Raw genomic sequence first — 72,089 nt, 5'->3', positions numbered from 1 at the left:
AAAAGTAACATCAAACAAAATACTGCTTTTCTTAGCATTCTTCCTTGCCAAAGATTTCTTTGACTAAGTCTCACATCTATTCCACACCCGACATAACTCAAAGTGTCAGTCACGTCTCAACTGTAAAGGGTCAGAAATTGTTCATGACACAATAAATATTGATTGGTTGAAACCTTATATTGATAAAAAATGCAATACTAAGCATTGTATTATTAAACAGGCAATTGCAACTGGATCAAATGCTATTTGCATTTGCTTAACATAAAATTGCCCAAAAATCAAAACCCAGCAAAAAAACAACCATGGACCTGGGATTTCCTGACGGTCTCTCATTCCAAAACTGCAACTACATTTAGAGTACAACAGAATCATTGTTTAAATGCAGGAATGTGACTGCCTCTACATCGATGACACATTTCTGGCAGTGGAGTGGGAGTAACTTGGATAAGTTCCAAGTACACTATTAATAATTGTGCAGAACCTAAAACAAATTGGGGATGATTTTTAGCAGTATTTTAACTGTAGTGGAAGATCAATAGAACTCATGGATAAACAACGTTAGAATGGGATGATCAAAAACACCACTGAAACTCTGATAGTATAGTAATGGAATCTTTACTGACTTTGTGTGGTCTGTCACATGATCACTGATCATAATGAAACCTAATGGGTCAGCCTGATTTTCATGTTGGTGATGTGCTCCTCATGATATTACTGCAATCACTGAGAAGAGAAAAAACATAAAGGATCATTGATGGTACCACATCTAGAATACAATTTATGATATTGCTTTAGCCAACAAAGAACAAGTTGGTAGTACTGAGATCATTAAACAGAAATCAAACCAAGACCTGATATGTGATTCTTTACTGACACATTGTTTTCAAAAGTAATCTTGATGTGTTGAAATATTACTGAAAAATTCTGGATGTAAGTTTGCTCGCTGAGCTGGAAGGTTTGTTTTCAGACATTTCATCATCATACTAGGTAACCTCATCAGTGAGTCTCTGGTGAAGCACTGGTGGTATGGTCCACTATTTAGTTATGTGTTTAGGTTTCCTTGGGTTGGTAATGTCATTTCCTGTGGTGATGTCATTTCCTGTGGCAATGTCATTTCCTGTTCTTTTTCTCAGGAAGTGGTAAATGGGATCCAAGTCAATTGTTTGTTGATAGAGTTCGGATTGGAATGTCATGCTTCCAGGAATTCTCGTGCACGTCTTTAATTGGCTTGTCCTAGGATAGATGTGTTGTCCCAGTCAAAATGGTGTCCTTCCTCATCCGTATGTAAAGATATAAGTGAGAGTGGATCATGTCTTTTGTGTCTAGTTGATGTTCATGTATCCTGGTGGCCAGTTTTCTGCCTTTTGTCCAATGTAGTGTTTTTTACAGTTCTTGTAAGAGTATTTTGTAAATGACATTAGTTTTATTTGTTGTATAAACCAGCTCATGAACTTGAAAAACCTTATACAGACAACAAGCAAAACTAATGTCATTTACAAAATACATTGCAAGAACTGCAATAAACACGACATTGGACAAACAGGCAGAAAACTAGCCACCAGGATACATTGACATCAACTAGCCACAAAAAGACATGATCTATTTTCACTCGTATCTTTACATACAAATGAGGAAAGACACCACTTCGACTGGGACAACACATCCAATCTGGGAGAAGCCAAACAGACACTCACACGAGAATTTCTAGAAGCATGGCATTCCAACTGGAACTATATCAACAAACATATTGGCTTTGATCCTATTTTCCACCCCTGAGAAAAAGAACAGGAAATGACATCACCACAGGAGTTGAATTCATCACAGAAAATGATATCACCAACCCAAGGAAAATCTAAAATCTTTCCTGAAATCTAGATTGATAGAAAATTCAACAGTAAGCCTGCTCCATTGTATTATACCTCAGATGCTTCACAGCCGGGCAACACAAACTCATTAACTAATCTACACTTTTTTTCCTATGGCTGGCCAGTATTTATTGCCTGACCCCAATAGCCCTTGAGAAGGTTGTGGTGAGCTGTCTTCTTGAACTGCTGCAGTCCACCTGTTCAGAAGGCCTTTCGGGAGGGAATTCCAGGATTTTGACCCAGTGACAGTGAATGAAGTGCAACATGTTTCCAAGTTGAGATGGTGAGTGGCTTGGAAGGAGGTGATGGTGCTCCCATGTGTCTACTGCACTTTTCTTTCTAGATGGAAGTGGTCGTGGGTTTAGAAGGTGCTGTCTAAGCATCTTAAGTGAATTTCTGCAGTGCATCTTGTAGATAGTACACACTGCTGTTACTGAGCTTTGGTGGTGGAGGAAGTCTATTATGGATGTGGTGCCAATCATGTGGGTTGCTTTGCTCTTGATGTTGCCAAGCTTCTCAAGTGTTGTTGGAACTACACCCATTTAGGCAAATGGGGATTATTCCATCATACTCTTGACTTATGATTTGTAGATGGTGGATAGGCTTTATGGAGTCAGGAAGTGAGTTACTTGCAGCAGTATTCCTAGCCTTTGACCTGCTCTGTAGTCACTATGTTTATGCAATGAGTCCAGATGATTTTCGGGTCAATAGTGAACCCGACTAACACTATTGAATTTTAAGGAGCAATGGTTGGGTATGTGCAAGTACCACTGCCCACAAATTCCCTTCCAAATTACTTACAATCTTGATTTGGAAATATATCACTATTCCTCCAATGTCTCTGGGACAAAAGTTAGCATTTTATCCCGAATGGCATTGTGAATCTACTTAAAGTACATGGACTAAAGTGGTTCAAGAAAGCAGCTCACCACCTTCTTAGGGTTAACTAGAATGAACAACAATTGGTCAGGCAATGACTCCTATGTCCTATGAATGAATTTTGTTTCAAAATAGAAATCTTTCTGTTTCTAAACTTTGTTTGATGCACATCATTATACAAAATGATACGAGCAAACAATTTTAAACATTAACTATATTTGTAATTTCAGTCATCATAGCTTTCACTACACAAGTAAGATACCTTGATTTTTTCTGACATTACTTGACACATATTTTCTTTGTTGATGATTGTCATTAGCCTAAATATAAGAGTTGTTAGGACTAACTTTTTATTAAATACCAAAAAAGGCAAACTGCCTCATTTGTTTGTCATGTATTTTTGTTGGATTAGAATTTGAAGCTATAATAACGGTGAAATGTCGGTGTCCAACATCGTCACTGTGTAAGCTGCCAGCTTGTGTACAGCTATCTGTGGAAATCCAGAAGTTAGTGAGACAGTGTTCCTCCACAATTTCTGTTCTTGAAATCTCCACAGATGCAAACAGTCTAGAACTGTTAATTTGACAGCAATTTCAAACTTAAATTGCTATATTCTTGCTATAAAATAATGAAGTGAATATTTATTGAGTGAGGTGTAACTGAGTTTTTAATAGTGCCGTAAGTCAGAACTGAAATCTCATAGAGCCCTGAATGACATGGGCTATGGTGAAAAGTCTGAGAGAATCATATGAGAACCTGAGTGAGACCTATCTCAATATCAGAATCAGCAAGAATAAAGTTCCTACAGAGTATACAACCTCACCTTTGGCCATATTGTACTGCATCTGGGCAAGTGGTAGAAGTGTCAATGGGGGAGAATTTTATGATAATGAACATGAAGTAAAATTTCAAGTAGTCATGGAAAAGGGCAAAACTGCTTTGGAAATAAAGGTTCTGAATTTGAAGCAGGATGACTTCAACTTGATAAGACAAGGCTTAGCTAAGGTGGACTGAGAGCAGCTGCTTATCAGAAAATCTGTATCAGATCAAAGGGAGTCTTTCAAAAAAGAATTAATGAGCCAACATGTTCTGTAAAGGGACAAATAAGTCTAGAGAAGCCTGAATGTTGAGGGTTGTAAAAGATTGGACAAGGAAAGAAAGAGAAACTAATGATAGATACAGAAAGTTTGGAACCCCAGAAGCTGAGAGGCATATAGAAAGGGCAAGGAGTTTGTTAAAAAAGAAATTGCAAAAGCGAAGAAAGAGTGTGAAACACATTGCTGGGGAAAGCAAAGTGAAATCCAAAGGAATTTTATAAGTACATTAGCAACAAGATGATAACCAGGAAAAGAGTGGAGCCCATTAGGGGCTAAAGTGTCAAGCTGTGTGTGGAGCTGGAAGACGTAGGTGAGGTTTTAAATGAATACTTTGATGAAGGTATAGAAATCTAGGAAAAGGTCTGTGATATTTTGAACAAATGACATTAGAGAGGATGTATTAGCTGTTTAAGCAGGCTTAAAATTAGATAAATCTCCAGGTCCAGCTGAAGTGAATCTCAGATGCTGTGGGAGGCAAAGGATTAGATTGCAGGCATCTTGTCAGGGATGCTTAAATCACCTTTGACCACATCGGAGGTGCCAGAGTACTAAATGACTACTAATGTGCTACCATTATTCAAGAAGAATGATGAAGATAAACTAAGAAACTATAGACCAATGAGTATGACATTAATGGCAGAGAAATTTTGTCTGACAGTCTGATTAAGATTCTGAGGAGGTCACTCCAGTGGATATAGTTTAGGTAGACATCACAAGGGTTTTTGACAAAGTGCAGCATGGTAGACTGATCAAGAAGGTAAAGACCAATGGGATCCATTGCAAATTGGTAAATTCGATCCAAAATTAGCTTATTGGCAGGAAGCAGAGGGTGACGGCAAAAGGGTATTTTTGTGACTGGAGACCTGTGTGCAGTGGTGTGGCACAGGGCCCAGTGCTTGTTACTTTGCTACATGTAGTTTACATGAATGATGCAAATACAAATGAAGGTTTGATCAGAATGTTTGCATGAGACAGATTAATGCTGTGATAAATAGTCAGGAGGAAGGCCTGAGGCTATACAAAAATACAAATAGGATGGTCAGGTGGATGAACCACAGTCCACACTGACATCCAGCCTCCAGTCCACACTGACACCCAACCTCCCATCCACACTGACACCCACCCTCCAGTCCACTCTGACTCACAAATTCCAGTCCACACTGACACCCAGCTTCCAGTTCACATGGACACCCACCCTCCCGCCCACACCAACACCCACCCTCCAGTTCACGCTGACACCTGACCTCCAGTCCATACTGACACCCAACCTCCCGTCCACACTAACACCCACCCTCCCGCCCACACCAACACCCACCCTCCAGTTCACGCTGACACCTGACCTCCAGTCCATACTGACACCCAACCTCCCGTCCACACTAACACCCACCCTCTAGTCCACACTGACACACAACCTCCTATCCACACGGACACCCACCCTCCAGTCCACACTGGCACTCACCCTCCAGTTCACACTGACAACAATCCTCCAGTCCACACTGACATCAATCCTCCAGTCCACACTGACACCCATCCTCCAGTCCACTAAGACACACCCCCTCCAGTCCACACTGACACCCATCCTTCAGTCCACACTGACACCTAGCATCCAATCCACACCCAGTCTCCAGTCCACACTGACACCCAGCCTCCAGTCCACACTGACACCCAGCGTCCAGTCCACACTGACACCCACCCTCCAGTCCACACTGCACCCAGCCTCCAGTCCACACTGACACCCAACCACCAGTCCACATGGACACGTAGCCTCCAGTCCACACTGACACCCAACCTCCAGTCCACACCAACACACAGCCTCCAGTCCACACTGACACCCACCCTCCAGTCTACGCCGGTACCCAGTCTCCAGTTCACACTGACACCAGGCCTCCAGTCCACACTGACACCGAGACTCCAGTCCACACCAGCACCCAGCCTCCAGTCCACACTGACAGAGAGCTTCAAGCCCACACTGACACCCAGCCTCTGGTCCACAGTGACACCCAGCCTCCAGTCCACACTGACACCCAGCCTCCAGTCCACACTGACACCCAGCCACCAGTCCATACTGACATCCAGCCTCTCGTCCACACTGACATTGAGCCTCCAGTCCACACTGACACCCAGCCTCCAGTCCACACTGACACCCAGCCTCCAGTCCATACTGATACCCACCCTCCAGTCGACACTGACACACAACCTCCCGTCCACATTAACACCCACCCTCTAGTCCACACTGACACCCACCCTTCAGTCCACACTGACACCTAGCATCCAATCCACACTCAGCCTCCAATTGAGACCAACACCCAGCCTCCACTCCACACTGACACCCAACCTCCAGCCCACAATGACAACCAACCTCCAGTCCACACCATCACCCAATCTCCAGTCCACACCAACACACAGCCTCCAGTCCACACCAACAACCAGCCACCAGTTCACACTGAAGGCCAGCCTCCTGCCCACACTGACACCAAGCCTCCAGTCCACACTGACACCCAGCCTCCAGTCCACACTGACACCCAGCATCCAGTCCACACTGACACCCACCCTCCAGTCCACACCAGCACCCAGCATCCAGTCCACATGGACGCCCAGCCTCCAGTCCACACTGACACCCAACCTCCAGTCCACACCAACACACAGCCTCCAGTCCACATTGACACCAAGCCTCCAGTCCACACTGACACCCACCCTCCAGTCTACGCCGGCACCCAGTCTCCAGTTCACACTGACACACATCCTCCGGTTCACACCAACACTGAGTCTTCAGTCCACACTGACACCAGGCCTCCAGTCCACACTGACACTCAACTTCCAGTCCACACCAACACACAGCCTCCAGTTCACACTGACACCAGGCCTCCAGTCCACACTGACACTCAACTTCCAGTCCACACCAACACACAGCCTCCAGTTCACACTGACACCAGGCCTCCAGTCCACACTGACACCCAGCCTCCAGTCCACACCAGCAACCAGCCTCCAGTCCACACTGACAGAGAGCTTCGAGCCCACACTGACACCCAGCCTCTGGTCCACACTGACACCTAGCTTCCAGTCCACAGTGACACCCAGCCTCAAGTCCACACTGACACCCACCCTCCAGTTCACACTGACACCCAGCCACCAGTCCATACTGACGTCCACTCTCTCGTCCACACTGACATTGAGCCTCCAGTCCACACTGACACCTACCCTCCAGTACACACTGACAACCAATCTCCAGTCCACATTGACACCCAACCTCCATGCCACACCAGCACCCAGCCTCCAGTCCACATCTACAACCAGCCACCAGTCCACACTGACACCCAGCGTCCAGTCCACACTGACACCCAGCGTCCAGTCCAAACTGACACTCAGCCTTCAGTCCACACTGACACCCACCCTCCAGTGCACACTGGCACTCAGTCTCCAGTTCACACTGACACCCAGCCTCCAGTCCACATTGAGACCCACACTCCAGTTCACAATGTACCCAACCTCCAGTCCACACCACACCCAGCTCCTGTCCACACCTACAACCGGCCACCAGTCCACACTGAAACCCAGCGTCCAGTCCACACTGACACCCAATCTCCAGTCCATATTGACACCCATCCTCCTGTCCACACTGACACCCAGCCTCCAGTCCACACTGGCACCCAACACCCAGTCCACACCAGCACCCAGCCTCCAGTCCACACTGACACACAGCCTCCAGTCCACAATGACACCCAAACCCCCCAGACCACACTGACACCCAATCTCCAGTCCACACTGACACCCAGCCTCCAGTCCATACTGACACCCAACCTTCAGTCCCCACTGAAACGCAGCTCCAGTGCACAATGACACCCAGCCTCCAAACCACACAGTCACCCTCCCTTCAGTCCACACTGACACCCAGTTTCCAGTCCACACTGACACCAATCCTCCAGTCCACACCGCACCCAGCCTCCAGTCCACACTGACACCCAGCCTTCAGTCCATACCGCACCCACCCTCCAGTTCACACTGACACCCAGCCTCCAGTCCACATGACACCCACCCTCCAGTCCACACTGACATCCAGCCTCCAGTTCACACTGACACCCAGACTCCAGTTCACACTGACACCCAGCCTCCAGTCCACAATGACACCCAACATCCAGTCCACATCAGCACCCAGCCTCCAGTCCACACCACACCCAGCCTCCATTCCACACTGATACCCAGCCTCCAGTCCACACCACACCCAAACTCCAGTTCACACTGTACCCAGCCTTCAGTCCACACTGACACCCAGCCAACAGTCCACGCTGACATCCACCCTCCAGTCCACACTGCACCCAGCCTCCAGTCCACACTGACACCCAGCCTCCAGTCCACACTGACACCCAGTCTCCACTCCACACCGAACCCTGCCACTAGTCCACATCAGCACCCAGCCTCCAGTCCACACCACACCCAGCCTCCATTCCACACTGACACCCAGCCTCCAGTCCACAATGACACCCACCCTCCAATCCACATCAGCACCCAACCTCCAGTTCACACTGACACCTAGCCTCCATTCCACACTGTACCCAGCCTCCAGTCCACACCAAACCTTGACTCCAGACTGTGATGGGCTTCCTGTCAAGGCTGGGAGACCCTCTAAATCAATTAAGGCTAGAATCACAAGCTGAGACTATGCCAGGCCAAAAGAACACCGTGCTGGGCTGCAGAGACCCCACCATGCCAGACCAAGAAGCCACCATGCCAAGCTGAGAGACTGTCATGGTGAACTGAGAGACTGTCACGTCAGGCTGAGACACTTTCATACTGAGCTGAGAGATTGCCACCCTGGATCTGGACTGTTTCCATCGTCCAAGTCCACGCTGAGGCCGGGAATTCAGGACATTGAGAAGAAGAAAAACAAACATGACAGAATGGAAAATCAAGAAAACAAACAGAGGGAGTAGATGATCTCCAGATAAGAATCCTACTTCACCACCATAAAGTTTCCTAATTGGACCAGATTAACAGCCCCAATCAAGGAGCCCTAGCTGTCAGATAAAAAGATGAGTGTCAGAGATTCTGGCATTCTGAGAACTGCCTTGGAAGAGGCAGTACTAGGGTCAAGTACTGTGTATCTGTAAATAAAGGGTGATTTGGTGACTGGATACCGGCCTCTTTGGAGTTATTTCAGTGAAGAACATTTGAAAACATGTCAGAGACCCAATGCATGTTGATGACAGCCAACTCTACCTCATCTCTTCTGACCCCTCCACTGTATCTAATTTCTCATGTTGCTTGTCCATCATTCAATACGAGATGAGCAGAAATTTTTATCTCACTAACCATTCAGAAAACCAAAACCATCATCTTTAGCTGCCACTAAATAATTCTGTTAATACAAAACCTGTTGTGGCTGCTCGATGTCTCTTAGAGCTAATGCACGTCTGAAGATAAAGGAGTAATATAGGAAACAGAGCAAGCAATTAACACATAGCAAACCCAGGAAAACAACAACATGGTCATGATGATAATCTGTTTTGGTGATGTTGTTTGAAGGAAAACTATTGGTCAGGCCACTGAGGATAACACAGTTCTGGTTGCCCAGTTTTGGGAAGAATATTGCTAAACTGGAGAGTTCAGAAATGATTTACCAGGATGATGCCAGAAATGGAGGGTTTGAGTTATAAAAATAGGCTGGAAAATCTGGGACAATTTTCACTCATGTGGAGGAGGTTGAGAGGTGAGCATATAGAGGTTTATAAAATCATGACTGGTGTAGATAAGGTGAATGACAAGGATCTTTTTCTCAACGGAGGGGAAGTTCAAAACAATGGGGTTTATTTTTAAGATTAGAAGAGAAAGATTTAAAAAGGACATTTGAGGCAAGTTTCTACACCGAGAGTGGCTAGTGTGTGGAATGAGCTGCTAGAGCAAATGGTAGATGCAGGTACAATTAAAATGTTGAAAAGACATTTGGAAAAGTTCATGAATTGGAAAGCTTTGGAGGGATCAGGGCCCAGAACAGGCAGGTGGGACTAGTTTAGTTTGGTAACATCATTGGCGTGGACTGAAGGGTCTGTTTCCATGCTGTATGACTCTATTACTTTAACACATCTATGAAGAGCAATGGAAATTCTGGATAACTAATGTTTACATTAATTCTTAAATGTGAACTGGAGAATATTCCCGACATTCATTTTCCCAATTCTTTGGAAATGTTTCATGTAAGTACTTTGAAAGAAAGACAAAATAAATAATAATAAAAAAAAACAAGTGTGTGTTGCGATTATCAAATGTGGAGCTCCTAAATGCCAGTATGACCCTAAGCCAAGACGTTTGAAGTAGTTGTTTGCAGCTTGAGCAGACTTTATGAGCTGGTGGTTGAACCACAGATATTGTAACATGTAAGGGAGGGGGAGAGTCACTTGGATATTCCATACCTAAGGTTGGTCACTTTTTTAGAATAGAGTTTTCTGATTAGTTCATGGTCAGGGAAAGGTGTGTATGACTGTGAATGAAACAGAATAGGAGATCCAGAGAGCAGGTGTACAGGAGTCTTGGTCATTGTAATCATCCTACAGTTTTAAGTTTCTATCAGCTTATTTGGATGAGAGTCAGATTCGCATGGTGACTGGTCTTTTATACCTCGATTAGATCTCCTCTCATTCTTCTCAACTCTAAAAAGTATTGGCATAAACTGCCCAATGTTTCTTCATAAGAGAAACATCTAACCTCTGCAATTAATCTAATTAATCTCCTCTGAATTACCTCAAACACTTCCCTATTTTTATACTCTAGTCCTTTAACAATAAATGTCTAAATTCCATTTGCCTTTTTTAATAGACCTAGTAGGTCTTGTGCTTTTTTGATGTAATCTGATTTATTTAGGATGACAGTCATTCTGCCTTTATCTGCTGGTAGTATGATTATGTTCTTATCGTTTCTTAGTACTTTCAGTGCTTCCCTCTCCTTGGTGTTGAGGTTATGTGTTTGTCTTTTTCTTATCATTATAGGTACGACCGTTTGTCTCACTGTTTGTTGTGTCTCTTCAGTCAGTCCATTGTTCCTGAGTGTGCATTCTAGTGCTGCTAGGAAGTCTGCTGTCTTGGCGTCCCTGTGGTTGTAGTTGAGTCCCTTGGTCAGTATAGTTCTTTCCGTGTCTGTGAGCTGTCTGTGGGAGAGGTTTTTAACCCAGGTGTGTGTTGTAGTGTCCTCTTTTTTGTGTGTTAGTTTGGCCAGTTTTTCTTTTAGTGCCTTTTTTTTGCGATGTGTTGTCCTGTTCTGTCCTATAGTGACAGCCTGTTCTATGGTCCGGGTCCATTCATGATTAGCGGTCTTTGAAATTAACGACTTTTGGCGCGCAATTTCTTGTTTGTATTTGTGCAGTCGGTTGCGATCAGATTACATCAAAAAAGCACAAGACCTACTAACAGACACTAACACCAACCAAATGAAGGATTCCGACCCCACACCACAACTCACCAATAGAATAAATAACACACTAAGGAATCTACAAAAAAACGGACAGATAACCAAAGCGGACCTACGAAGAATGAAACCGGAAAGCAACAACACCCCCAGATTCTATGGACTACCCAAAGTACACAAACCAGACATCCCACTCAGACCCATAGTATCACTACCAGGGACACCAGCATACAAACTGGCCAAAGAACTACAACAGAAACTGAAACACCTGGTCAGCGGATCCAAACAATCCATACAATCAACACAGGAATTCTTGGACGCCATCAAGAATACACACATAGACAAAGAAGAAACCATGATCTCATTCGACGTGACAGCACTGTTCACTTCGATCGACAAAACCCTAGCCAGAGAAACAATAGCCAACCTACTGGACGTACAGAACAGAAAACAGGAGGTGGAACCTATCAACAAAGACGGCATACTTAAACTACTAGACTTGTGCCTCACTACACACTTTACATTCAACAATCAGATATACGAACAAATCAACGGAACACCCATGGGATCACCAATCTCGGGACTCATAGCAGAGGCAGTTATGCAAAGGTTAGAACAAACAGCCCTACCACAAATTCAACCCAAACTCTGGGTCAGATATGTCGATGACACGTTTGTAATCATCAAAAACACGGAAATAGAAAAAACACACCGGATCATCAACGCCACACTCACAGGAATCCGATTCACGAGAGAAGTAGAAAAGGATAGCCAACTTCCATTCCTAGACGTGATAGTACAGAGAACACCGAACGGAGAATTCACCACAAGGGTACACAGGAAAACAACACACACAGACCAAGTCCTAAACTATGCAAGTAACCACCCCAACACACACAAACGAAGCTGCATCAGGACACTATTCAAAAGAGCTACAACACACTGCAGTACACCAGAACTGCGAAAAGAGGAAGAGGAACACCTATACAAGGTATTCGCCAAAAACGGATACCCGCGCAACTTTATCAACAGATGCCTAAGAGATAGACCACGGAACGAGGACATGCCACAACCAAAAGGATTAGCCACACTACCATACATCAGGAGCGTTTCAGAACTGACAGCCAGACTACTGCGACCCTTAGGACTCATAACGGCACACAAACCAACAGCCACGCTCAGACAACAACTTACTAGAACAAAGGAGCCAATACCCAACATGAGCAAAACTAATGTAGTTTATAAAATACCATGCAAGGACTGCACAAAACACTATATAGGACAAACAGGAAGACAGCTAACAATCCGCATACATGAACACCAACTAGCCACGAAACGACACGACCAGCTATCCCTAGTAGCCACACACTCAGACAACAAGCAACATGAATTCGACTGGGAAAACACTACTATCATAGGGCAAGCCAGACAGAGAACAGCCAGGAAATTCCTAGAGGCATGGCATTCATCCACAAACTCCATCAACAAACACATCAACCTGGACCCAATATACCAACCACTACAGCGGACAACTGAAACTGACACCCGGAAGCGGCAAGGACAGACCACTATAAATACCGGAAGAAACATCAAAGAAGCGCTTCGCAGGAGGCTCCACAGCACTGATGATGTCTCCTAGCCAGGGGATGAAACGTTTGCAACTAAAACTTCCAGCTCGGCGAACAGAACCACTACAATTCAAATTCACCCCATAGACTTATATGTGTCGTGTGAAGCGCTGCTTTGTGTGTACGTGCGTATGTGTGTGTGAGAGAGAGAGAGACAGAGAGTGTCGGTATGTCTGTGTGTGTGTCTGTGTGTGTGTGTGTGTGTGGGAGACAGTGTCAGTTGAAGAGTGTGGTGCTGGAAAAGCACAGCTGTGGTCAGACAGCATCCAGGAGCATAAGCCCTTCATCAGGAACGAGGGTTGTGGCCCAAGAGGGCTGAAAGATAAATAGAAGGGGGTGAGGCTGGGGGGAAGGTAGCTGGGAATGCAATAGGTAGATTAAGGTAAAGATGAAGACAAATCCTCCCAATTCCTCCAAACCAAAGGGGTAGCCATGGGCAACCACATGAGCTCCAACAATGCCTGCCTCTATGTTTGATACGAGGAACACTCCATCTTCCGCAGCTACATCAACACCATTTTCCCACCTTTTCCTCTGCTACATTGATGACTATATCATAGCCACCCCGTGCTCCCACGAGGAAGTTGAACAGTTCATCAACTTCACAAACAACTTCCTGACCTCAAGTTCACCTGGACCATCTCTGACATGTCCATCCCTTCCTGGACCTCTCCATCTCCAATTCTGGCAACCGACTCAACACAGACATCTACTTTAAACCCACCGACTCCCACAGCCACCTGGACTACACCTCCTCCCACCTACCTCCTGTAAAAACGCTATCCCTTACACCCAATTCATCCGCTCCACCACATCTGCTCCTAGGAGGACCAATTTCACCAATTTCACCACGCCCCCAGCCCCCACCACAGTCGACGATGCCTTCCAGCACATCTCCTCTAATTCCACCCTTGAACCCCACCCCTCTAATTGCATCAAGGACAGAACTCTCCAGTCCTCACCTTCTACACCACCAACCTCCAGACACATTGCGTCGTCCTCCACTATTTCCTCTACCTATAAACAGACCCCACCAGAAGGGATATATTTCCCTCTCCACATCTATCTGCTTTCCAGAGAGATCATTCCCTCAGCGGTTCCCTTGTTAGGTCTATGCCCTCCCCTCCCCCCATGCCCCCACCCCCAGTTCCTACGCACTGGAACACCCAGATACCTCTATAACATCAAGACTGCTATATGTTAACATTTAGTTAATGTGCTTGTTATTAATGAATACGAGCCAAAGTTTCACTTTAATGATATATTGTATGAAATGGAATTTTTGTCTCAGAGCATTTTGATCCCCATAAAACAGAAATTATATATTAACGCCATCAGTAATCAGTTTTTATTTTGATAAGTGCTTTTTAGTTCTTTCTGTTGATCCAAAATATCTGGATGGCTATGGTTTCAGAGGAATCTATCTGAACTGAATCTGCCATTAGTTATAGTTTTTCTTTGTATTTTCTAATTCTTGCCTTTTCTCTGATCACTGCCACTCATTTCATGTTTCCTGAGCTTGAATTTGTCTTCTTGCAGTGTTTGTGTAATGTCAACTGTTTAAAAATAGAAAACCGTTTCAATTCCCACTTTCCTTAAAGTTCCTTTGTATCCCCATATGTTTATGAGGAGCTCAAATCTCTTCCTGTCTCTAATTCTCAATTTTGTCATGAAGAAAGATGCAGCTCACTTTGATATTAAATTATTCTCCCTATCAGATGCTTACATTTTTGCTCCTCAGCCCATAATCCTTTATCTCGGTATTAATTGGTAATCTTGAAATATAATTGCTCAGTAGTATTTCCACATTGTTTCTTTTTCTGGTGGGCTTCAAAGCTTTCAACAAGGTTTCCCTTATTCAATTCACTAAAAACTGTGCCGAGTCATTTTTAATTGACAACTGGAGATGAAAGCTTGGTTGTGCTGCAGCACTGAGCTACAAGTAATTCCCGAACTGCCTTTAGCAACCTCAAGGCGTCAGCCTAGTCTGAAAAACATGGAGCAATATTAATGAAAGATAACTCAGCATGTGTATCTTTTCTGCTTGCTCAATATTTCCACATTTCTGAAAATAGGTCTCCATTTAATTAATTTTGAACTATCACTGTCAATTTATGTGAAAAATGTCTAAACTTTTTCATTATGTTATCAAATCAGCAATTTTTATTGTCCAAAAGGATTTTCACTGACATCGCTAGATTATACTTCTTTTATTAACTGATTTTCATCTTGTCCTTTTTGCATATATTTATCAGGCCTTGAGGCAGCTCAGAAGGGTCATGAGACTGGTCTCCTGAAATCCAAGAACAGAGATATGAGGAGAGACTAGAAATGATTTCAGTCTTGAAAGAAGGTACGAGAGAGGGAAGCACATAATGTATTATGATAAACAATAAGGGGAATTAGATTCTATAACTAAACTTCAAATTAAACTTTGACTGCGGTCCGGGAGCTACTGTTTAAAATAATAAAAATACATTTTTATTTATAAATAACAGTAATGTCGCAAAGCTGTTGAGCACATTAGATCCCCTTCAGGGTATGGAAATCACGTCAGGCTGTGATCAAGGCTCAGGCTTGTTGTTGTGCTAGAGCAGAGAGAGCTGTATTCTTCAGCACTACTGCATTTTATACGCAGCCCTATACTCGATGTAAGAAGGCTAGTACTACTAGACTGATCATGGTTCAAATATGTCTAAGCTGGGGGTAGTTTCAACGGTTACGCTTTTTATAGCTCAACCTACACCAATGAACTTGATTACAGTGGAGGAAGGGGCCATGCTACTGCACCTACTCATTCAGCTGCCTCAATATAATCCCTGGGCATGAAGGAATAAAGACATCTGGATAGCTCGATAGTTGTAATGGATGAATGGTAAAGCATGTTTCTCTACTCATAGTCTTTATTGAAAGTTGCTATTCAAGGTTTATTCCTGATGAAGGGCTCTGGCCCAAATCGTCGAATTTCCTGTTCCTAGGATGCTGCCTGGCCTGCTGTGCTTTAACCAGCAACACATTTTCAGCTCTGATCTCCAGCATCTGCAGACCTCACTTTTTATTCAAGGTTTATTGTATGATATCATGAAAAGCAATGAAGTTGATCTAAGCAATTACGTCAGTGAATGTAGGAATTAAATTTGGGCTGTTTGCATTATTCTGCACCATATTCTTAACTAGATGAGTCAACCCTTATAATATTGGAGTGCTTGAAACCGATACTGGACATGTGAAATCTCAAAAGTTTCATTCCCTGGTGCCAATATTAATTTACAATTCTGTCTCAGATTCTATAACTTTTACTAATGTGTAACAGTGCCTTGCAATGTAAAGGCACAGGCTGGATTGGAAGTTAAGATAGACAACCTCTGAAGACCTAAAGTAAATGCCTAATAAGGAGGCGAAATGGTCAAAAAGCCCACCGCAAGGCTCCAGCACTGCAATTAAAACTTAAAGCTAAAAATAAAACATAGAAATTCTCCATTAAACTCATCAGTCTCCATGCTCCATCCATGACAATGCATATCAATTAATGCAATGTATTCTATCCACGTTACTTGAAACTCTCATCGGCTCATGTAACCCTCATAGGTAAAAACCCTCATAGGAAACCAGATTCTGGATCAGTGGTGCTGGAAGAGCATAGCAATTCAGGCAGCAACCGAGGAGCAGTAAAATCGACATTTCGGGTGATGAAGGGCTTTTGCCCGAAACGTCGATTTTACTGCTCCTTGGATGCTGCCTGAACTGCTGTGCTCTTCCAGCATCACTAACCCAGACTCATGTAACCCTCATGTCTCACACACATTCCAACCTATGCCCCATCCTGATTTCTTGACCTTTTATAGACCCTATATTGATGTGATCTCATGCCATACATCCTAGCCACCATCCTTTGCCCTTTCACCAACCATTCAATTCACCTGAAATCACCATTGGCAGGACCCATGCACAGCTGAGAAAAAAAAATAATGATATAAAACATACAGTAATATTTTTGAGAAAAAAAAACCAAACATATTCATGAAAATATTTCTCCTATATTCAAATTCCTTCCCGTCAGTGAAGCCTTATCAAACTAAATATTGAATTCCAATGCTTACTGGGTTTGAATTCAATGTTTCACATCAAAGGGACAAAATTGTTGAAGCTGTCAATCCAGTTGTGAAATATAAGGCGGCCCACTGCAATAAAGGATCTCTGTGAATTTGATCGTTCTATGTCAGTGACTGCAGGACATTCTGAAGGGCAAGGATGAATAACCAGCCCTCTAACTACATGCCTCTAGCAATGGCATGGATAAAAAAGAAATGAGGACCTGCAGCAGCAATTTAGAGAGATAGGCAGTAGATTAAAGAGGGAGAATATCAAGGTTGTACTCTCAGAATTACTCCTGGTGCCACATGCAACTGGGTATCAGAATAGGAAGGTAAGTCAGATGAATGTGTGCTAAAGGAGTGGTGTAGGAGGGATGCTTTAGATTTTGGATTTTGGGATATATTCTGGGTTGTTGGGACCTGTACAAACTGGAAGGTTGCACTTGAACTAGAATTGGTCCAATATCCTTGCTGGGACTTTTACTTGTGTTATTGTGGCAGTGTTAAAGAAATTTGACAGGGAGATGAGGCACAGAATGGATGTAAAGTTGGGACCAAGGTCCAATCAGATATAAAAGGAATGCTAAGACAGTCCGGCAGGCGGAGAAGAAATGGGCAATACAGGAAGCTTAACTGGTAATTTGGCTGAACTTAGAGCATTGATCAACATGTGGAAATATGATATTGGTGCAATCGCTGAGACATGGTTGAAGGAAGGATGGAACTGGCAGAGCATAAGAAGGTGAGGTGTGATGGGGATGGGGGGGGGGTGGGGGAAGGATTGTATAAGAGAGTTGGAGGTATTGCATTATTGATAAAGGAGACCATCACTGCAGTAATGAGGGAGGACATTTTAGAAGACTCTTCAAAGAGGCATGTAGGTAGAGCTAAGAAATAAAAAAAAGTGTTGATTACTTTGCTGGGACTATACGACAGGCCTTCCAACAATCAGAGGGAGACAGAGGAGCAGATATGTTGGCAAATTATAGAAAGTTATGACAGATATAGGGTTGTATGTATAGGGGATTTCAACTTTGCTGACATTAACTGGGATTTCCTTAGTGTGAAAGGATTAGATGGGGTGGGATTTTTAAAGTTCATCTGGGAGAGATGTTTACAGAATAACTTCACACAGGCTGGTATCTCATCACCAAGTCACCTTTTTTAAACACATGGAGAGTCATTGATACTGATCTAATTACCTCAGAGCCAGTTTTCAGAGTGAACAGGACCTCTGACAGTCCTGTTTGTATCTGTCAGCCAGGGCTCCTTGATTGGAGCACGTGAGCAGCCCTAATCAGGGAACTTAGTCTATGAGGTCAACCTAACTGACCTCATAACCATCAGTGCAGTTTGTGCCAGTACATAGATAGTCTTAAGAGAGATGGACCAGTTGTTAGACCTAATCCTAGGTAATGAAATGGATCAAGTGGTTGAAGTTTCGATTGGGCAAGCATTTTGGGGATAGTGACCAGAACTCTGTAAGTTCCTAAGTCATTATGGAAAGGGATAAGTATAGTTCAAAATTTAACTGACTAAATTGCAGAAGGCCATTTTCAATATCGGTAGACAGGATCTGGCAAATATTGACTGGGAGCAGCTCTTCATGTGAATCTTCATGTGTAAGAGGTTGTCTTTTAAAGGTAGCATCACCAGCTTGTTCCTCTAAGAATGAAGGGCAAGGTCAGCAAGGTTGAGAAAGAAAAAGAATGAAGCTTATGTCAGACCCAGTGCATTAAAAACAGTGAAGGCCCTTCAAAATTATGGATAGACCCAGGGTTTGCTTAAAAATGAAATTAGGAGAAAAAAGAGGGGCAAAGCATACCTGTAACAGATAGAATCAAGGAAAACTCCCAGCCATTTTATAGGCCTATTAAGAGTAAAAGGATGACCAAGGTAATAACGGGACCTGTTTGAGACCAAAGGATCAATTTGTGCATACAGCCTGACAATGTGGTTAAAGTTTTAAATAAATATTTATCCACAAAATAGACACTGCTTCTGGGGAATTCAATTAGCAGTCGAATAAGGGATGGATATATGTAATGAATTGTAGGTCCCGAGAAAACAAATGGACCTTGATATACAAGTCATTGATTCCTGAAAGGTCATCACAGGTAGACAGGACAGTGAAAAAGGCATACTAGATGCTTACAATTGTTAGCTGGGCATAGAATGTAGGAGCAAGGAAGCATTGTTGCAATTTTATAAACTATTAGTTAGCCCACTGACACTGCATGCAGTTCTGGCCACCACACTATTGGAGGAATATGATTGCATTGGAGATGTAGTTATGCAAGATTTTGCCTGCGATAAAAAGTCTCAGTATGACATCAGACTAGATAAACTGGTTTTGTTTTTCTTGGAGCAGAGGAGGCTGAAGATCTGAATGAGATATTCAAGATCAGGTGAGATATACACAGGTATACGTGATCATGAAATCATTGCAGATGTGTCTAAGACCAGAGGCATGCATTTAAGGTTAGGAGTAAGCAATTTAGAGGTGACCTGAGAAAAGAAGACATCACTGCAAGAATGGCAGAAATATGGCACATGCTAACTGAGAAGGTGCTGGAGGCAGTACTCTCACAACATTTTAGAAGTAACTGGATCAGCACTTGAAATGCTGGGTCATAATAGACTTTGGACCAAGTGCAGGTAAATACGATTAATATAGGTTGGTATTTGCTGATTGGCATAGACATGGTGGGTCGGAGGATCTGTTTCTGTGCTGTCTGACCCTGTGACTTTATAACAATTTTGTAATGAAAGACTCAGGCTAATGTCAACAAACAGATTGAAATAGAAAAGTTTTATTTTAACTCTTGATATTTTTGCTGAAATATTAAAAGATCAGGAGTTTTAAATCCCTTCACAATATTGACAGTGCCAGGTCTCATTGATAGTTTAACAGTTCTTTGACAGTTTGACAGTTCTAATGTACCTTTTGTACTTTTATTGCCTAAACACACTCACTTTGAGCAATTTAAAAGGGTATTTGACTCTCCTAAAGTGTGCTTTACCTCCACAAAAATGCAGATTCCTTCCTCAAAGGTGAACCAATTCTAAAGGACTACCTTATCTCTGAAAAGGCTACCCTGCCTATCCAAATTAATCCACAAGGCCTGCAATTGTCTACTCTCCTTGCATGCTTTGAGTTTTAGATGTTTAGCTCAACAAAATCACACAGATGTGAAGGCAGCTGATGATTTAAAATGTGAGAAATGTGAAGAGTGTGGTAACATAGAGCAAAATGTAAATTAGGAGCCAAACCATGGAGGCACTTCAAAGCACAAACAAAGAACCTTGAAATTGTTATGACTGGCAAACAGAACCAGTGGAATTTACACTGGACAGGATAGAAGAAGGTACTGGACATTTTTAAGTTTAATTGAGTCGAGGATTTAGACAGTAAGACCATTTAAAACAACATTTGAAATAGGAATCCTTTAGCTGATGAGATTATGATGTAAAGTAAAAGTGATAGAGAGGAGTTTTTTGTCGCTATTAATGCCGTTTAGTCTAAAACCCAAAGTGTGCAAAGAGCAGGTCTGAAACTTGCTAATTAATTTGGATCATCAGTCAGCTTTTTCAGAGATAAGCTACTCCTTTGGAATTGGTCCCAGGTCACCATTGAGGAAGGAACCTGCATTTTCAAGTCTAGAATTTGATGTATCATATAGTATTGGGTGATGGCAGTGCTAAGAAATGGTATTACTGTCAATGTTTCCAATTTCTTATCAACTTTCTTTATGGGGCACCCCTCCCACATCCCACCTATTTTTATATCTGACTTCCAAGGGAGAAAACAGTGAAACCAACAGTAATACTGAGAAATAAATTTCATTGTTGCACTGGAGCATCATGTTGAAAAATACAATATAGGCCGCATCCATGGATATCAGTTTCCAGTTTTATTTTCCTTTTGGGTCCTAAAACCCAACACCTGCTCCACCCCAGTCAGCCCCTCCATAGCCTGCCTGATCCTTCCCCACAGTAAACGCTTGAGAACTTCTCTCCAGTATCCTTCAGAGTTTTGTATGGGGCTATCTCGCAGTCAGAACGCTTCCAGTCAGACCCTCTGGTGCAGTATGGACTGCTTGAACTGTTGGATCATTAGATGGGTTGACAGCAGTGAAGAGTGGAACATGATCCCAGTCTCAGTGTTCAGTGCATTTAGCCTATCAGCAGCACAATATCACTTTGGGGAGGGGTGCGGTGGTGTGGCACTACCTTTAGATTCGTTTGATACCAGCTGACTATTGCAATGGGAGTGGATGGGACTGGGATGTCCAAAATGTTAGTTTTATTTTTATATTCATTCCTTCCTTCTAATCTTCACGTAGACATATGATTCAGGAAAGTTTGTTTCTGCTCAATGAAATGGAAATTCAGAAGCGTAATATTGTGGAGAAAAGAGAAATATGGAAGATGATCCTTTACTTGTAAAACAGTTTACTTCAAAAGCTGATATTTCAAATAAAATAGCCTAAACATTTGGCTGTGGAATGACAATTCTTCAGCCTCAAAATGATCTCCTAAACCTCAATATAGTGGGCATTATAAGATGAATTGGAGCCACCTGCTATATGCGTGCAGACTTAAGACTCAACATAAAGTGCTTTGCCTGAAATAGAAGTTAGATTTATTCCATATGCAGGTGAGGTGCTTGAGGTGTCTGAGTTTCCTGTAACAAGATGAGTTTTCCCTGAAACAGCTAGCACTGGGCTACCCGTAATTTGAGATGCAAAACTCCTTTTAATTGGAATGTTGCATTACCATGGCAGGGCTTCTGACTTCTACTCTGGAAAATCCCAACAAATCCAGGGTCACATCAATTGCATGGATTGAATGGGTTTGCACACCATCTTTGCTCTTACACCAACAAAATTGTCAATCTGTGCTCAAAGAATAATTGCTGTTTGAAATGTTTGTGACTCCAGTTTTAATTGGATATAATCCATGGTGTGTTGTGTAACACCCTGGGTCATCCAAATACGTTGAACATTTGACACAGAGAAGTAGAAATGTCATTACATTGTCTTGCTTCTCATGATGAAGTTCTAATGAGGGAGAGAACAATGATAGGAAGTGACTATACCCACTTTCAGCATGATTAAGTAGTGTACAGAAACAAATGTAAAATCATGGGCTCTTGTGCCAATATCTGGTTGCATTCCAGCATTAACAGTGATTATCATATACTATCCCCAACGACACCTAAAGGCCCAGGCTCAGAGTAGTTCACATTTTGCAGATTTGAACATGTTAATAGTAATGAGGCAACTCTGTACTCAAATATCAAAATATCTGTTTGTTAAGTGCAGAAAATTTCACTTGAAAATATTCAACTTTTTTTGAACCCACCATCTATACAGCTATCAATATTCAAAATGGCAAGCAAAATGATAAGCATTTCCTTGCATATTCCTACACACACACACACACACACACACACACACACACACACACACACACACACACACACACACACACACACTATCCATCAGGTTAGATCAACATTTTACCACTTGGGTTCCTTCCCTGAAAATAATCTTGTGTTTTTTGACCTCTTTTCCTGTGCAGGTGGAAAATAAAGATATACCCTCCATTCCTCGATCACCAACCACTATCCCACCCCAAGGAAAGGATACACAATATCCAGTATGGGAATGCAATCATTATATCACCTCATACAGCATACACTGTAGAACTATAAAACTGGCTTGTACATGACAGGATCTCCATTTTTAATTTTTTACTGACCACGCAAAACATGTTCAAAAGCAGCTGTGCATTTACGATCAGTGCACTGTAAATCAAAAAGACTCTCTCGGCTACCAAGTATATTGAAGATTCTCACACAGAGATTGATGAACTGTACAGGACACATTAGCGTGCAATGTTAATGATTGCACAAATTTATTCTGAATATGCAGTTGAGTCAGGCACCAGCTATTACTACCATTTTTATATTTATTGATGTATTAGGCAAGTATGGAGCTCAAATTATATTATGTGAAAAGCCTTGGATAATCCCAATTTTTCACTGTCAGATTTTTCTTTTTTGCTTTGGTCCATCTTAAAAGTCCACAAATAAAATGGTGGGAGAGATGGTATTGTAATGGACATATTGTGCCCCATAATCTTGTTTGTAGAAACTATAATCTAAAAACATTGATAATGACTATTTTTATATTTCTATACATGAGTCTAATTTATAAATACTCATCATTTTATTATTTCAGCTGTAGGGCAAATGGAACGTAAGCATTATAGCTTGGTAACAAATTCCTAAAGGCAGTTTTCATGACATGGACAAGGGTTTTACAATATTCTGACAGCTTTACGATTACAGCTACTGACACCAGCTATTTATTTGCATGTATATTTTTAGCTGGATTGAAATTTTCAAATCACCATGGTATGACTTTGAACTAACTTTCTTTAAATGATTAATTCACGGTATCTTCATTACTAAATCAGTGATGAATATACCATACCTGTGATGAAAGAACACACTGACATAAAATAACAGCTGTAGATAGAGAGGATGTTCAATCAAAGTTATAGCATTAATTTTGTACTTACATATAGTAATGAATGAATTCCCATGGGCCTGATTTATCTCATGTTTGTTTTGAGAAGCAATGCTCTAAATACAGTTGGAAGATTGAGGAGTGGGCTATGAATAAGGTCTTCTAAAGAAAAGCTACTAACCGAATTGCAATATGAATTGCGGAATTAATAGCTAGGGAAATTGTCAAGGACATTGAAAGGTTGGAAGAGCGCACAATCAGAAATAATAAAATATTTATATTGATGAAGGAGCCTGTCAAGTTGAAACCTAATAACGTCCAAGCAATGAATTATTTTTTGAAATCCAGTAGTTGTTATGTATATAAATTTGTTTACTTCCAATGTTGAACAGGCAGGAATGAGTTATTTTTATTTAACTCTGGTTGTTATTTCTTAAGAAGAAATGTTCTCCAAGGTACAACACTTTTCTCCTCTGAGTGATGTCATGGAACCTTTGATACCTTTTTAACCACTGAAACAGATGAAATTTCACTACTGGACAGGGCTGCCAACTCTGATTGAATGTATTCTTGGAGAGTTTGTCACCCAGCCTCCTATTGTCACTACCTTCACTATTGGCCCAGAAAGAATCTTGATAGTCAAACAGCCTTTCTAAAATATTATCAAATCCACGTTTTTATCTCTTAATCAATAGAAGTGTTGAACAAAACCTGCAAAACGGTCTTATTTTTTGTTGACGTGTACATCACTCTCAGCATTCCCTGGATGTGCTTGGAAAATCCTGGAGTGTTGGCAATCCTATGGGATTTGAGGCTGGCTGCAGCCTACTCTTGCCTAGTGATAGGCAGTCCACACCTGCCTGGACGAAAATGCAGCCAAAATGACATGCTTGTAGAGATGTTTCTTCCCCTTCCAAGTACACTCGTAGGACACCCACCTCCTTGTTGAAATGCCTCTTTCAGTTACTTCACCTGTTTTGCAACCATGTGCCCTCTGATGCTAGAAGGCCTCTGATTAGCCCTTAAGCTTCAGAGCTATTCTACAGTTTTAGTTTGGACAGGAACATGTTTTCCCATGTCCTGGGCAAAATTCCACCTCATTGGCTATTCCCCCAGGTATGGTTTTGGAGACTGAAAGCAGCCATGGCTCCTGATTCATATCCCCAAGGCAAAGCTCTGGCTCATAATTTCTCTCTCTCTCTCTACCCTATTCTGTCAACTTCCATCACTAAGGTCTTTAGAGATACATCTTTGAATCTGAAAGTCTTCTCTTTAGCCTATTGCTCCATCTGTCCTTGTTGCCAGCTGTAGTGGAATCAGTTAACAGCAGCTTCCTTTTAGTGAGTGCAGATCCCCTTTTAGAAGGCCAGGTTGCCTTAAAGAATGGAAGGTTACATGAACCATTGGCATGGAAAACAAACTTCTGGGTCCCCAGCCAGTCACTAGTTTAAGATTTTCTTCACTGAAAGCTACAAACATACAAACAAACAAGCAGCACCAAGTTGAAATGCGGCCTATCTCAATGGTACAAGCAACAGTCAGGTCACAAATCATGACTCCAATATCCAAAAATTGAAGAAGATTAACTTCGAGACCATAATATTCTCGCAGAAGTTAAATTGTTACTAGTAGAGCTAAATTGACATTCAACTTGAACAATACATTATGCCCATATATCAGTCATACAAACTGTGCTTAATAGCTGATCAAATGACAGTAAAGATGAATAAGTGTGGTTATATAGTTAGCATGTTCCATCTGTTCTCTTTATAGAGAATGCTGAATTAAGTAGTTTTCAGAACTTCTGGCAAAGAACAGTTAACAGAGTGTCTATATTACTACACAGACTGAAAAAAACACCAGCATCAATTCTACAACAACATCAATTTGCAGTTATATAGGACTTTTAATGCAAAAATCCCAACGATGCTTTGCAGGAACATTATCAAACAGAATTTGGAAATGATGCGATTACTGAGCTACTAGGTCAGAGGACGAAATGCCTGATTAGATGTAGATTTAATTACACGCTTAAATGTGGGAAAGTGAGGTCAAGATGCAAAGAGGTTTAGCAAGGTGAGGGACAAGACTACTGAAGTCACCAAGCTAATGGTGAAGTGATTAAAATTTCAGATACACAAGAGGCCAAAATTGGAATTGCACAGAAATACTGAAGGACTAGAAGAAACTGTAGAAATAGAGAAGAGCCATAGTTATGGAGAAATTTAAAGCAAGGATGAGAATTGCAAAATCAAAGTATTGCTTAACTGGAAGCCAGAATATTTCAACAAGCATGAGGGTATAGAGGGATTCGGTCTTGGTGTGAGTTCAGATCTGAGTACCTGCATTTCAGAGGAACTCAGTTTTGTTAAAAGGAAGGTAGAAGACCTGTCAGTGGAAAACTTAAATAAGCAAGTCTAGAGAGGAGAAAGGGATGGATAAAGATTTCGGCAGCAAAAGAGCTGAGACAAGAGTGAAGTCAATGGAATAATTATATGGTGATATGACCAATGACACATTCATGATGAAGATAACACAGGTCATGTGTAAACAACAATGGAGGAGCTCAAGAAGGCTCAGCAACCTTTAAATGGAAATTTAGCACATAGCTGACTTACTTCAACAAACATTTTACTACCGTAATACTAGCATTGTGAGATTTTGCAACAGTCTTTCACCATTATTCCAGAGAATAACTGGCTGAACTACCAAAGAAAACAATAGGAAACTGAATTTATGGTGAGAGACTGGAAGTGATGCACCACAGAATTTTAGAGTCCATTTGAATTTGACTCTATTTGACTCAATAATTTCAATTTGAAAATGAAGCAATTGGTAGGCTTCCAATTTAGAATGTTTTTCAGTATTCACTTGATGAATTTTGCTAAACTTTGATTATAGTTAGCATTACTAATGCGTTGCAACACTAATATTTGATGGTGACACATACGCTGTCTAACTCCTTGGTGTTATAATTTATTTCAGTGTTGCTTCTCTGCTGCAGCATGAAGCCAATAGCTTTCTCAGTTTTCACAAAACAGGAAATAAACCCCAGCTGGATTTATTTTAAATCACAAATCTGAAAAAAAAAACGTGATTGTCTATATCTGAAAAGATCTTTAGGCAGTAGTTTCATTTCTCAACTGGTCTGTCACTCAGTGTTATCACTGACTGAAATTTAATAAGTATGTGTGCTAAAACTATGTGTAGATTGCAACAAAAAAGCATCAATGAACCACACATATAACTAATAATGCCTAGTCAGTTCCAGTGATAGCAAGAAAGGCATTCATGTCACAAAACACTGGCACCTTGATAAGCAGATAAAGCAAACGCATTTCTCAATGCAGACCTGTCTCAATAAGGCAGACAAATTCCTCAGTATTTAATTGTCTAATAATAATTGGGTGATGTGATTTTTCCAGTCTTTTTCGAAACAGAGTAGCTTTTCATTAGTGACAGTAGGGCACTATTGCTTTTTTACATCTAGTGTCATTACAGCATGACTAAATAATCATGCTAGGGGTCACATTAGTCAGTCAATCTTTTGATGTAAACTTTGAAAGAAATTCCATTCCATTTTGGTCATCCCAAGTTTGGAGGTCATTTGAACGAGTTAATTGGATCCTGTGACAATTTACTTTTCTTTATTTTTATCATACATTGGAGTTATTATGGATAGAATCAGCATAGCAACTGATAATAAATTTGGTGTGTGATGTATTAGAATCAGCAGACAATCAATTTAGCATATTTCAAAATGTATCTGAGCTATTTATCCATTTTCAGCCAACACTAATGGAAATGTTGTCCATCACAAACATTATCCTTTCCTTGTAGAATGTTGATTCCTCACCACAAAAGAGGAGGAATAAGATGATTGAACTGTTACTTTGGGTTCCTGTTTCTTTTGCATTGATCAGAGATTTCTCTATTCACATTCTAAAGATCAAGGAGCATTTATAATTGAAGAAAGTGCAGCAATGACAGGCACAACTACATCCTCCATCCCATTTTAAGACCTTGCAAACAGTGGTGTGGCCAGAAAGCTGTGTATTCAGTCACTTTATGGATGGAGATGAGGTGACAAGAGTTGAAACTCACATTAAAGGTGAATAAAGAAAGAACATTCAAGGTTTCAGGATGTTCAAAGTGTTTCATAGGCAATGAAGCACTTTTGAAGTGTGACCACTGTTGTAAAATAGTAAACATAACTGGTTACCTGCACATGGAAAGGTGTTACTAACTATAATTAAATAATAGCTAAATAATCTGATTTAATTGATAATGATGGAGAGTTCATTTTGGCCAGGACAGCAGAACAATTTATTGTTATTTTTATTGAATAATGTAATAAAAAGTGTTAGCGGGGGGGATGGTTTAATGCCACATCTGAAGGATGGTTTTTAAAATGTGCCATACTAGTTCAGTACTGTACTGAGATATGAGTAGAGTATTTGCTAAAGCGTCTGGAAAGGAACTTCAATGCTATGACTGTGCAGATGTACAAATGTTTAAAAAATCTGATATCTGAAGGCTCTGTTGCTGCTGCTCTTGACAACTGCCAACAGGCCCCATGGATGGCAAACAGTATCACCGCTTTCTGGCCTGCAACAAAACATCCAGCTGGAGGAAGATTTTAAGTCCTTTAACTCTTGCTGGCTAATTAGTAAGCTTAATGGAATTGGAGTCCTCTGAATTCTTTAACTTTTGCAGGGTTCCACGTGTAAGATGACCATTAGAATTTTCAATTTCCCAGGCAATTCCTCTAGATTCAGTAGTATTGAGATTTCCTTGTGCTCTTAATGTACATCTCCAGTCAATACTGAAATAACAATGTCCTGGCCATTAGAATTTGATTTGATTTCAATTGTTAGTACATGAGGCTATGAAATATCGTCTGCAATAGTCAACTTTGATTGCATATTTACATGGATGAGGAGGCACAGTGTTGGCATGTAAGTATAGCAGACAATTAAGGCCTTCATTGCAAAAAGATTTGCGTATAGGAATAAAGATGTCTTACTGCAATTATATAGAGTTTTGATGACAACACACGAGAAGAATGGTATGCAGTTTTGTTCTCCTTGTCTTAGGAAAGATGTACGTGCCAGAGAAGAAGCAGAATAAATAGTCACTAACCTAATTCCTGGCTGGAAGCTTTGTCCTATGCAGCAAGATTAAATAGAATGGACTGATAATTTCTGGGGTTTAGAAAAATGAAAAAAGACCTCATTCACACTTCGAAACTGGCTACAGAGATTGACAGGCTAGATGCAGAGAGATATTCACCCTAGCTGGGCTGGTCTAGAACCAGGGAACACAGACTCAGGATAAGGAGAGTACTATTTATGATGACGATCAGGGGCATTTCTTTGCTGAGAGGGTGGCAATGTTCGGAATTCTCTGTCATAGAGTTGAATATGTTGAAGACTAAGACTGATAGATTTCTACATATTGGTTTTTAGAAGAATGTTCCCAACTTTTCTTCATCAAAAGAATAATAAACAGACAATGAAGGAATAAAGTGTATAACTTTTAATAGGCTGAATGATACATTCCTGCATTGTGCTTTTATATTCTTCTTTCTTCTTCTTAAGAAAGAGACCATGGAATTTTCAGCCAATAAATATTTATACTTTTGTATTTCTTCTCAAGTTTCTATTGAGATGTAATGGCCAATTCCTCAATGCCACATATTCAATGGGAAGCATTGGAATGTGTATAAAAGTTAAAAATCACAGATCATTCCTTTTCAACCATCAATGTCCTAAAGTTTTCTGTCAGGTGACCTGATGAAGCTACATTCCTATGAGTCTTTGTTTTGATAAGTTATATTTTGGAGCAAAGAAACCAACATTAACTTGCTTAGGTTATCAGAGAATCTTTAATAACCATTGCATACATGAACAACCTCACAGCCTGATGCGAACAATGAGGAAGATGTGCTTAGTATGTGTCAGAGAGGTGCTACAACATTGTAGTTTTCACTTCCCCAACCTATTCAACTACAACTCCCTGCTGAGAGTATTGAATTACCTCTTATGTTTCTACTATATAATCTGTTATTATAATTAGAACAAAATTGCGACATGCTGCTGTACACTGAAATTTTTAAAATCTGTTTTATAATCACTTGAATGATTGTAACACATTGAAGGGAGCACATGAACATCAGGGGTTATTAAAAGTTATTATCTAAATATAAATTGTAGCATTAGCAAAACATAATTGTGTATATTTATATGTGGTAAACATTCTGAAACTAATGAATGGAAAATCGCAAGCTGGCGGGCAACAGCTTTGTTGTGTGCATTCCCAGCATGCTCCAGGATTGCAGAAAAAGCATTGTTTCCTAATGTCCACTTATTTATGTACATGTGACAAATATATTATTCCAGGCCTATTATTCTTAGGCTATATTTTGAGTAAATAATAGTTTAGATTTCTAGAACTCTTTGTAGTTAAATCACTCGTAAAAAATAAAACTAATTGGTTTATGATTCCTTCAAGTTATTCTATCGCCCTGATCAAAAATAGGAATAACATTCGCTCTCCTCCAGTCTTCTGAGAATATTTCCTTTCGCTGTACAAGTGCCTTTGCTTTCCCTTCCTCAGCTTCCTTGAGCATGCAATGCATCCGAGCTTAGGGATGCCTTCTCTCTAAGTTTGTCAAATTTATCAATAATATTTTTCCTATTTATCTTAGGTACCTTGTTATCCTTTTGGTCTTATGTTCTAACATCGGATCTACTGGTATAAATAAGAAAATGTTCAATCTTTATTCCATTTCACTCCCTGTTACCTGAGAGTTTATCATGTGCATCCATGAGTGTCATAGAATTATAGAATCATTTACTTCACTGAAGGAGACCATTCTGCCAATTGGGTCCATGTCACCTGTCTGTAGATAAATCAGTCAGCTCTATTCCTCATCCTGTGCCTGCCGCCTTGCACATTTATTTCCATTAAACGATCATCTATTTTTCCTTTGAAAATTGATTGTTTTCACTTCCGTCACACACATGAGTGGCAAGTTCCAAGTCATTACAACTTGCACTCTTATCTCCTGCTTAATTGTCTGTGCTGTTTACGTGTCTGCAAAATGTTTTATTATGTATTTTATTTTCTTGCATAATTTCATTTGTAATTCTTCTTTACCTTATGATTATACTGTAATTTTTTTTACATCAAAGTACATTATATTTTCTTTAGTCAAGCTTTCCTTCCAGTAAAAAGTGAAGTGTGCAGATGCTGGAGATCAGAGCTGAAAATGTGTTGCTGGTTAAAGCACAGCAGGTCAGGCAGCATCCAAGGAACAGGAAATTCGACGTTTCAGGCCAGAGCCCTTCATCAGGAATGAGGAGAGTGTGCCAGGCAGGCTAAGATAAAAGTTAGGGAGGAGGGACTTGGGGGAGGGGCGATGGAGATGTGATAGGTGGAAGGAGGTCAAGGTGAGGGTGATAGGCCGGAGTGGGGTGGGGGCGGAGAGGTCAGGAAGAAGATTGCAGGTTAGGAGGGCGGTGTTGAGTTTGAGGGAATCGACTGAGACCTTACAGCAGGACAAGCTGCACCGATCTCCCTCTCAGTGAAGTATTTCTGGGAATCTGAAAAAGTTCCAAATATCAATGATTACTTAATAGTAAAGGTGACAAGGTGAGACTTTTCTTTGTACATTTAGCAATGGACACAAAAAATGGATTTGACAAAAGGAACACTATTTTATATAGCATGATAAAAGCATTTTGATTTGTTGCTCCACCATTAGCATAGAGATATAGCAAGTATAGTTGCCTGTCAATCTTAATTCACACACCAGGCAGGTGGATCCTGATTGATCGAGATTTTGCTTTGGAAATGCAACAGAGATTGATTGTCTCTGTTGCCGTCTTTTGAGTGCAGTTTATGTAAAACTTACGTTTGCCTGCATTATGACCCTGTTTTATGTAGGTAAAATGAATTTGTGTGGAAAGTACTTATTTTTGTTCAACATTCTTTATTGGTAGTGAAGATATTTGGGAAGCAATTCAATGGAAATGTAGGTATAGCATCTGGTGGAATTTGAACAAGATGAATAAATTTGAAAGTAAGATTTGGCAATAGTGACCATGAAACTTTTGCAAACATTCATCTGATCCATTAATGTCTTTTTAGGGAGGGAACCTGCTGCCCTTACCTGGTGTGACCTATAAGTGAATCTAGATCCACAGTAATGTAGTTGACTCCTAACTGCCTTTTGAAATGGCCTAGCAAGCCCTTCTGTTCTAGGATACTTGCACAGAATAGTCAATAAGGAATGAAAACAGATGTCCACCTGACATCAATCCACACACTGTAAATGACAATGGCAAATCTAGCTCTGCTGATCCTGTACTGTAATTCTTACTAACATTTAAAAAGGATATTATTAAATTAGAGATGGTTCAGAAAAGATTTATCAGGATGTTGCTAGCAATGGAGGGTTTGAGTTATAAAAATAGGCTGGATGGGCAAGGATTTTTTTTATTGGAGCATGGCAGGTTGAGGGGTGACCTTATAGTTGTTTATGAAATCATGAGGGACATATTTAAGGTGAATATCAAGGGTCTTTTCCCTAAGGTAGGAGTGTTCAAAATTAGGCGGCATATTTTTAAGGTGAGAGGAGAAAGTTCTAAAAGGACATGTAGAGGCACCGTTTTTACACAGAGAGTGGTTCGTATGTGGAATGAACTGCCGGAGGAAGTAATGAATGGAGGTACAGTTACAACATTTAAAAAATCATTTGGATAGATTTATGAATAGGATAGGCTTAGAGGGTTTTGGGCCAAATGCAGGCATGTAGGATTAGTTTAGTTTGGGAACATGATCAGTTTGGACTATTTGGACAAAAGGTCTGTTTCCATGTTGTCTGACTCAATGATTCTATGAATACATGCTTTTAAAATTTTATATTACACATATACTGTTTTTAGGAAATAGTTATTGATTCAGTTACAAATGTTATCACTTACCAAAGTATAAAAGATTACAATTTTTATGTACCCTGAAAATTAAAGGGTAGTGTATTATATTATAAATGTTAACTTTAAACTTGGAAAAGAAATATTTCACTGCTCTGTCTGGATTTCCTTAAATATACTTTGAATAATCTACTATCAGGCAGAGCTGAAGGGTACAATAATTCTTTAAAATAATGGAATTCATTGCAAGAAAATAAATCTTTGCTCTGAAATAAATTAGGAACCGTGACTTGGATTGGCCAAACTCTGATTTATCATTCAACATTCCATTTTTCTACCTAATAGAGAGAGACAGAGATCTTAATAAAGCCTCCAACAAAATAGTCTGATGTTACTTTTTTACCAAACATTGGGGGATATTTGCATTTTAAAGATATCTTACCATTGTTTTTGCTGTTTTTTAAAATTTCTGTAGGTTCTAAATTGTCCCTTGTCTCATGTAAGATTTTTCCATCTTTAAAAAAAATTAGCACTTCAATAACCTACTATTATAACAGGTTTTCTTTTGCATATTTTAAAATGCTAATTTATTCCCAAGTGGTACTGCTAGTTCACAAATAGCAAAGTGATGCTTTGTCATTGGTTGATAAACACTATCACTATTTCACAGACTGTAAGAAACGTGCTTCACTTTAAAATGCGGATGACTAACAGAGTAACCAAGAATAAATAGAATTTTATCTAATTTTTTTGCAGAATGTGTGTGTGAAATAAATCTTTTTTTAACTCTTACTGGGACAAATATTCATTTCTCTTGAATAATTGGTTAAGATGCTGCGTATTTCTTATATCAGCTGACAAGCTGTAATTATGAAGCAGTTACTCTGCTATCTTGCATTGCTTGGTTCTAGCTGATGTAAAAAAAATAATAGTATGGACAGGATTTTCATCCTTGGTGTGAAAACTGAAAAATTCCCAGCTCAATCTGCCTACCTTGAGAAAAAGTGCCTACCAAGGTAGAATGTACATTCCAGGCATGCAAGCGTTAACAGAGGCAGGTTTGCTGCTCTTGGAAAGAGTTTGGAAGCAGCTAAGGGAGCTGTCAGGTGCAGAGACTGGCTGTTTCAAACTATGCCTCAATACAAGATGACCTCTCTGCAGTTGTAATAAAAGCAATGAAACAGAAAACATCCTTCAAGCCGTAATCTCTCAATCTGCTATTGTTCTATAATTGGGTCCGGGAGAGAGGTTGATACATATTGCAGGAGTCTTTTGATGTTGACTAACATTTCTTGTTATTTAAACATGACAAATACCAACCTCATCACTAGGCAGCTACAAAGAACTATCTCCGAGGTGTTATGTGATCTTACATTACATCTCAATGACAAGATAAACTTGTTTATATATTTACCTTAACTCTTTATACTATATCTGTCCCCAAGTCTTGAGTTCATCTCTGATTCATAGAAATAACGCCTGTAACTGTGTAACCAGTCTACCTGACCATGCTCACAGCTCACTTGGAGAAGATTGAAAATTCAAGGTCTCAATCCATTCTCTCAAACTTCGTTGAGTAAAAGGAGAATCGTCAAATAGTACTAATGCATCATTCAGGCCATTTTCCAGGTCTGCCCAGAGATTGGTCAACTCCGCAGAATGTTGTCTCTTTGTGGAAACTAGGCGTTTCATCTCATTGTTTCACTTCCTGTCTCTACAAGATGGGATCGTGAATGTGGTGTTTTCTTAAGAACCTGGCCTTGATGATTTTGACCATGAGTCCATTGAGCTATGCTCAATGGGCTGTGACTAGACAAGATGCTGTGGACAGGGTGCAAGGGAAGGCTAATCAACTCAATGCCAAGCCTCTTCTTGCTCACCTGCAGGAGGTTGGTATGGAAATTCCAGCCCGAACAAGCATGAATAGTTATGCGGAGGTGGTGTTTGATTTTTGTGTTTGAATCATAGTTACATAATAGAGTGCTAACTATTTACAGAACGTGTTCAGATAGTTTATTATGTTAGTTAAGAAGCAGTAGTTCAGATATAATTCATCTGTTAATGAGACAAGAAAAATATATGATCCTTAACAGATTAAAGTCATGGAGACAGCATCATTGCCTTCAGCTAAAGGATTCCTTGGGTCATACATAACCTGCCCTTCATCCTGGCACCTTTGCATCAACTCCTAAAAAAAGGTCAGCCTTGGAAATGGTCGTGTAGCCGAGCCATATCTTTCAGGGAGGTGAAGAAACAGCTATCATCCTCTGAGATGTTAGCATTCCATGATCCCAAGCGAGATCTAGAATTGACATGAGATGCCTCCCCTTATGGCATTGGGGCACTATTAGCTTATAGGTGGCCCAATGGAGAGGAATAACCTATGCATCCAGGACTTTAGCTAATGCAGAACACAAGTACGCCCCAATAGAAAAGGAACGTTTGGCAGTGACATTTGGAGTCAGCAGGTTCCACCGATACCTTTATGGGCATAGATTTGTAATAATAATGAACCACAAACCCCTGCTAGGTTTACGTAAAGAGCACAAGGCATTGCCGCCCATAGCTTCAGGCTGCACTCAGCTGTGGGCTCTGATACTAAGTGCGTATACTTACAAGGTGGAACACCATTGGTGAGGCCAAGTAGTAAATGTGGATGCATTGAGTCACCTACCACTGGCGGATACACCATTCAGTGGTACCTCCACTGGAAAAGTCCATAATGTTTTTAAATTTTCTGGACAAACTTCCAGTCACAGCGAACAATGTCAGACCTTGGACACAGAAAGATTCAGTCCTGGCAAAACTGAAACAGTTTGTAGTGATGGGCGAAGCCAAAGCGTCATCACAACCAGAACTGAAACATTTGTGGACCCAGAGAGACCAGATCATTGGGTAGTATATTGTTAAGAGGAGCAAGAGCAAAGTTTGCCACCAGATACCGGTTAAACTCCCGTAGGGTCATCTGGGGGTTTTCAAAATGAAGATGTCGGCAAGAGGCTATGTTTGTTGGTCAGGATTGGATTTGGCATTGCTGTGTTGGTGGGACAGTGCCCAGAGTATCAACAAGGAAAATAATTACCACCTTCAACTTTTCCACATTCATGGGAATAACCAGGTAAAGTCTGGACTCGATTACACGTAAATGATGCAGGGTCTGTCATGAGCTCAATGTTCCAGGTCATTATAAAGGCCCACTTGAAGTGGCTGGATGTGGAAAGAGCTAATTTGTTAAACACAGGGTAGATCATAGAAAAACTGTGTATATCTTTTACAATACACGGACTCCCGGAGGTGTTGATCACATACAAGGGGCCATTATTTACCAGCAGGGAATTTGAGTATTTTCTAAAGTTGAATAGGCTTCAGCATATAAAGACAGTTTAATGCCATCCATCATCCAATAATCCAACAGAAAGAGCTATTCAAGGCTGAAAGAAGCAGCCTACAGATAAAGAGGTACAAAACAGTTTTAGATTCTGCTATTGATACTTTAAAAAGGTGTGGATGATTGATACCTCTATAGGGCTGCACTAACATCAGTTTCTTTAAGAACGTCATGAATTAATGATGACTGCATTGTCTAAAAGAACTTTGCACATTGGTTTCAAAGAATTGATTGGTTTTGTACAAAATGTACACTAGCTGGAGGGACACATCAGGAAATGGAAAGGGGGGGAGAGGTGCTAAGTTGTTGCTTGGAGGGTGTAAGGCATTACTTGATCTGAAGGGAATGAGGGGCATTGCAGATAGGTGAAGGGTATTTGAGGGGCCATATGGATAGGTAAAGGGTGTAACTTGCCACGAGGTGTTGGTGAGGGGGCAAAGCTTTATATGGGGGGGGCTGCTGAAATTGTATGTATGGTTTAGACATTTAGAACTTCAAAAGGTTTTCTCATTGTAACTGTGGCTTCATACTCCTTTGCAAGGCCATGCACAACATGACGGTTGGAGGTAGAGCGCCTCATCTTCTGCCTGGGAACCCTCCAACCACAAGGGATGAACTCAGATTTCTCCAGTTTCCTCATTTCCCCTCCCCCCACTTTGTCTCAGTCGATTCCCTCGAACTCAGAACCGCCCTCCTAACCTGCAATTTTCTTCCTGACCTCTCCGCCTCCACCCTACTCCAGCCTATCACCCTCACCTTGACCTACTTCCACCTATCACATCTCCATCACCCCTCCCCCAAGTCCCTCCTCCCTACCTTTTATCTCAGCCTGCTGGACACATATTCCTCATTCCTGATGCAGGGCTTTAGCCTAAAACGTCGAATTTCCTGTTCCCTGGATGCTGCCTGACCTGCTGCGCTTTAACCAGCAACACATTTTCAGCTCTGATCTCCAGCATCTGCAGACCTCACTTTTTACTCGAAGATTTTAACCTACTGTGAATCCTCTTGCAAGGATGCCTTCCTTGAAGAAGCTCTCTTCCTCCCTCTACAAGGATTTCAGTGAGTCTCTCTCTCACTGCACCCCCCAGGTCATCTCCTCTGCACAGAAGCTCTTCAGCCACGTTCTCAAACAGACTCGTTACCACAGCCACACCTCCTTCCTCAGCAGCTCAACACTTTAACTCTCGCTCCCACTCCACCAAGGACATGCAGGTCCTTGGACACCTCCATCGCCAGAACATAACAACACGACGGTTGGAGGAAGAGCGCCTCATCTTCCGCCTGGGAACCCTCCAACCACAAGGGATGAACTCAGATTTCTCCAGTTTCCTCATTTCCACTCCCCCCACCTTGTCTCAGTCGATTCCCTCGAACTCAGCACCGCCCTCCTAACCTGCAATTTTCTTCCTGACCTCTCCGCCCCCACCCCACTCCGGCCTATCACCCTCACCTTGACCTCCTTCCACCTATCACATCTCCATCGTCCCTCCCCCAAGTCCCTCCTCCCTACCTTTTTATCTTAGCCTGCTGGACACACTTTTCTCATTCCTGATGAAGGGCTTTAGCCCGAAACGTCGAATTTCCTGTTCCTTGGATGCTGCCTGACCTGCTGCGCTTTAATCAGCAACACATTTTCAGCATGAACCACAGCTCCCTTGAACTCCTGGCTCCACTCTGCAACAATTAAATGAGCTTAACAAATGCTGAAGCTTGTAATGGAGCTATCCATGTCCAGTGTGTGGCCTTACCATCTCTATTACCAGTTACCCTTATCCCACTTTGAGGAATGCTGTGTGCTGGAGACCCCGAATCAGGTACCATCCATTGATTTTAAAGATGTCCCCGAATGCAAAGAACACAGATCCTGTATCTCCAGAATCACGGGCTAAGCTACTGAGAGGAATCCTGCATTACCTGAATCTCAACTTCCACCAAAGATTGAACTATTTCAGCTTGAAATTTGAATCAGGGAGCTCAAGTAATTTGTATAGCAGACAAACACTTCAGGCAAAAATAGTGTTTAGGCCCTCTTCGAGCATGAAGCCATAATTTATGACCAGGTTTAAAATATCATGGCTACTGACAGAGCAGTGGACATTCACTGAGACAAAGGTCCAGAGGTTTTCACATTGCAACAATGAAAGCCTTTCTGGTTCCTATCCCTCTCCCTATGAACATTGGGACTTCTAGAACTATGTGGCTAGAGGTGAACGGAAAGTGCACAATCGGAAATTGCAGGATTCAGGCAAAACCCTCCACTTTTCATCTGTTTGCTTCATTCAAGATTATAAAATGATTACACAATGTTCAGCATCATTTGTGACTCCCCAGATACTGAAGCAGTCCATGTCCACATGCAGCAAGATTTAGACAATATCCAGGATGGACAACTGCTAGACCATGATCTTTTCCAACAACAGACAATCTAAATACTGGCCCTTGATATTCAATAGCATTCCCATCACTGAATTCCCTCACTATCAACATCCTGCAGACTATCATTGGCCAGAAACTGAACTGGACTAGCTATATAAATACTGCAGTTATAAAAAAGCAAGTCAAAGGCTAGGAATACTGCAGCAAGTAACTCACCTCCTAACTTCACAAAGCCTGTCCATCATCGACAAGGCATAAGTCAGGAGTATGATGGAATGCGCTGCACTTAATGGATGAGTGCAGCTCCAACAGCATTTCAGAAGCTTGACACCTTCCAGGAGAAAGTAGCCTGCTTGATCCACAAACATTCAGTCTGTACCATTGATGCTCAGCCCTAATACTTTAAGCATACTGCGCATAAGTAACGGGTTTAAAACATGCTTTCACAGACTTCAAAATTTCTCCAGCCTGGCTATTCAGTTCATCAGCAAGATCTGGGCTGCAGAACAGCTTGTAGCACTTATTCTCCAGCACTGAAAACGTATTACTTCTCTTATTTTATTTGTATCTATTTCAAAATTTTCCCACCAAGCACAGAAAAAAAATTCTATCTTGCACCTCCTTTCATTTCTACCGATTTGATTTATTTATTGTCACTTGTACCTAATTACAGTGAAAAGCTTTGTTTGTGAGTAGTACGGGCAGACCATCGAAAGCAAGAACATACAGATCATAGGGTAAAGAAAAACTTTGACAGACTTTGCATGTCAGTTACATTGCACAGAAAGTGTATGAGGCTGGATCAACATTAACAAAAGCAGCATTACTTTTAAGCTAGAGAGTCCATTTGTCAATCTAATAATGACTGAGAAGAAGCTGTCCCTGAACCTACTCACTGCAGCAAGGAATGGAAAATTCACAGCCATTCTCATGCACCCAGCACTTCAAAGTTACAGATTGTGGTTTTAATTCATCTTTAATTTTGTTTAAAAGCTGCTTGGCTCTGTTGCAACGTGGAAAAAATCATGCAACATCAGCTTCACACTTGTGTGGTTTGAATGTTACTTGCCACTTGTCAATCCTGGATATTGTCCAGGTCTTGCTGAAGATGGACATGGACAGATTCAGTGTCTGAGCAGTCACAAGTGGTGCTGAACATTGTATAATCGCTTCATAATCTTTCTGCTTGTGTTAAACAAATAGGTTGGAAGCTATAAGGTTTTGCCTGAATCCTGCAATTACTTATCTCAAGTAATATATTTAATAAATGCCATAAAGAAAAGCAGAAAACAAGTTACAGAAGAGGTAAAGGTCTCAAGATAATGATAAGCTAGCCAATATATAGTGGGACTTTGATTATCCAGCAGTTGATTACCTGAATATCAGATTATCCGGCAAGATCGCAAGGTCCCGATGCTTGGCTAAACCATGTTATTCGGCATTCGATTATCCGGAATTTGATTAACTGAATGACATACTCCCCACCCGTGTCCTTCCGATAATTGAGGTTCCTCTGTACTATGTACAAATACAATTCTCCAATAGAAATCCAGCAATCCCAAGTAGCACCTTCCAAAGCCAGTACTTGTTAAGTAGCCCTGCTTCAGAATCCACCTTATAACTGAATACCTAAGCCTTGGTAAGTGATGCACAAATCTGTTGCCTGTACATGCAATGCCAGAATTTAAAATTTGGACCACACATCAGTTAGTTGGGCTGTGTGGCACTGGATTTGTATGATTCACAACTTGATGCTGTTCTTGAAGCGGACTGTGGCTAATGCAGGAAAAGGCCAGTGGCACTTTGTGGCCTAGCAAACCAGGAATTTTCTCTGTGGCACCATTTCCACTGATAGAGGTGCTATGTAAATGTAAGTTATTGATGTGGTCAACATAACAATTCAATGGTTTAAGAACCTATCTTTCACAAGTTTCAATCAGTGCATGATATAGAAAAAGATCAGAGAGGTGACTACAGTTTAAACATCACCCAAATTTTTGAACATCATTAACACTATGAAACTTGGAAAGGTGGAATTAAATGGAATTTCACCAGGATGTATGGCAACTTAAATATTTCAAACAAATTGATCTTTTCCCTTATTTTTGCACAAAGTAGAGTATATTGGATATTTATTTGCGGTCCACTAGATCTTCTGCATCAAGTATTTTGCTGGAATTCTGCCAAGTGTATTAATATTTAAATTTTGCAAGAGCACTTAACACAGTCTGATGGCATTTGCAGATGCATCCTCTGCTTAGCAGTGAAGCAACTTACTGCGTTGATCCTTACAGGAGATGAGGCAGTGTCACAAATCATCATGTACACCCAATTGCAGTGCTATGTTTGTTAAACCATCAGAGCAGTATTCCCTCAACTGGAACATTTTCTAGCATATCTCAGAATTATTTTTAAATTAGCTAAGACAGCAACATATATTTGTAGATTTTTTTGGGACAGGTATAATGACAACAGATATAATGATGTCAAGCTGTATCTAATGCAAATTGTTTGATTGTGATGAACCGTCAAGTCTGGCATGAACAATTCTAAAATAAGTATAAAGTTAACATATGTGGGAATTTATATAGTCAAAATGCTTTGCAGAAAATAATATTTGATAAGGCTAGTTAGTATATGCTGAGATTGTTTTGCGCAATTATCCCTCACAAAGTGGTGGACTGATGCAAGCATTGTGTAAAATTTTGTAAAACCTGTTTTTCTCCATTATTTTGATGTTTCACTCAATGCAAAACATGTTTTTGTTATTCATTCAAGGGATATTGGTTGAGCTGGCTGGACCAGCATTTATTGTCCACACCTGATTGCACTTGAAAAGGTCGTAGTGAGCTGTCTTCTTAAACTGCTGAAGTCCATTTAGTGCAGGTACATCGAGAGTGCAGGTAGGGAGGAAATTCCAGAATTTTAATTCAGTGACACCGAAGGAACAGTGATATATTTCCAAGTCAAGATACCAAGTGACTAAGAGAGAAACCTTGTCTTGGTGGTGTTCCCGTTTATTTAATGCTTGTCCTTCTGGATAGTATTAGTTGTGTGTTAAAAGGTACTTTCTAAGAGCCCTTGGTGAATTTCTGCTGCACAGTTTGCAGTTAGTACTGTGCATTGGCGGTACAAGGAATGAGTATGTTGCCACGCGTGCTGCTTTGTCAGTGAAGAAAGCTAATAGCATGCTGGCCTTCATAACAAGAGGAATTGAGTATAGAAGCAAAGAGGTCCTTCTGCAGCTGTACAGGGCCCTGGTGAGACCGCACCTGGAAAATTGTGTGCAGTTTTGGTCTCCAAATTTGAGGAAAGACTTTCTGGCTATTGAGGGAGTGCAGCGTAGGTTCACGAGGTCAATTCCTGGAATGGCGGGACTATCTTATGCTGAAAGATTGGAGTGACTGGGCTGGTATATGCTTGAGTTTAGAAGGCTGCGAGGGGATCTGATTGAGACGTATAAGATTATTAAAGGATTGGACACTCTCGAGGCAGGAGGCATGTTTCCGCTGATGGGTGAGCCCTGAACCAGAGGACACAGTTTAAAAATAAGGGATAGGCCATTTAGAACAGAGTTGAGGAGAAACTTCTTCACTCAGAGAGTGGTGTGTGTATGGAATGCTCTGTCCCAGAAGGCTGTGGAGGCCCAGCTTCTGGATACTTTCAAGAAAGAGTTGGATAGAGCTCTTAAGGATAGTGGAATCATGGGTTATGGGGATAAGGCAGGAACAGGATACTGATTGAGGATGATCAGCCATGATCATAATGAATGGTGGTGCTGGCTCGAAAGGCAGAATGGCCTACTCTTGCATCTATTGTCTATTGTCTATATTGGCCTGGATGGTGTTAAGCTTGAGTGTTGTTGGAACTCCACTCATCCATGTAAGTGAGGAGTAATCCATTACACTCCTAACTTGTGCCTTGAAGGTGGTGGACACACTGTGGGGAGCCAGGAGGTGACGACATGGTTATCAACATGTAAACAAACACCAAGAATAGGTGAATAGGCCACTTGGGAATTCCAATGTGCTCTACCATTCAATATGATCATGGCTGATCTGATTTTAACCTGAACACTACATTTCTGCATACATCTTAAGTCTTTCAGCCTCCACCCCCACCCCCCACCCCTCAGTAATCAAGAATATATCTCCCTTTGTCTTAAAATACTTAAGATTTTTAGAATTCAATGATGGTGATGCCATTGAATGTCAATGAGAAGTGGTTAGATAGTCCCTTACAGGAGATGATTGAAATATGGAACTTAAGGTATATGCCATTTGCCAATTTTCAGTCTAAATCTGGATATTGGTTAGGCCTTTCTGCATTTTGAGATGGACTGCTTCAGGAGTTGTGAATGGCGTAGAACATTGCACAATCATGTTTTGGAATTTACTCATTGGACGTGCACAGAACTAGCTGGTCAGCATTTATTGCTCTGTCCCTGGTTGACCTTGAGAAGGTGGTGGTGAGCTGCCTTCTTGAATCACTGCAGTCTATGTGCTACAGGTTGACCCACAATATTCTGAGGGGTGGATTTCCAGGATTTTGACCCAGTGACAGTGAAGTAATAGTAATATGTCTTCAAGGAGTAAGAGAATCAACGTTTCAGGCATAGGTGCTTCACCAGGAATTATGTCCAAAATGTCGATCTGCCTGCTCTGTGGATGCTGTCTTACCTGCTGTGGTTTTCGCATGCTACACTTTTCAGCTCTGATCTCCAACATCTGCAGTCATTATTTTCTCCTGATGTATCTTCAGGTCAGGATGGGGAATGGTTTGGAGGGAAACCCTCAGATGGTGTTGTTCCCGTATATCTGCAGATCTTGTCTATCTAGATGGAAATGGTCATGGGTTTGGAAGTTGCTGTCTGAGGATCTTGAGTGAATTTCTGCGGTGCATCTTGTAGACAATATACACTGCTGTTATGAGTGTCAGTGTTGGTGGGAATGGATGCTCATGATGCAGTGTCAATGAATCAGTCTGCTTTCTGTTGGATGGTGTCAAGCTTCTGAGTGTTGTTGGAACTGTACTCATCCAAACAAGTGGGGATATTCCATCACACTTTTGCCCTCGTAGGTGGTGAACAGGTTTTGGGCAATTAGGAAATGAGCTACTCACAGCAGTATTCCTAGCCTCTTGTCTGGTCTTGTAGCTGTTGTGTTTTGTCAGGAGTCCAGTTGAGTTTCTGGTCAATGATAGCCCCCAGAATGTTGGTTGTGGAAATTCAGTGATGGGAACACCAATGAATATCAAGGGATGGAGTTTAAATTGTCCCTTACTGGTGATGGTTACAGCCTTGCATTTGCATGGCAAAAAATGTTACTTGCTACTTGTCATCCTAAGCCTGCCTATTGTCTTGATCTTGTTGCATTTGAATGTGGACTGCTTCAGTATCTGAGGAATTGTGAATGGTGCTAAACATTGTGCAATCATCAAATGTCCCCACTTCTGACCTTATGATGGAGGGAAAGTCATTGATGAAGATGTTTGGGCCTAGGACTCTACCCTGAGGAACTCCTGCAGAGATGTCCAGCAGCTAAGATGACTGACCTCCAATAAGCACAAACATCTTCCTATGTGTCAGCTATGACTCCAACCAGCAAAGAGTTCTCACCCAATTCTCATTGACTCCAATTTTGCTAGGGCTCCTTGGTGTCATGCTTGGTCAAATGAAGCTTTGTCACCTCACCTGGGAAATTCAGCTTTTTTATCCATGTTACATGTGAACCACATACAATGTGCAATACATTCAGCAGCTAAATAGCTCAATGTGAGTATAGATGACAGGTTAATGTTAAACAAATGCTGCATGATAGCATTATAGATAACCCCTTCAATCACTTTATTGATGCTTGACAGCAGAATGATAGGGCAGTGATTGACCAGGTTGGAATTATCCCAGTTTTTGCGAACAAGACACAATTGTGCAATTTTCCACATTGCCCAGTAGAGGTCAATGTTGTCATTGTATTGAAATAGCTTCACTAGCAGCATGTTAAATTATGGAACACCAGTCTTCGGCACTATTGCCCAGAGCCTTTGCAGTATCCAATGCCTTCAGCCATTTTGAGATACCAAATTGAGTGATTTGGATTATTGAAGACTGGCATCTATGATCCTTGGAACCTTCAAGATCAATCATCCACTCAGCACTTCTTTTGCCCTGATGTTCTCGACTCCCCTTTCATTGAGGTTGGGATATTTGAGAGATAGTTGCTTTGTTGTTTAGCAATAAACACAGATCCATTTGTACATCAGCATTTCTCAATTTATCACCATATTAAATGATACTCTCCGAATCCATTTTTCTTTTTAAAGCAACTTCATACTTAAAATTGTTACATCTGCTATGTATTTTCCCACTCAACTTGTTTAAATTACATTGAAGTCTCTTTACAGACCTCCTAACCACTCACAATCTGACATGGTTTGTAATGTTAACAAAATTAAAAATAATACATATGATACTGTGTTCCAAACCATCAATAAATATCGTGACTAGCTAGAATCCAAGCACTGATGCCTGTAGCATCCAACTATTCACCAACTTTCATTCTGAAAATGACCCAATTAGTTCTCTTCTCTGTTGGTTATCGGCTGAGTGATCCTCAGTCCATGGCAGTAAATTACCGCCAGTCCTATGCCCTCTCGTTTTGCACAATACCCTCTTATCAGTAGCCTTCTGAAAATTCAAACACACCACATTTTGCATCATGTATTCGACTGAATTATGTTCTCAACAGTCTCCAGTAATTTTTCCAATCATGATTTCCTTTCCATATATCCACATTGACTGTGCAATCACATAGATCTTAATATCACATCATTTGAGAGATGTCTGCATTTTCACTACTACTGATATTAGGCTAACTGCTCTTTTTACCCAAATTTTTCCCTCACTCGTTTTTTGAAAAAAATGGATTCCCTCCAATTACCACCCTCCAAACTGCTTGGAACTATCCTAGAAACTGGAGAGTTATTGAAGCTAACTAATGCATTATTGATTTGGCCAAGTCCTTGAGTAGCTTGGGATGTACATTTTAGGCGCCAGTGATTTATCAGCTTTTCATCCCTTTGATTTCCTCCAGCAATTTTTAAAAAACAATGCAATCTTCCTCCAATTCTTCCTTCCCTTATTTCCCTAGCATTTCTGAAAAAAAAAGTTGTGTTCTTTTGTGAAAACAAAAATAGTGGTTGACTCCCTTTTCTTCTGTTTCAGAACATAAGGATCTTACAATTATCTGCACTTTAATATGATCTTGCAGTCCATTTTTACGTTGCTTTTAAGTTAACCCTCATTCTTTATTTTTCTCCTATGAGCAATCTCTTGGCGATCTTTTGCTGAATTCTAAACTGTTCCCAATCCACAGCCTTGCTACTTTTTTGAGGGAATATGTATGATTTCTCTTTTGATTGAACACTAGCCCTGATTTCTCTTGTTAGCCATGGTCGTGCTAAATTTTCCTCTTCTCTTCTTTCACTTGAATGTATAAGTTTTGCAATACATGCATTTGTTGCTGAAATATGAAGCTTTGCCTATGCACTCTCATACCTTTGTTTAGACTTAGGACTCTAGTTTTGGCTTGTAATATTTCACTGTCCATTCCAATGACAAATTCTATCAAGTTAAATTAATTTTTTTTTCCTTTAATGTGGTTTTCCAAGTTTGTGCAGATTAAACTCACATATGATTAGTATAGAACCTTGTTACATGCATCCCCAAATTTCCTTTTTGGTGCCATCCCCTATCTTACAGCTCCTATTATAATTCCCAATCATGTTTTCTGTTCATTGTTGCTTCTTAGCTCTACCCAGACTGAGCCCACATTTAATTTTCATGTCCGGTCATTGTTTCTCATTATTACATTCATGTAACCTTTCATTAACAAATTATTTTCTTTTGATTTTCTATCTGATTTTCTTTCTTTTCCTAATCCTTCTACAGATTTAATAACATGGATGTCTAGCCATGGCCTTGGTCAACTTGTGGCTGTCTCTAATTGTAATCATACTGAACCCATTTAGAACTATTTGTGATGTTAGTGTCTATCATATTGTAAGTGTTCCATAGATTCAAATACAGTATCTTTAGACTAGTCTTTCTGCCCTTTGCTGGCACTGCAGTGGAATACATGCATGTTGGGAGCATGGCAAAGAATCTGGCAAATGGAATGGAATGTTATCATCCTTCCATCTGCATAAGGTGATGGTTATGCAGCAAATTAGATCTGTTAGGGAAGGGGGTAGCTTCATAGGAAGCTCTGGTTTGCCACATGCTTGTGTCTGAGACAAAAATAACCCTGCTGCTGCTGGAATCCAAAGTAGATAAACAGAAGGCTGGAAGAACACAGCAAGCCAGGCAGCAACAGGAGGTGGGGAAATCGGCATTTTGCATATAACCCTTCGTCAGGGTTTACCCGGACATTGACTTCTCCACCTCCTGATGTTGCCTGGCTTGCTGTGTTCTTCCAGCCTCTTCTTGTCAAACTTATGTTTGTATCAGCTAATTTGAGTTGCAAGAGAATGACAATGTCAGCACACTCGAGAAGGTGATGATGTGCCTTCTTCAGCCACTGCTTTCCATTTAATGTAGATACACAGTGGAGGACAGGGAGGGTATTGATGAATTTCACCCGCCTGCCACCCTTTGACAGGGTTAACTTCCTGATGTCTTGCTCAGGTCAATGATGACCACATGGCGTGGTTGTGTTGTTTCTGGCATTATTCTTGAAGTTGCTGAGTCGTGAAACTATGTCCATTGTTCCGTTATTTGGTTGGAAACCAAACTGGCTTCCAGGAAGGATTTCTCCCGAGACTGGGAGAAGGTGTCGAGAGAAGATTTGGTGCTGATCTTACTGGCTATGATGGTTAAATGACAGAATATGGACAGAAAACTTTTCAACCTTAACCAGTTAAAATCCAAGAGGAGAATATCGCAGCCCTTGCTTGTGGAACTTCAGTATGTGTATGACAATGTCATTTCTGCACTCTCAGAAGAGAATCTTCAAGCATCGATTAAACACCTTTGCTGAAGTGTACTGAAAAATCGATCCTAGCCACTTCAAGGTGACTCAAATCCTTTATCAATCTATTCTGGCCATCCCTCTATTAAGATCAGTGGAGAACTGTTTCCAAATGTGTTTGGAAAGGCAAGGACTGATTCAGGATAGTCAACATGGCTTTGTGCGTGGGAAATCATGTCTCACAAACTTGATTGAGCTTTTTGAGGAAGTAACAAAGAGGACTGATAAGAGCAGAGCAGTAGATGTGATCTATATGGACTTCAGTAAGATGTTCGACAAGGTTCCCCATGGGAGATTGATTAGCAAGGTCAGAGCTCATGGAATACAGAACTGGCTCAAAGGTAGAAGACAGAGGGTCGTAGTGGAGGGTTGTTTTTCAGACTGGAGGCCTGTGACCAGTGGAGTGCCACAAGGATCGGTGCTGAGTACTCTTTTTTTTGTCATTTATATAAATGATTTGGATGCGAGCATAAGAGGTAAAGTTAGTAAGTTTGCAGATGACACCAACATTGGAAGTGTAGTGGACAGCAAAGAGGGTTACCTCAGATTACAACAGGATCTTGACCAGATGGGCCAATGGGCTGAGAAATGGCAGATGGAGTTTAATTCAGATAAATGCGAGCTACTGCATTTTGGGAAAGCAAATCTTAGCAGAATTTATACACTTATTGGTTTAGGTCCTAGGGAGTGTTGCTGAACAAAGACCTTGGCGTGCAGGTTCACAGCTCCTTGAAAGTGGAGCGCAGGTAGATAGGATAGTGAAGAAGGTGTTTGGTATGCTTTCCTTTATTGGTCAGGAGTTGGGAGGTCATCTTGCGGCTGTACAGGACATTGGTTAGGCCACTGTTGGAATATTGCGTGCAATTCTGGTCTCCTCCCTATCGGAAAGAGGTTGTGAAACTTGAAAGGGTTCAGAAAAGATTTACAAGGATGTTGCCAGGGTTGGAGGATTTGAGCTACAGTGAGAGGCTGAACAGGCTGGGGCTGTTTTCCTTGGAGCATCGGAGGCTGAGGGTGACCTTATTGAGGTTTACAAAATTATAAGGGGCATGGATAGGGTAAATATGCAAAGTCTTTTCTCTGGGGTGGGGGAGTCCAGAACTAGAGGGCATAGGTTTATGGTGAGAGGGGAAAGATACAAAAGAGACCTAAGGGGCAACCTTTTCACACAGAGAGTGGTAAGTGTATGCAATGAGCTGCCAGAGGAAGTGGTGGAGGCTGGTACAATTGTAACATTTAAAAGGCATTTGGATGGGTATATGAATAGGAAGGGTTTGGAGGGATATGAGCTGGGTGCTAGCAGGTGGGACTAGATTGGGTTAGAATATCTGGTCGGTATGGACGGGTTGGACCAAAAGGTCTGTTTCCATGCTGTACATCTCTATGACTCTGACTTTATGTGGAAGATTTCCTCAACCTGGGAATTTAACTCTCATCTAAAGTAGACATTGACACAGAGATTCAGCATCACATCCAATCTTTGAATTCTGGTTTCAGACACACAAGAATGAGAGTTTTCAGTGACTGTGACATCAGTGCTAATATCAACATCCTTATGTATAAAGGTAATCATCCTTCTGATTCTTCTATATGGTTTTTAAACTTGGATTATGTATAGACGTCACCTCAAGACCCTTGAGAAGTACCATCAAATGCTGATTGAGACAAATTTTCAATATCAGTTGGGAAGACAGACATATTAACATTATTGTCCTTTAATTAGCTAACAGAACCAACATCAATGTCAGGATCACCTGAAATCAACTCCACTGGGCTGGCCACGTGCTTAGGATGCCCAAGTTCTGATGATCACCTCAAGGGAGGCCATTGAATGAGAGAAGGACCATGGAAGTGTTTCAAAGGGTCCCTGAAGACTTCCTTCAAGAAATGCACCATAGATGTCAATGCATGAGAGACGCTCATTCAGAAGAAACTGACTTGGAAGATATTCCTATATGAAGGGACATGATCCTTTGAGAACAACCGGTGGTTGGAAGTCACATGGAAAAAGAACTGGAGAAAGGAATACTAATGATCCCAAGGCCAAGGTCCAACTTTGCCACCCAGAAATAACTACCAAATATATGGTCGGAGATGCAGCTCTACTCTCAGACTCAGCCACACAAGGAACCACAGAACTCATGACCAGCATTTCTCAGGTGAAGACCACCTCCACTGAAGAGATGTACACAGTCTGGTTAGGGAGGGAGTTGCAGGTTTGGATGCAGGAACAGTGGAGTAGCCGTAATATATTTACAAATCAGGATAGTGGCTTAGAAAAGAAATTACACAAAGTGGTGTTTACACCATGTAGCGCATGAGTCTGGTCAGGGACAAAGTCAGTTATAGATGTTGCCAAAAGCTGCTTGTTTGAAGAAAGTGCACCAAGCGATTAGAATGTGAGAAAGTGTGAAAATATGCACTTTAGTAAGAAAATAAGCAGTTTTTCGACTCTGGCAACTATTAGCTTTGACAAGCATGTGGATGTGCTTGAATTAGAGGGGGTTAACATGCAGGTCCATTAAGAAACTATGAATGTAAATGACACATTAACATTTCCTTTAAATAAACTGGAAGAGTAAAGAGGTCTTTTTACAATTTTTATTCATTCACAGGATGGGGGCATCATTGGCTAGGCAAGCATTTATTGTCCATTCCTAATTACTCAGAGGCTGGCTAAGAGTTAACCACATTGCTGCAGGTCTGGAGTCATAGGTAGGCCAAACCAGGTAAGGTTGGCAGATTCCTGCCCTGAGGACATTAGTGAACCTAATGGATTTTTCCTGTCAATGGATTCATGGTTATCGTTAGGCTCTTAATCCAGATTTTTATTGAATTCAAATTTTACAGTGGGTTTCCAACCCAGGTCTCCAGAACATTTTCTGTGTCTCTGGCTAACCAGTCCAAAGATAATACTACTAAGGCATTGGTGAAACTACACATGGATTACAGTGGGTGCAATTTTGGTCTCGTTATCAACTGAGGATGCATTTGTCCTCAAGGAAATTTAATTGAGTCTTATTGACCTAGTTCTTGGATAAACAAACTGTCATGCAAGGGACAGTTGAGTTCATTCAGCCTATATTCTTTAGAATTTGGAATAATTAGTTGATTTTAATAAAACAAAATTCTTAACAGTGTAGACATTGAGAAGGTATTTGCCTTGACAAGGTCAGTTTCAGATTAAAGGGTCATCTATTTGGAACTGAGATTGGGAGACATTTTCTTTCACTCAAAATTTATAGAATTGACCTATATTTTCCGTTTTAGAGTGTATTCAGGATAGAATCCAAAAATCCATCAACCTCTATAGGAATTGAAGTCTATTGCAATAGTGTAGCAAAATGGAGTTGATTATATTTTAAAAGACAAAGTGACTTGAAGGCAAAATGGCCTATTCCAACTTGTTCATGTGTTCTTACATGCTGACAGGTTTAAATGTAAGGACACAAGACATGAAAGAAAAAGGCACCAAAATATCTTAATAGCATGAAGCAATCATTTTTGGATACATTTGAAACTTTACAAATTGCTGGTGCAGCAGCTACTGATTAAATTTCTGTCAGGCCCATCTCACCTTTATCGATCTATTTAATCAGCTCTCTACCTCTATTGAAGGATGGAAGTAATGAAGCATGAAAGCTTCAAGAGAAGACCTGAATTATGACAATGACTGGAGAAAACCCTATATGTTCTGTCTTGTTCTAAAGTATTGTAAATAAATGTGTTGTAAATTTAGAACTACTGTCATTTTGCATTGTTCATGCGTGAATTGAGTTTACTGAGAACTCTGACAGCTAGGTTAATAATGCTCCTTCTCCTCTTCCTTGTATTGCTTTTTCTCTTCTACTTCACACTGCTCAGGAGATGGTAAAAGATGGTTCTTCATACTATTGCAGTTTTGCAACTTTGCTTTTAGGTCTGTTTAGGTCTGTTTGGGCCAGCACAATTTTCCAAAGAGTTTATATTCACGTTCCCTCAATTTATCATTGTCATATACTTATATTTCTAATTCACATCTGTTCACTTCTATTTTCTATTTCCTTAATTTCATTTTTCTTTCCTTATGAACCTCTGCCTTTTCAGTATCTTTTTCCTCCACTTGCATTTCCATCTGCAGTTTTTTTTTCATTCTTTCCTCATGCTCAAGGCTGCTTTAGCTATAAAGCCGAATGTCACCCAATTCTAACATTTCTCCACCTGAAGAATTGTATATATTTTGTTTGGTACTTTCTTTAAACTATAGTACTGTGTTAGTTCTTTAAGTAACTCTTCCTTTTTAGTTCTGTCAGGCAATACTACCTCCAGCTTACCTGCCACGTCAACCGATAGATGTTTTGAAATTTCCTTTAAGGCTGCCAGCAACTATTCTGGAACCTGTGGTAAAGTCCTTTTGATGTTTACAATGGCATGTCTGAAATACAGATACTGGTACTTTCCTTTATCTGTATGATTTTCCAGATCCACACCCAAGTCCTTATTGCTTCAGTTTCCAGTACAATCGCAGATGAGACCCCCCACTATTTTATACCTCACTGAGATGGCGTGCTAGAAATTGAGCCCCACAGTTTAAAAAAAAGTCATACTGAATAAAGATCCATGCACCTTGTATGCGCCTCACACCTGCACGCACATAACATGGGTGCTGGGGGAAAAATAAGCACTACCACAGTTAGGCGGTAGTGTGGGGGTAAAAAAAGAAAGGTAAATAAAACAAAAAAGAACAGGAGTGTCAGACAGCCTGTTCATTAAAAAAAGGTCATTGCAATAGAGTTAGTCATCAGGACAAACTCTATTGGAATAGGACAGAAGTTGGAATACACTTACTTTTGAAAATCCAACTAATAATATATTGCATTTATTCATTGATGAGATGAAATCTTATAATTTTATATTTATAAAATTGCCATTACTACCAAAAAAATATTCTCGAGCATTTGAAAAGTGTTTATATATCATTCCTATATATGTAAATAACAAGTATCAACAGCTCCTCACTGCTTACATTATTTTAGAATTAACTAGTAATGCAATTCTCTGGAAAATGTAACAGCAGAAGATAATACTATTCTATCCAAAAATTATGGTATAAAGTTATGAAGAATCATCTGGACACAGTAGATAAAGTATCATTTGGAGATACTACATGATTTTGCATTTATTTAATGGATGGATAGGCAAGCGAGTTTAATAATGCATCTGTGGTTCTGCCTGCATGATGCTCTCTGTGCACTGTGCCCAGGCAATGGTTTGCACCCATGCAGAATGAGTGAAATATCTGCTCCATTACATCTGTGTTTGCACACTGTGATGCAGCCTCGTCCTATGATGCAAACTGTAGTAAAAATACATGAATGCTTAAAATAGCACTGGAGCTTTTTACAAAGATGAATAAAATTCCCATTTAAGTTCTGTTAGCTGCACATATGTTATCCAGAATGTCCCCCAGAGATTTGTCTTTAGTTTGCCCCAACCTGTCAAATATTCGACGCATTAATATGTTTTACAGGATGAGCCATGATTGCTCATCCCTGCAAATTAGCCAGCTGTTTTAGAGCTGATAGGCAGAAATCCCTGCAAATGATTTGTAATTGTGTTTATTTTTTAATCCAGATTGCCAAAGCATTTTTCCACCTTTGTAGAATGTCAGTAAGATGGTGAAAATATGTCCAACAGTTTATGTCTGAATTTACTCATCCAGCAAGGATGAGTTGAATGGATGACAAAAGGTCCAGTCTCTTTGTTGGTGTTTGCATTTGAATTCCTGAAATGCTGTCCTAGTTCCTGAAGTGCAATCTGAGAGAGCATGTTTGCAGTCTAAACCTCATACTTAGGAAAGAGCTCCTGACAAAATTTACTTATAAATTGTTATAAATTCATAACATGTTAAAGTAATAATCAATTCATAATGCACTAATATTTCTGAAACGAATAAACGGGTATGGAATGAGCTGCCAGAGGAAGTGGTGGAGGCTGGTACAATTGCAACATTTCAGAGGCATTTGGATGGGTATATGAATAGGAAGGGTTTGGAGAGATATGGGCCGGGTGCTGGCAGGTGGGACTAGATTGAGTTGGGATATCTGGTCGGCATGGACGGGTTGGACCGAAGGGTCTGTTTCCATGCTGTACATCTCTATGACTCTATAAAAGAATTATTTTTGTGAGTGATTGTATTACAAGTGTAGAAATGACTGCCAACAATACTATAAGCCAAACAGGAGCAGTTCCTACTTTGTCACTGTAATTCTAAAAATGTGGCAGATACTCCATGTATCTGTATAAAGAGGTTGTCCATCACACATCTGATGTAGTCACAGCAGTGGAATAGGAGAAACTTTGAATTTGCATGGTACTCCTGGTCAGGTACAGAAATGATGTGCAGTATTAACAATTTTGAATAGAGTTACTTTCTCCTCATAGCCTCCAAAAGTAATTCCAGCCTCCACCTTTTAACTTATTTAATAATTCTTACATTTCCTGAACTTCTAAATTCTATGTTCCTTTTAGGAAGATGTTCAATGTTGAGTAACTGAGCAAATCGTAATGGATTTTCCATGTAACAGGAAAGCTAAGTGATAAGTGATTTTCAGCATTATCAGCTAAATGCTTTTCAGCACTGACCTTTACAATTACATTGCTCAGACTGATTAGTGGCCTCACCAAACACAGGTGAACTGAAAATGAAATGCCTGAAATTTGTCATAAAGTCAAAACCATTAATTGGAAATGCTTTTGAATGCTTCAATGGCTAATAATAGATACACGAGTGCTGGTAAATAATGTCTGAGGGATTCATATAAACAGTGCAAGTTTCCCATCTAAAGGTACTGAAGGCAATATTCCCTGGATATTTTGGCTGCTAAAGAACTGGAGGGGTATGATGTGGTTTTTGGGTGATTTGCCAGCTGAGTCCAGGATTTTTACGTGGACACCATTCTGATAGGGAAGTTGAAATATGCACTAGAAATGGCTATCCTGAGAATCATTAGAAGACAAATTGCCTTCTGGTGCTCGTTAATGAAGCTACATGACTTCGATTGCTCATGTTTGATCCAAGGCTCTTCCTTCAAAGAGATCAGCTAACTGGGAGCAAACAGATTATGACCCAGCATTTTGATTGCAACCTATATCGCCCTATTTTCATTCACTGCTGGAGATTAGAAGACCTTTGTCCCACATTAAGATTTTTTTTGGGACACTTTATCAAGATTTCACATCTGCCATATCAATACTAATTCTGATATTCATCTAAAATCTGTGAGTAAAGAGATGGAGTGACTGGTTTTCAGTATCTTGCTTGAGGATGCCATATAAGGTTTACGAATACAGATTACGAGCACGTTGTGGTTCAGGTAGTTTACTGTCACCAACTGAGTCTTAAAATAGACATAAACAACATGTAGTTTATTGCATAATAACAATCAGGTGAAAGTAACATTAGTAGGATGAATATTGTTATGAAGACTAATGAGGAGGTATCACATCTTCATTCCACAAGGTCCTGAGATGCTTTTCTGTATCCCTACCCAAGCCTGCATTACATCAAATTGAGTGGAGCTTAATAAACACAATCTCCAACATTAAGACTTTTTGAACCATTACTTTATATAACATTTTCCCCAAGCTTTTATCATTCAAGTAGAACTACAGAAATGATACAGCATAGAAGGGTGCCATTTGGCTCATCTTATCCATGCTAACCCAAAGATGCCCTTTCTAATCCCATCTTCCTGTGCACAGCCCGTAGCTCTGTGGTTTATAGCATTTAAGCTGAATAAAAAGAGAATACAGAAAGGGTGCAATTACACTTTTTAAAAAAGATTTAATATCTCTGCCTCCACCACCAACTCAGGCAACCAAGTTCAGACACCCATTGCCCTTTGTGTAAAAAATATTATTCTTCACATCTCCTCTAATCTATGACATCTGGTTTTTGAACTGTGCCTTGGGAAGCAGGTTCTTCTTGTCTACTCTCTCCCCTTCAGCTTTGTATTCCTCAATCATGTCACCTCTCAGTCTTTTCTGTTCCAGGGAAAACAGCTCCAGCCTCTCCAATCTCTCCTCAGGATTACAGTTTTCCGCCCTTCACTAGAAGTAAATCTTCTGTACACTCTCTCCAGTGTAATTGCATCCTTCCTGTAAGGTGGTGACCAGAACTGCATGTCATACTCAAACTGTGGCCTCAACAGTGTCTTACTGTCTCATCATTATAGCCCTACTTCTTACTCCATACCTCTGCTAATGAAGGAGAACATTCCATATGCCTTCTTTATAATCTTATCTTCCCGTACTGCTACCTTTCGGGACCTTCGCGCTTGCATGCCAAGATTTCCTACTTCACCTCCTCCTCAGTAGATTGTCAGTTATTGTGTCTTCTCTTCTATGATTTGACCTCCCTAAATGCACTACCTCACATTCAGTGGAACTCCATCTGCTGCTTTCCTGCCGATTCCACCAACTCTCCTGTAGTATTTGAGCTTACACCCATCTTTTAAAGGCCAGTTTTTGTTGTCTGCAAGTTTCCCAATTATGCCACCCATGTTCAAGTCCAAATTGTTAATGTATAATTCAGACCGCTGGAGTTCCAACACTGAATCACTCGAAACAGCTTTCCATTTGCAAGGGCAGACATTGATCATTGCTTTTTGTTCTTTTTGCTAACTTTGAATCTGACTTGAAACATTACTCTGTATCCCATTAGTTTTTACTTTTTTGATCAGTCTGACATGTCAGACTTTGTCAAATGCCTTACTAACATCCATGGAGGCAATATCCGCTGCACTACCCTCATCGATCCACCTTGTCACTTCAACAAAGACTTCAGTTAAATTTGTAAAGGCATGACCTTCCCTTATTAAAACTTTGCCTTTCTATGTGATATTTATCCAATCTCCAGACTTACTCTAACAATGTGCCCACCGCTGAAGTAAGACTCCAGCCTATAATTGTTTGGCATTTCCTTTTTACCTTTTTAAAAAACAGAACCATATTTACAGTCCTCCAATCCTCTGGCACCTCATTTCTGACCAGTGAAGATTTGAAAGTAATCCTCAGAGCATCTGCTATTTCCTCCCTAACCGTAGAAAACAATCCATCGGCCCAGGTAACTTACCTCTTTCAAGGATTCTATCTTTCTAACATTTCCTCACCCCTTATGATTTTGTCCAATATTTCACAATGGTCCTCTTAGGTTCCTACATCTACATCATCCCTTTCCTTTGAAAACATTTAAAATCCTTCCCATATCCTCTGCATCTACACACAAGTTCTCTTCATCATCTGATAGGTCCCACTTTTTCCTTAACTATCTTTTTGTTCTTTTTATACTTGTATAACTTTTTTGGTTTTCCTTTATCTTGCTTGCTAATATTTTTTCAGGCCATTTGATTTCATTTTAAAAAAATGATCCCTGTGTTTGCTATATTCCTCTAGAATATCTGCAGTGTTGAGTTCTTTTTTTGGCTATCATAAGTTTTCTTTCTGTTTAATCTGTCCCTATATTTTTCTAGACAGCCATAGGATTTTCGATTTGGCAGTACATTACCATTCCTATATTTGGAGGGAACATGTCTGTTTTATGCTGCAAGTATGATTGATTTACCTTTAGCAGTCCTGTCCAGCCCACCTCAGCCAAATGACTTCTGTCTTATAAAACCTGCCTATGCCCAATTTAAAAAAAACTTTTACTCCTGATTTACCTCTGTCTTATTCCACAATAATATTATTGGGGTGGCACAGTGGCTCCGTGATTAGCAGTGCTGCCTCACAGTGCCAGGGACTTGGGTTTGATTCCTGCTTTGGGCGATTCTCTGTGTGAAGTTTGCACGTTCTCCCCATGTCTGGGTGGATTTCCCGCAGGTGCTCCAGTTTCCTCCCACAATCCAAAGATGTGCAGGTCAGGTGAATTGCCCATGCTAAATTGCCCATAGTGCTAGGTGTATTCTATCATCTGCAGTCATTGTTTTTACCATAGTGTTAGATTAGATAAGATTAGATTACTTACAGTGTGGAAACAGGCCCTTCGGCCCAACAAGTCCACACCGACCCGCCGAAGCGCAACCCACCCATACCCCTACATTTGCCCCTTACCTAACACTATGGGCAATTTAGCATGGCCAATTCACCTGACCCGCACATCTTTGGACTGTGGGAGGAAACCGGAGCACCCGGAGGAAACCCATGCAGACAACGTGCAAACTCCACACAGTCAGTCGCCTGAGGCGGGAATTGAGCCCGGGTCTCAGGCGCTGTGAGGCAGCACTGCTAACCACTGTGCCACCGTGGTGTATTAGTAAGGGGTAAATATAAGATAGGGCAATGGGTCCGGGTGGGTTACTGTTTGGAGGGTCAGTGTGGACTTGTTGGGCCGAAGGGCCTGCTTCCATACTGTAGGGAGTCTTAGATCTAACTGACTTATGGTCACTATTCCTGATATGATCATCCACTGTCACTTTACCCGCTTGCCCATCTTCATTTCCTCAAAATAAATCCAGAATTGTGTTTCCTTTCATTGGGCTTGTCACAGACTGCTTAAAGAAAATTCCTGATTACAACACATGAATTTTTCACTATCAATACTTATACTGTTTGAAGCCCAGCTGATATTACGATAAAGTCTCTTATTATTGTCATCTTATTTTGACAGGGAGAAATGTGACTACATATATGTTCTTCTATCTCCCTCTCACTATTTGGAGGACTGTAGTATACTCCTACTCGTGCAGGTGCCCCTAATTTATTCCCCAGCTTGACCCATAAAGCCTCATTTATTAACCTGTTTAACGTGTTATCCCTTCTCACAACTGTAATTCATTCTTTGACCAATACAGCTTTCCACTCCATCCCTTCCCTTTTGTCACCCACTCTATGCTGCCTGTAAACTATCCAAGGTTACTGAATGGTCAATTCTATCCTCTCCTTTAACCAGGTTTCTGTTATAGCATTGACATCATGCTGTCATGTGTCTGTGCCCTTAGTTCATCTGCCTTGTTTGTAATTCTCGCTGCATTGAAGTACAAATAGCTCAACCCCATCAATTTCCTTTGCTGGCTGCTTTTCTTGTTTCTTTTGTCTTTCCAAGTCACTGACTATATCACTAATATCCTGTCTCCCTTTTCCTGATATGAATCTGATCCATCCATGCTTACACTTCAGTTCCCAGCCCCCTGCCATACTAGTTTAAAACCTCATCAACAGAACCAGCAAAAATCCCTTCGAGGATATTTGTCCTAGCTCTGTCCAGGTGCAACCTGTCTGGCTTGTACAAGTCTCACCTTCCCAAGAAACTGTCCTAATGTTTCAAGAATGTAAACCCCTTCTTGGTACACCATTTCTCCAGACACGCATTCATTTGATGTGTCCTCTTACTCTTGCTGTCGTTAGCATGGTGGCATTGGAAATAGTCCTGAGACTACTACATTTGAGGTCCTGCATTTTAATTAAATTTATTTCCTAACTTTCTATATTCATTTTTCAGTTCCTCATCCATCTGTTTATCTATGTTGTTGTACCTGTATATACCAAAACCATTAGCTGTTCACACTACTATTCCTGAATTTGTAGACAAATAGGTGATCCTGAGTTGAGCCTGAGCCTGAGTATAACTGAATATGTGATAATATATAGCTAATTCAGGTATATAATTACATTTACCACTGACCCATCAATCTTCCCCTTCCTCTTCCCACACTACCCCCAAGCCTCTGACTTTACAAATTCAGGCAACCTGGAGGCTTCACTGCTCCTCAGAATGTTTACTCCTCAGACTTGAAAGAGTGCTAGGTCATTAGCTTCAGGACTGTTGATCTTGGCTCTGTATCAAAAAACATAAATTGCTGGAGAAACTCAGCAGATCCAATATCCATGGGGAGAAAACAGATTTAACTTTCTAAGTTCAGTGAACCTCAACATTCATTCTGCTTTCTCTCCACAAATGCTGCTAGAAGGGATTTGGGGTAATCTAAGATGGAGGATGGGAGAAAATTCTGGTTGTAACAGCTGTTCCTTTTTTGTGGTATTTTAGGTGTTGGAGCTGATTTCCTTGAATTCCAGCTGTTTAGTATGCTGTTGTGTTGTTTTGGAAGTTCAGATGAAAAAAAGGTCCAAACAACAGCACTTTTAAAAGGAAGAGGGATAGATAAAAGCAGGACATGGTCAGGTCAGTGCAGGAGAGGGGAAGACAAAGAAACCCACAATTGCTAACTGACGCAGCGGTGAACCTGCACAGTTACTGCCTTTGCTGTTTGAATTCATGCATCATTGGACATCGGAGTGCATCTGGGAAAATTAACAAACAGTGAAATTCACAACTGATCTTGGAGGAACCTGTTTGGGAGAGGTCACAGCAGAAAAACAGCTAAGTGGATATTTTAAGCATGGCTTTACAGTAAGTCTGCTGTAGTGAGTAGAGTGGGTTGTTTCTTGATTATATGTTTATTGAGATATGTCTCTTGATTAAACTTAAAATATAAGCCATAAGTATTAAGTTAGCCTGGAGCAGTGTTTTGTAGGGGAATAAAACAGTGTTATTTTCTGGGTCTGTAGATTGAAAAAAGCATAAATGGCCTTTAGTAGAGTGATATGCTCTTCTTATCGGATGTGGGAGTTCAGAGAGAGTTTACGGATTACTGAGGATTATATCTGCAATAAATGCTGTTGGTTGCGGATCCTATCAAATTGAATGGATCAATTGGAGAGGCTGTTAGAGGCAATGAGGAATTTACAAGAGCAAGGGGATGTGATGGACAGCAGTTATAGGAAGGGGCAAAAGTCTCAGATACAGTCACATAGATGGATTAACTCCAGGAAAGTTAAGAGAGGTAGGCAGTTAGTGGAGGAGTCTTCTGTGGCTATCCCCATTTCAAACAAGTATGCTATATTGTAAAATGTAGTGGAGAACGTAGCACAGATAGCCAAGATTCTGGTATCGAGACTGACTCTAATGCAATGAGAGGTATGTTGAGTTCCAAGCGATTGATTGAGTTAGGAGACTCTTTAGTTCAAGGTACAGACAGACGTTTCTGTGGTCAGCAGTGAAAAATCAGAATGATGTATTACTTCCCTGGTGCCAGGATCAAGGATGTCTCAGAGAGGGTGCAGAATGTTCTCAAGGGAAAGAGGGACCAGCAGCAGGTCATTGTACACATTGGAACCAATGACATAGGAAGGGAAAAGGTTGAGATTCTGAAGGGAGATTACAGAGAGTTAGGCAGGAATTTAAAAAGGAGGTCCTCGAGAGTAGTAATATCTGTATTACTCCCTGTGCTACAAGCTACGAGCAAGTGAGGGCAGGAATAGGAGGATAGAGCAGATGAATGCATGGCTGAGGAGCTGGTGTATGGGAAAAGGATTCACATTTTTTGGATAATTGGAATCTCTTTTGGCATAGAAGTGACCTGTACAAGAAGGATGGATTGCACCTCAATTGGAAGGGGACTAATATACTGGTAGGGAAGTGATTGCTGGGCCTCTTGCTGAGATATTTGTATTATCGGTAGTCACAGGTGAGGTGCCGGAAGACTGGAGGTTGGCTAACGTGGTGCACTGTTTAAGAAAGGTGGTAAGGACAAGCCAGGGAACTATAGACCAGTGAGTCTGACCTCGGTGGTGGCCAAGTTGTTGGAGGGAATCCTGAGGGATAGGATACACATGTAGTTGGAAAGGCAAGGACTGATTTGGTATAGTCAACATGGATTTGTGTGTGCCAAATCATATCTCACAAACTTGATTGAATTTTTAGAGAAAGTAACAAAGAGGATTGATGAGGGCAGAGCGGCAGATGTGATCTATATGGACTTCAGTAAGGCGTTTGGCAAATCTCCCCATGGGAGAGCGGTTAGCAAGGTTAGATCTCATGGAATACAGGGAGAACTAGCCATTTGGACACAGAACAGATGTTGGTGGTGGAGGGTTGTCTTTCAGACTGGAGGCCTGTGACCAGTGGAGTGCCATAAGGATAAGTGCTGAGTCCACTACTTTTCAACATTTATATAAATGATTTGGATGTGAGCATAAGAGATATAGTTAGTAAGTTTGCAGATGACACCAAAATTGGAAGTAATGGATAGCGAAGAAGGTTACCTTACATTACAACGGGATCTTGATCAGATGGGTCAATGGCTGAAAAGTGGCAAATGGAGTTTAATTTAGATAAATGTGAAGTGCTGCATTTTGGGAAAGCAAATCTTAGCAAGACTATTACACTTAATGGTAAGGTCCTAAGCAGTGTTGCTGAACAAAGAGACCTTGGAGTGCAGGTTCATAGTTCCTTGAAAGTGGAGTTGTAGAAAGATAGAATGGTGAAGAAGGCATTTGGTATGCTTTCCTTTGTTAGTCAGAGTATTGAGTACAGGGGCTGGGAGGTCATGTTGCGGCTGTACTGGACATTGGTTAGGCCATTGTTGGGATATTGTATGCAATTCTGGTCTTCTTTCTATTGGAAAGATGTTGTGAAAGTTGAAAGAGTTCAGAAAAGATTTACAAGAATATTGCCAGGTTTGGAGGATTTGAACTATATGGAGACGCTGAACAGGCTGGGGCTGTTTTCCCTGGAGCGTCGGAGGCTGAGGGTGACCGTATATAAAATCATGAGGGGCATGGATAGAATAAATAGACAAGGTCTTTTCCCTGGGGTGGGGGAGTCCAGAACTAGAGGGCATAGGTTTATGGTGAGAGGGGAAAGATATAAAAGAGACCTAAGGGGCAACTTTTTCACGCAGAGGGTGGTGCGTGTATGGAATGAGCTGCTAGAGGAAATGATGAAGGCTGGTACAATTGCAACATTTAAAAGGCATCTGGATGGGTATATGAATAGAAAGAGTTTGCAGGGATGTGGGCCAGGTGTTGGCAGGTGGGACTACATTGGGTTGGGATATCTGGTCAACATGGATGAGTTGAACTGAAGGATTTGTTTCTGTGGTGTACATCTCTATGACTCTATGACCTGCTGCATATCTCTAGCAATTGCTATGGTTTGTTTCTGCTATATAGTTGTGCTGCTAGAAATTCCTCCTTTCAAATGGTTTTAATTGAAATAGTAAATTCATTTCTCTGAATTTAAAGCGTTGCATGCTATACTGTAGGAATGCCTTTCTTTGTACTGCGGACTGGTCTTAGCCCCAGCTTTTGCAGCCAATATTGTGATTTCCTTTCTTTTGCAGACAAATGGAAATTTCCTGGCTTTTGTAGACAATGTAGATAATTTTCCACCTTTTACAGTCTAATGGAGACTGTCCATACTTCCCAATGTTTTTTTCAACTAAAGCCTAGGTGACTATAGCCTCAATAAATACTTCTCATCTGTACCAAAATGGATCCCTGTCTGTACCAGATTCAAAATAATCTTTTTGCTATCTTCTTCTTTTGGACTTTTGTCCAAAATTGACTTTTGTCTCCTTATGTCTGGCTTAGGATATATCTGGTGCTGAACCTTCAATTTGAAATTGCTTCTAAGGACCTGGTTTTCCTCCTGGTTGTGTGCTGAGATCTCTACCCACTTTGGAGGCCTTGCTCATGGTGAGTTGTAAGTGCTTTTTTTTCATTTCTCGCCTCCTCAGTGCATTTAAAGATTATTTCTTGTCTGACTGGTATTGTTAACCTTACCTGCAGCGTTTTGACACCTGTTTGTTCCTAGCTGAACCTCTGTCATTGTTACCATGGATTTTCATTTTCTGATGACTCTGTGGCTGTCATTTATGACTAGCCCTTGCTTCTGAGCTTCTTACTGCAGGTCTGAACTAAAAATGCTTGCTGTGAAGTGCTGTTTCTCCTTTGCTGATGTATTGATGAATTTCTCAGCAGTCTGTTTCACTGTTAAAATACATCACTATTGCTGCAGCTACTGACTGTGTGTATGAGTAGTTTTTAAAACCCCAATGTCTTTAAAGCTGTAAATGGATTTTTTCTGCACTCATTAGAGTTATTTGTTCTTGTGTGCATTGGTTTTCTCACCAATGCAAACATCCTTTTATTTTTTATTTACTCATGCGATGTGGGTGTTGCTGGTTGACTAGCATTTATTGCCTTGAGAAGATGGTGGTGAGCTATCTTCTTGAACAGCTGCAGTCCACCTGCTGTAGGGTGACCCACAATGCCCTTAATTGGGGAAATGTGGTGTAATCAATTTCCATAACTGGTCACCGTGTCATATCGATTTGGAACAGCTTACTACCACCAACTGAGTTGCACCACCTTAGACAAATATGTTGCCTCTTGCTTGTGAAGACATCAGATGCAAATTACATTAGGGAGATAATGTAATGTAATGAGATACATTATGGGCGGCACGGTGGCACAGTGGTTAGCACTGTTGCCTCAAATTGCCAGAGACCCGGGTTCAATTCCCGCCTCAGGCGACTGTCTTTGTGGAGTTTGCACATTCTCCCCGTGTCTGCATGGGTTTCCTCCGGGCGCTCCGGTTTCCTCGCACTCTCCAAAAATGTGCAGGTTAGGTGAATTGGCCATGCTAAATTGCCCGTAGTGTTAGGTGAAGGGGTAAATGTAGGGGAATGGGTCTGGGTGAGTTGCTCTTCAGAGGATCGGTGTGGACTTGTTGGGCTGAAGGGCCTGTTTCCACACTGTAAGTAATCTAAACAAAAGATAAACATCAGCTCAGATGTTACACCAAGTTTAGTTACTCTAGGAGCACCCAATTTGAATTAATAATGACCTACTTGCCCTTAAATGTTCCCTCTGTGGGAGATTCCTGGACGTGGACCTCCTGTTATGAACCTATCCAGCAATCCTCAAATCCAACAGCATCTTTAGAAACCATGGCCCTTTTTACAGCAGGAGTGGAGCCATGTTCTGTGATTTTAAATGTCCAGCAGTATGACCAGCGACTGTAACTGCTTCTCTGAAATATGCCAGGTAAATGTGGAATGAGGATGGCAGTTAGCTGAAAGATAAGGGTTCCAGTTGGCAATGGGTAGGCATGGACAGGACTAACATGTTCCTGGATACAAATGCTACAGAAAGGGAGGCAAGAGAGGAAGGAAAATGGTGCTTTTGATAAAGGATAGCATTACAGCTGTACTGAGGGAGGATATTTCCAGAAATATATGCATGGAAGTTATTTGGGTTGAACTGAGGAATAAGAAAGGGGTATTCATCTTATTAGGAATGTATTATAGACCCCTTAACAGTCAGAGGGAAATTGGGAAACAAATTTGTTATCTGTAAGAGTATTAGGGTGATTGTGGTAGGAGATTTTAACTTTCCAAATGTAGACTGGGACTGCCAGAGTGTTAAGGGTTTAAACGGAGAGGGATTTGTTAAGTATGTACAAGAAAATTTTTTGATTCAGTATGTGGATGTATCTACTAGAGAAGGTGCAAAACTTGACTTACTCTTGGGAAATAAGGCAGGTGAGATGTCAGTGGGGAAGCACTTTGGGGCCAGCGACTATAGTTCTGTTAGTTTTAAAATAGTGATGGAAAAAAATACACTGGATCTAAAAGTTGAAGTTTTTAATTGGAGAAAGGCTGATTTTAATGTTATTAGGCAAGAACCTTCAAAAGCTGATCAGGGGCAGGTGTTTGCAGGTAAAGGTGCCAGGTGGGAAGGGTGTCAAGTGAGTGGAATGCCAGGAGTGGGTGAGGTGCCAGGTGTCTAAGATGCCATCTGGGTGAGCCTGGGAATATAACAGACGGGAGAGGCTGAGCCCCATTGGAGTCACGCCATTGACAAATAGGGCTAGTGTCCGGTGGTGTGGGGACAGTGAGCATGGCAATATCATGATGGGGGCTGTAGAACTGAGTCAGTTTGGGGTGTGGTTGTCAGGGATCCAGGTGTGTAAGTGGTCAGGGGTGGCGTGGTTGGGGGTGGTGATGGTGTCAGCAATGATTTGAAAGATTTAGGCTGATGTAATTGTGGGGGAGGTTAACAATGATTTGGGATGATCAGTTTAAAAGTTACTCAGAAGTTAGAATTTTTTCTTCATCCTCTAACCTTTCTATGTAAACCATTGTGCTTAAATGTAAGAGAACCTTGTACATTCTGTAACTTTATGGACTCCTGTGGACAGTTCCAAACAGAGTGAAATTACCATCAGAAAGTTTTATTTCCTGTCAACCCCCACAGACTCAGCTGAGTTGGGGATTCCATAGGGTCCAATGCACAACTGCAGTTGATACTGCTTCAACACCTTTCTGACCATTGGCATGTCAGATCATTGCAATGAAGACTGAGAGACCTGCAGATACATGTCTACACTCCATAAAATCCTAAAATATTTGGTGTAATCTCCATCTAAGCCTCTGGAACATCATCATATTGGGTAGAGTTAATCCAGTCTCCAACATTAACCCTTTCAGAACCTTATGTAAACAGAAGTCTCCCTTAGCCTGCCAGAATAAGAGAGGGATATGAGACAAGGCAGAACATCAGAGAGGGAAAACAGAGTACAGTGGATTCTCTCCCTAAGGTGCGTTTTTCCTCTGTCACATCTCCTTAACCATGACATTCAGTGCCTGGCACAACCTGGCAAGTTCAAATTGTGATAAACAGAAACTAGGCCCAAAACTGCAGGTTAGATTCTCAGGCAAATATGTCCTGTTAGCACTGCACTAATTTAGAGTCTGTTTGTACTTTTCACCAAAGTAACTCCCATTTACTTTCAGCAACTCATTCTTGAACAAGTGCCCAGTCATTGACTAAGATGGCACTATGGCTTCCATTAGGCAGGCCAGTGGACTCATCACAGGTCATAAGTACTCAGGATGTTGTATTGATAAAGGCAGAAAAAAATCCACCTGGAGGCCCAACTGAAAGCCTGGTTACAGCCTCTTTAGAAATGCAAATCTGTTAAAGGCCCCTTTATACGATTATCTGCCCAGGTTGCAGCTAACTGCATCCAGGAATAGAAGATGTACTTGCTCCTGAATCAGCGGTCAATACAACGACAAGGTCTGATGGCTGGCTCGTTTAGGAATGCTCATCCTGGCTCCATTGCAATGTCAATGACTGTTGCTCAAATCTGCTCCTGTCTCCTTTATGATCTTCCTCTCCTCCTCCCTCCTGGCTGTGGCTCTCCCTCCTGATAATATCCTCACAACCTGATAACTGCATGAGGCCAGAAATGAAATCTACCTCAGTGAGCTACCCACGATGCTCAGCAGGTCGCCCTGTGGCCATTCCCTGTAGCCGGTTTGCTCTGCCTCACTTGCATCAGCAATTTCTAGAACACTCTGCTCCTGCCAAATGATTCCCCTAACACTGACATGTTAAGTCTTTCTCGGATCTCAACAGTAATTGCCACCTTTTGCAAGGGATTGATTTACTTTGTGCTCTTTTAGATTTTTTCTTTCACTTATTGTGCTTTACTGGTTCCAAACAACTTCATTTAGAGAGAAAGGCAGAATGATGTAAATATCCTGTGGTGTAAAGTTTGGAGTAATTCTGGAAGTGCTGATAATAATATTACGGCACTTAAAAAGAAAATTGTACTGTCTGATTCAATAGGCTATTGGAGATCTGTCTTAAGACTAAATATCAGATTTCACACTGAGAACTGAGTCAATGAGAGGTTCCTTTTGCATTGTTTACTTATAGTGCTGATGGCTTATCTGATTGAATGTAGAGGCAAAAGTGAGTACTACAGATGCTGGATATTAGAGTCAAAAGTGTGGTGCTGGAAAAACACAGCAGGTCAGGCAGCATCCGAGGAGCAGGAAAATCCACGTTTCAGGCAAAAGCCCTTCATCATGAATGAGGCTGGAAACCTCAGGTGTGGAGAGATAAATAGGAGGTGGGGGTGGGGGTGGGGGGGGGGGGGGGGTGAGGCTGGGGGGAAGGTAGCTGAGAGTGCAATCGGTGAATGAGGATGGGGGTAAAAGTGATAGGTCGGAGGGGAGGATGGAGTGGATGGGTGGGAAGGAAGATAGACAGATGGGACAGGTCATGAGGGCAGTGCTGAGCTGGAAGGTTGGAACTGGGGTAAGGTGGGGGGAGAGGAAATGAAGAAACTGGTGAAATCCACATTGATGCCATGTGGGTTGGAAGGTCCCGAGGTGGAAGATGAGACGTTCTTCCTCCAGGCGTCTGGTGATAAGGGAGTGGCGATGGAGGAGGCCCAGGACCTGCATGTCCTTCACAGAGTGGGAGGGGGCGTTAAATTGTTCCTCAACGGGGCAGTGGGGTTGATTGGTGCGAGTGTCCCGGAGAATTTCTCTGAAGTGCTCTGCGAGTAGGCATCTCGTCTCCCCAATGTCGAGGAGATCACATTGGGAGCTACGGATATAATAAATGACATGTGTGGAAGTACAGGTGAAACGGTGATGGATGTGGAGGGCTCCTTTGGGGCTTTGGACGGAGGTGAGGGGGTAGGTGTGGGCACAAGTTTTGCAAAACCTAGTCTAACATGTGTCAAGTGGCTGCTAGAAATGGCTTGAATTTATTTTAAAGGAAAAAAACCACAAAAGTTAGCAATTTATTTTTGAGCATTTGGTTGGGGATTTCTTTCAAATGGTTTGCTGCAAACATCAGCGATGGTAGAATAAACTCAGGTTCTCTTCAGCAGAATCTAATTCAATCAAATTATAGAACTCAGCCACAACTTGATTTAATGCTACACCAAGTCTTAACTCTTCAAACAGAATTGTGCAGAAACAAATTTATTGAGAAACAATAATTATACATGACATAAATATTGATGAGTTATTACCATATTATCAAGTGAGCTGATTTATGCATTGTATGTGTGTATGTTCCTTCCAGCTTTTCACATCCTGCTCCTTCGAAAGCCACAGAATTAATGATGGGATAAATAAACAAAGAGATGTTTGGGTTTAGCTCTTCAGTTGACACATTGCACTGCACATGTCCAATGAGAAAAATAAATATGCCATTGAACACGAGATGCTGAAAACATTTTTAAATCAAAAAGCTGTGCCATGGTTTTTTTTCTCTAGCAGAATGTTTTATTAGTTATCACAGCACTCAGCAGAATATTCAATTACTGAACCAAGACATATGGTTACTGCTATCCTAAACAACGCACTTTTGTTTGGACTTTAAGACACCATTCCAATTTTTTGAGTTATAAATTTTGTTCAAAGTACATCAGCAAGAAGTTTTATCTTTCATGGGATGGAAATGATCAATTAAAAGGGATTATGGGCCATTAATTCTCCACAAAATTGAAATAATTAAAGAACATTCATAAAGAGAACCCTATAATTTTGGAAGGCTCAGATATATCGGAAATGTATTATTATTTTTTGCAAATAAACATTTCTTGAAAACTGACCACTACTAGTTTTTGCTGGTGATGATGTCACAGCATCCGAACAACAGCTAATACTGCTGCCTGAAAATCTGAGGAAACTGTAATAAGTTCATAGAAACTGTGAAGCATTTAACTGACAGGTTGCTTATGTGGACTTCTGTGATTGTGCACAAAGGGCATTCACCTCTGTCTTGTGGTTGTCTTCTTCAACTGTCATCCTCTGAGTCAAATAATTGGGTCTTCAGTCAGGACTCCTGATAATGTGAAATAACAGACACCAGAAGGTAACCTCCTGCCATTATGGATGGGTTGTAATATTGAAAGTCACTGACAAGTATCCATCATTTGATTAGCTCTGCTTGTATTAGTTTATATAGTTATAAACTCATACTGTAAAATTATTTTTGCTTCTTGACATTTTACAAGACACTATTCAGCAATTAAAATAATGAATTTGTGAAATATTATTCATTTAGGATGTTTGCGTGTCACTAAGAGGACCAACATTGATTGTCCATTTCTAATTGCTCTTGAGAAGATGTGTGAGCTATTTTCTTGAATGCAAAAACTGGATTGTGTGGGTATAGCGTAGATCTGTTATGAAGAAAGTTGTGGAATTTTGACCACAGGAACAAACAGCAATTTATTCACATATCAGGATGGTCTATGACTTGTGGGAAAACCTGCTGGGGGTGGCATGGCTTCAAAGAATCTGCTATACTTGCTTGTTTAACTGATGGAGATTTCAGGTTTTTGGAAGTGGTGTTGAAGGAGATTTGGTGAGATTCAGTAATAGAGTATCCTGACTGCCCTGAAGGGGAGATGTTTGGATTGTCTCTTGTTGGTGGCCATTGCTTGGCACTTGTATGGTGCTAGCTGAAAATGTGTTACTGGAAAAGCGCAGCAGGTCAGGCAGCATCCAAGGAGCAGGAGAATCGACGTTTTGGGCATGAGCCCTTCTTCAGGATGCTGCTTGACCTGCTGTGCTTTTCCAGCAACACATTTTCAGCTCTGATCTCCAGTATCTGCAGTCCTCACTTTCTCCACTCGTATGGTGCTAGTCTATTCCTGATGAAGAGCTTTTGCTTGAAACGTGAATTTTCATGCTCCTTGGATTCTGCCTGACCTGCTGCGCTTTTCCAGCAACACATTTTCAGCTAGCACCATATAAGTGCCAAGCAATGGCCACCAACAAGAGACAATCCAAACATCTCCCCTTCAGGGCAGTCAGGATACTTTTCCAGCACCACTCTAATCCAGGCAGTGGTTACTTGCCAGCTATAAATCAAAGACTGAACATTGTCTAGGCAATCCTTCAGTATTGAAGGAATTATGAAAGGTACAGAACAGTATGAACTCAAGCACATGGTCCCAAGTCCAATGCAGGAAGGTCATTGATGCAGTAACTGAAGATGATTAGACCTGGGACACTAGCTTGAGGAATCCCGATAGCAATGGTGTTGGACAGAGATTATCAACAACCACAACAATCTTCTTTTATGTTAGAGTGACACCAACAAATGGAGAGTTTTCTCTTGGTTTCAATTTTAACAGTACTCCTGGATGCTGCAGTTGGCAAAGTGATACCCCGATGTCAAGGGCAGTTCCCTTTAGCTCACCTCTTCAAGTAAGCTCTTTTATCCACTGATGTAATGATGTCAGGATCTATGTTGCCCTGGTAGAACCTAAACTGAACAGCGATGAGAAGATCATTGCTGAGTAGGTACCCTCTGAGAGCACTATTAATAGAACTTCATTACTTGTTGATATAGTAATCCTTCCATTGAATTAGAATTAGGTTTTATTGTGATGTGTACTCAAGTACAGGAATACATGGTACAGTGAAAAGTGTATAAAATTGCCATTCTCTGGTGTCATCTTAGGTACAAAGGTACCTACATATAAAACTTAGGTATAAAGTAAAAAAACTAAAGTTAAAAATTCAACATTACAGACTTCTTACCCATGGCCCTGGATCTGGGCTCTTCTACCCCGATGCCATCAAAAGGCAGTCAGCTACCTTTTTGTGCCTTTGCCGTGTCATTTCCACAGAATCGTGTCACTATTTTCCAGCATCGTCTTGTCTCTGCACATGGCACTGCCACCATGCGACCACCCTGGAAATGCAGCCTCCTCTGAGGCTGCCAGGTCTGCCATCGCACACTGAGCTCAAACACACTGCCCCTGTGCCATTGCCAGGATCACAACCACATCTCCCTCCATCACTGCCAGGATCACAATCACATCTCCCTCCATCACTGTCAGGATCACAACCTCATCGCCCTCTCCCACTGCCAGGATCATAACCTCATCGCCCTCTCCCACTGCCAGGATCATAACCTCATCGCCCTCTCCCACTGCCAGGATCACAACCTCATCTCCCTCCATCACTGTCAGGATCACAACCTCATCGCCCTCTCCCACTGCCAGGATCATAACCTCATCTCCCTCTCCCACTGCCAGGATCACAACCTCATCTCCCTCCGTCACTGCCAGGATCACAACCTCATCTCCCTCCGTCACTTCCAGGATCACAACCTCATCTCCCTCCATCACTGCCAGGATCACAACCTCATCTCCCTCCGTCACTGCCAGGATCACAACCTCATCTCCCTCCATCACTGCTAGGATCATAACCTCATCTCCCTCCGTCACTGCCAGGATCATAACCTCATCTCCCTCCGTCACTGCCAGGATCACAACCACATCTCCCTCACCCACTGCCAAGATCACAGCCTCATCTCCCTCCATCACTGCCAGGATCACAACCTCACCCCCCTCCGTCACTGCCAGGATCACAACCTCATCTCCCTCTCCCGCTGCCAGGATCATAACCTCATTTCCCTCTCCCGCTGCCAGGAACACAAACTTGCCTCCCTCTGTGACTGCCATTGCCAGAAGCAAGTCCAATGCGTTGGATACCCTGATGGTCTCTGAGCTTTTCACAGAAGATAAGTGAGGTTAAAAGTTTTTTAAAAAGCAGACAAAGAAGAAAAAAATCTAAATGTGGATGGAGTAGATGAGCTCCCTCTCACATTATGCTGCCATCTTGACTAGAAGCAACTTTGCTCCTCAAGTTATCGTGAATAATTGGTATAATGCTTCCCTTTCAACGCATTGAAATTCACCTCAGCCCTCACCCCAACCCAATTCTGGCTCGGTTATGCCTTGCTTCTTCAGAATAAACCAGGGGTTGAGTGATGATGCAACTGTCAGCTTGCACAACAAATATTATTGAAATTTTGCATTCAAATGGGGCAGATTAATGATTCAATGCAGATAATACTTACTGGTCAGAGAAGGGAAAAAATGTTAGCATGCTGACCCCTCAATGCAAGATCTATGTGAAGCTGCAATTGTGTAGATGAATACACAGTTCTCATACTAAGTATGGGTTTTGAAGAGAAAAAAAATGTTGTAGGCACTTTTAATACACAGTGCTTCTATTCAGAACTATATCATAAAGTAAGGTAATACAAGCTTAGTTGTGCGATCATAGGTACAGCATTATACTTTATTATCACAATCAAAATTACATTTTGTTTTATTTAAATCTCCACAAATCTGTAATTGTTTAATTATGTACATTATTAGAATCACTTTTTGAAATTTCATCCTAATTTTCCAATGCGATATT

Source organism: Hemiscyllium ocellatum, chromosome 1, assembly GCF_020745735.1.
Source record: "Hemiscyllium ocellatum isolate sHemOce1 chromosome 1, sHemOce1.pat.X.cur, whole genome shotgun sequence".
In the NCBI taxonomy this organism is placed as follows: domain Eukaryota; kingdom Metazoa; phylum Chordata; class Chondrichthyes; order Orectolobiformes; family Hemiscylliidae; genus Hemiscyllium; species Hemiscyllium ocellatum.
The sequence above is the reverse complement of the archived record's forward strand: the minus strand, read 5'-3'. Positions refer to the sequence as shown.